This window comes from Budorcas taxicolor, chromosome 15 (genome assembly GCF_023091745.1).
Source record: "Budorcas taxicolor isolate Tak-1 chromosome 15, Takin1.1, whole genome shotgun sequence".
In the NCBI taxonomy this organism is placed as follows: Eukaryota; Metazoa; Chordata; class Mammalia; order Artiodactyla; family Bovidae; genus Budorcas; species Budorcas taxicolor.
This window is the reverse complement of record NC_068924.1, coordinates 19,904,113-19,976,201: the sequence shown is the minus strand read 5'-3', so window position 1 is coordinate 19,976,201 and position 72,089 is coordinate 19,904,113. Positions and strand designations below refer to the sequence as shown.

Below are 72,089 nucleotides of genomic sequence, written 5' to 3'. Positions count from 1 at the left end.
TGGAGCAAGGTCTCTAAACCACACCTACTACATCTGAAAGCCCAGGCTCTCAGCCACTCTTCTGTGTCTCACTTTCCTCCTCCCTTCTTCAGATTTCTGTGCTTTCCCACTATTTGGCTCCTTTCTTCCCTTTCAAAGTTGTATTCGCTTAATCTCCCCTCCACTCAGAGTTCTGCCTGGACCCATGCCTGCTTATAAACTCAAGTTTCTCAGTGATTCATTCAACTCACATTCAAGTGGCTGGCATGAACAGGGTGCTGGGGTGGTGGAGGTGAAGGCCCAGCTTCAGGAACTCCTAGTCTAGCGCAGCAGACTGAGGTTAACAGAGTTCTCAAGGGCCTACCATGTGCCAGGCTCTCTAGCGTAAGTGTGGGCTGAACATAAAACACGCCAAGTCCCTTGCACTCAAAATAAGAAGTCTGAGGTAGAGGTGAACTGAAGAAAGTAGGACATGGGTTATTGGCAGGGAAGCCACTGACTATAATAAATACTGGGGCTGTTCCTGTTCCAGCGAGAGCTGGGGGCTCAAGAAACACAAGGGATACCAGCCCAGAGTCCTAACGCTGAGCCTGGTGAAGGGGGCGTGCAGCATGGGGCAGTGGGCAGAGCATGAGGAAAGGCGTGGAGTCATCCCCTAGCACGGAACACGTGAGTGGCACCTTGCCACTGCTAAGCCACTTCAGCCAGCTCTTTGGGACCTCATGGACTGTAGCCCCCAGGCTCCTCTGCCCATGGGATTCTCCAGGCAAGAATACTGGAGTGAATTGCCGTGCCCTCCTCCAGATGAATATTCCCAACCCAGGGATCGAGCCCACCTCCCCTCTGGCTCCTGCAGTAGTGCCACCAGCGGAATGGCTGGAGCCAAAAGGGCGCACAAGCGACGGCGGAATCAGAGCCAGAGAAACGGCGCTGTGGGTCTAAGGTGCCGGCCTGGGCTCCACTCTGTTTGTCTGTGCTTCCTACACATGCCTGATAAGAATCACCCAGGTGCTTGTTAAAGGCTGAACCAGGCCTGCTACACCAGGGTCTTCAGCAAGGCTCTGAATGAGGCCTTTCAGCAAGACTTCGGTGGTTCTTATGACCAAGCACATTTGGAAACAGCCTGCAGGCAAAGTTGAGCAATGGGAGCTAATTCTAGAACAGCTCATAACAAAATGTATCCTCACTCCTCCCCTTGCAGAAGTGCACACCCCCTGAATCTCTGCAGGGTAAGTAGGAGTTGGACCGATGACCTGGGCTTCAGACTTCCAGATCACATGACCTACTGAGGCTGGATGTAACCTTTGCCACCAGCAGCATCCCTGCAGACCAGTACATTCCCACTGGCAGAAATCAAACAGCAGACAAAGAAGCAATAGAATATTGTCTGTGTCTTCTTTTCACTGTTGTTATTTTCTTTTCTCTTTATCAGGGGATGAGATCTTGTGTTTGCAGTGGGCACTAGCTATAGACTGTCTGAATACTGCAATTGAAACGGAGTAGAATGGAGAGGATGAATCCTGGAAGAAAGGTTGGAGCAGTGAAGAGAAATTTTTATGGGTCAGAAAATGAGGTTTGCAGCCATTTGGCCAAGTGTAATAGAACATGCCTTAATGACGAGACAAATGATATCTCCTCCTTCTAGCATTCTCAAGGAGTGCCAGCAAAAGCTTCCTCTGAGAGAGTGGTGAGTGATTTGACAATACAGATTCTATACATGCTGTGCCTAAGTGGGCTAGGGATTAGATTTCCCTAATACCAAGTTAGTGTTGCTAAAGCTTCCCGTGATGGAAAAACGCTCTCGATGCTAAATATCTTGGCTTCAGATGGTTCAGAAAGGATAAGTGAGAAATTTTATTGCAATTCATGGTTGATTCAAAAAAAAAGGGGGGGAGGGGTAGGAGAAAAGAGAGAAAAGCAAGACAATGCCAAAAAATGAAAACTCATTTTAGCTCTTCTATTAAAGCCAGATGTATTTTAGGCCCTGTTTCTAGGCAACTGCATACTGGTAATATTCCTGAATCTTTTTTAAAGACTCACAACTGTCAGAGTCAGTAAAGGTCAGAAGGTAATTATAAAGTAATAAGGATGACATATGAGAGGCAGAATCACTCCAAGAAGTGACATTTTGTATTTTGCATTCATTTTCAGAAAATCTAAGAACTTCCTTGGGGCACTCAGAGCTGCCCTCTGGAAACACCACTGACTTAACGAAACTTGAACGTGGCATCACCTGCCCACCCTATCATCACACCTCTCAAGTCATTCTTGAGAAGGATGGAGTCCCCACAGTGGGCACAAGCTGGTTGCTGAGGGGGTGTAACAAGCCTCTAAAACAATGTAGAACCAGTGAAGAACTTTCTAACTGAAAACTGCCTGAGAGAGAAGTCCAACAGGCTCCGTACATGGACGAGAACACTGAACCCAGAGACAGGGCAGGAAAAGGAGAAAGAAGGCAACTAAGACCTAGGAAGTGGATGGTTGTGCCTAGGCTCTGTGAGTGCCTTATATCTAGTGTGTTGACGTTGTCCTTAATTGTGGGTGCCATCTGAGGACAAAGAAGGAGATGAACATTCGTTGTGTTCCCCAAGCACTTTGCTAGGCCTTTGATATACACTAGCATGCTGATAGGTATCATTTCTATTTCACAGGGGACGAAGCCAGGGCTTGCAGAGAGGTTAACTCTCCCTGATCCTTAGTCACACCAAAGAGGTGTGACTTTGGAAAAGGTCATGCAGGCTCTCATCTGCAGAACGATGATAAAGTACCTTGCGGGGTACTTTACAAGACTGAATGGGTAGTTTATGTGAACATCTAGCACAGAAAGCTGGGCGGTCAGAACATCACTGACTCACCAATCAGAACATCACACGGCTTTTCTCAAAAACTTCCAGCTTCCATCCCACAGGAATAAGTCTCCTCGGCCTGTTCCCCCTGGAAGTGCCCCTCCACACACAGATCTTTTAACCCCATCCTGATCCTCTTGGCTCCTGCTGTCCCTGAGGCATCCACCTGAGACCACCTCACTTAAAATGCAGTTCCTCACCCCCATCCTCTCCTCAACGCCGTGGCTCTCCTCTGCTTTTTTATTCTCCAAAGCACTTACCACCATCTAAAATATCCTATGTATTTTCATTGATTTTCTAACCTTCCTTGGCCCTGGAAAGTTAAACTGTGAGGACAGGAATTTGGTTTGTTTGTTTTTTGTGCTTGCTGAATCCCCAGCACTACTAGATGCTCAATAAATATTTGCTAAATGAATACATGGATATTATCCTCCTTTCTCCCTCCTTTCCTTCCTCTTTCAAAGTCACACAGCCCGCCCTTCCAAAATATAAAAAAGGCAAGAAGAAAACTTAACCATGAAAGTGAAAGTGAAGTCGCTCAGTCGTGCCCGACTCTTTGTGACCCCAAGGACAGTAGCCTGCACCAAGCCCCTCCGTCCATGGGATTTTCCAGGCAAGAGTACTGGAGTGAGTTGCCATAGCCTTCTCCAGGGAATCTTCCCAACACAGAGATCGAATCCAGGTCTCCCACATTGTAGACAGATGCTTTCCTGTCTGAGCCACAAACTTAACCATAAGTAACTATCACTTCAGTTCAGTTCAGTCACTCAGTTGTGTCAGACTCTTTGTGACCCCAAGAATTGCAGCACGCCAGGCCTCCCTGTCCATCACCATCTCCCGAAGTTCACTCAGACTCACGTCCATCGAGTCCGTGATGCCATCCAGCCATCTCATCCTCGGTTGTCCCCTTCTTCTCCTGCCCCCAATCCCTCCCAGCATCAGAGTCTTTTCCAATGAGTCAACTCTTCACATGAGGTGGCCAAAGTACTGGAGTCTCAGCTTTAGCATCATTCTTTCTCCAAAGAAATCCCAGGGCTGATCTCCTTTAGAATGGACTGGTTGGATCTCCTTGCAGTCCAAGGGATTCTCAAGAGTCTTCTCCAACACCACAGCTCAAAAGCATCAATTCTTCGGTGCTCAGCCTTCTTCACAGTCCAACTCTCACATCCATACATGACCACAGGAAAAACCATAGCCTTGACTAGACTGACCTTAGTCGGCAAAGTAATGTCTCTGCTTTTGAATATGCTATCTAGGTGGGTCATATCTTTTCTTCCAAGGAGTAAGCATCTTTTAATTTCATGGCTGCAGTCACCATCTGCAGTGATTTTGGAGCCCCAAAACATAAAGTCTGACACTGTTTCCACTGTTTCTCCACCTATTTCCCATGAAGTGATGGGACCGGATGCCATGATCTTCGTTTTCTGAATGTTGAGCTTTAAGCCAACTTTTTCACTCTCCTCTTTCATTTTCATCAAGAGGCTTTTTAGTTCCTCTTCACTTTCTGCCATAAGGGTGGTGTCATCTGCATATCTGAGTTTATTGATATTTCTTCCAACAATCTTGATTCCAGCTTGTGCTTCTTCCAGCCCAGCATTTCTCATGATGTACTCTGGATAGAAGTTAAATAAGCAGGGTGACAATATACAGCCTTGACGTCCTCCTTTTCCTATTTGGAACCAGTCTGTTGTTCCATGTCCAGTTCTAATTGTTGCCTCCTGACCTGCATACAGGTTTCTCAAGAGGCAGGTCAGGTGGTCTGGTATTCCCATCTCTTGATGAATTTTCCACAGTTTATTGTGATCCACACAGTCAAAGGCTTTGGCATAGTCAATAAAGCAGAAATAGATGTTTTTCTGGAACTCTCTTGCTTTTTCCATGATCCAGCGGATGTTGGCAATTTGATCTCTGGTTCCTCTGCCTTTTCTAAAACCAGCTTGAACATCAGGGAGTTCACGGTTCACGTATTGCTGAAGCCTGGCTTGGAGAATTTTGAGTATCACTTTATTAGTGTGTGAGATGAGTGCAATTGTGCAGTAGTTTGAGCATTCTTTGGCATTGCATTTCCTTGGGATTGGAATGAAAATTTACCTTTTCCAGTCCTGTGGCCACTGCTGAGTTTTCCAAATTTGCTGGCATATTGAGTGCAGCACTTTCACAGCATAATCTTTCAGTATTTGAAATAGTTCTACTGGAATTCCATCACCTCCACTAGTTTTGTTCGTAGTGTTGCTTTCTAAGGCCCACTTGACTTCACATTCTGTGGGGCCCTAACTGGGAAACCTTAAAAAAAAGGGCTAGCTTTGTGGTTTAGAGCTAAGATGGCGCCTGGCGGAAGAGATGAGGGCACGGCTTAAGTTGTTTGTCAAAATTTTTGATTGGCTCTCTTGATTTCTGTGCATGTGGACAACGCGTGATCACGATAGACCCCTGTGATGATGTAAGCACATGGTAATCTGACCTTTGATTGGTAGAACTATGGAAAGTCCCTCGCAAAATCCCCCTGCTTGCCTATATAAACCAGGAGCTTACAACAATAAAGTGGAACTGCTTAGACAGAACCCCTGTCGCGTCTGATTGTCTCTTGCTCACTGAGGGGCTGGGTTGGCAGACAGCAGGCTCACTTTTCCTCCGGACCCCTCAGCTCTGCTGAGGGAAGTTCCACTGCCTTTCTCTTTCTGCGGAGTACCCCCTGCAACATTCCAGGATGTCTGGCTCTAGGTGAGTGATCGCGCCATCGTGATTATCTCGGTCGTGAAGGTCTTTTTTGTACAGTTCTTCTGTGTATTCTTGCCACCTCTTCTTAATATCTTCTGCTTCTGTGAGGTCCACACAATTTCTGTCTTTTATCGAGCCCATGTTTGCATGAAATGTTCCCTTGGTATCTCTCATTTTCTTGAAGAGATCTCTAGTCTTTCCCATTCTGTTGTTTTCTCTATTTCTTTGCATTGATTGCTGAGGAAGGCTTTCTTATCTCTTCTTGCTATTCTTTGCAACTCTGTATTCAGATGCTTATATCTTTTCTTTTCTCCTTTGCTTTTCGCTTCTCTTCTTTTCACAGCTATTTGTAAGGCCTCCCCAGACAGCTGTTTTGATTTTTTGCATTTCTTTTCCATGGGGATGGTCTTGATCCCTGTCTCCTGAACAATGTCACGAACCTCAGTCCATAGTTCATCAGGCACTCTATCTATCAGATCTAGGCCCTTAAATCTATTTCCTACTTCCACTGTATAATCATAAGGGATTTGATTTAGGTCATACCTGAATGGTTAGTGGTTTTCCCTACTTTCTTCAATTTAAGTCTAAATCTGGCAATAAGGGGCTCATGATCTGAACTACAATCAGCTCCGGTCTTGTTTTTGGTGACTGTATAGAGCTTCTCCATCTTTGGCTGCAAAGAATATAATCAATCTGATTTCAGTGTTGACCATCTGGTGATGTCCATGTGTAGAGTCTTCTCTTGTGTTGTTGGAAGAGGGTGTTTGCTATGACCAGTGCATTCTCTTGGCAAAACTCTATTAGTCTTTGCCGTGCTTCATTCCGCATTCCAAGGCCAAATTTGCCTGTTACTCCAGGTGTTTCTTGACTTCCTACTTTTGCATTCCAGTCCCCTGTAATGAAAAGGACATCTTTTTGGGTGTTAGTTCTAAGAAGTCTTGTAGGTCTTCATAGAACCATTCAACTTCAGCTTCTTCAGCGTTACTGGTTGGGGCATAGACTTGGATTACTGTGATACTGAATGGTTTGCCTTGGAAACGAACAGAGATCATTCTGTCGTTTTTGAGATTGCATCCAAGTACTGCATTTTGGACTCTTTTGTTGACCATGATGGCTACTCCATTTCTTCTGAGGGATTCCTGCCCGCAGTAGTAGATATAATGGTCATCTGAGTTAAATTCACCCATTCCAGTCCATTTTAGTTCACTGATTCCTAGAATGTCAACATTCACTCTTGCCATCTCCTGTTTGACCACTTCCAATTTGCCTTGATTCATGGACCTAATATTCCAGGTTTCTATGCAATATTGCTCTTTACAGCATCGGACCTTGCCTCCATCATCAGTCACATCCACAGGTGGGTGTTGTTTTTGCTTTGGCTCCATCCCTTCATTCTTTCTGGAGTTATTTCTCCACTGATCTCCAGTAGCATATTGGGCACCTACTGACCTCGGGAATTCTTGTTTCAGTATCCTATCCCATTTTGCCTTTTCATACTGTTCATGGGGTTCTCAAGACAAGAATACTGAAGTGGTTTGCTGTTCCCTTCTCCAGTGGACCACATTCTGTCAGACTTCTCCACCATGACCCGCCCGTCCTGGGTGGCCCCACAGGGCATGGCTTAGTTTCATTGAGTTAGACAAGGCTGTGGTCCTAGTGTGATTAGAATGACTAGTTTTCTGTGCGTATGGTTTCAGTGTGTCTGCCCTCTAATGCCCTCTTGCAACACCTACCATCTTACTTGGGTTTCTCTTACTTTGGACATGGGGCTATCTCTTCACAGCTGCTGCAGCAAAGCGCAGCCACTGCTCCCTACCTTGGTCACGGGGCATCTCCTCACTGCTGCCCCTCCTGACCTCGAACGTGGAGTAGCTCCTCTCGGCCCTCCTGTACCCGCACAGCCACCGTTCCCTGGACATGGGGTTGCTCCTCTCGGCTGCTGCCCCTGACCTATAAAAAACATTTTAAAGGGCTCCAAGACAAACAACAGGTCCAAACCAAGGTTTGGACCAGGTTACCAGCGCTAGTGTTACCAGGGCCTCTGGATTCATATTATAACTCCTTGCTGAGTTTGTGATATTTGGTACTTCACCGTTTTTTTGGTTTTTAGTGTTCACGTGGCTTGTCCCCCTCACATGGAGGCACCCGCTCGCTGCCTTCCAACACTTCAGAACAAGCATCTGCTGGCTGACAAGTGTGTGTTGGGCACCATGTTCTGGGCATTGTGATACACAAGATGGGGCTCAGTCGGTGGCAGACAAACACCAACAGCCAACCTCAGCACATTCTAATACGGCAAATGCTAAGATGAGAGTACACCCTAGGGGGCCCAGAAAGGGGGAATTTAACCCCAGTCGGGAATTCAGAGATGACTTCCAGAGACATCCGGAAGAGATCAAGCCAGCCCCAGGCCAAGAAAGGGCAGGAGGATGATCCAGGGGTCACTCTAAGTGCAGTTGCAAAACTTCATGATGTGTTTGGGGAACTACCAGGGTTGCGTGTTACCAGACATAACATATGAGCTCAGAGTCTCTTACATGCTATATGCAGGGGAACAGACTTCACATTTAGAATGTGAAATGACCCCATTTTTTGCAGACTGATCATTTGAATGGAGGATAGTTTTCATGCAGGCTTGTGAAAGGTTTCTTAGGTCTATGAAAGCAAGACTTGGTGAGATCTTGGATGATGCATCTGGCCTTTTTCATATGGTAACAGGAGAAGATATAGACCCTTCAGAAGCTGCTGTAGCCAGCAGTGGTCTCCAATCTTTTTTGGCAGCAGGGGTGGATTTTATAGGAGGGTGTGGAGGGATGGTTTCCAGATGATTCAAATGCATTACATTTATTATACACTTTGTCTCTATTGTTATTATGTTAGCTCCACTGCAGATCATCAGGCATTAGATTCCAGAGGTTGGGAACCCCTGGCCTAGAGGATTTCTTATTAATAGAATTAGGAAAAATGCCTAGAGCGGCTGGGTGATCCACTAAAGTACATGGTCAACCTACAGGCTCACTCCAACTGTTGAGCCTCCTAAAACCGGAGAAGCAAGTGAATCAACTTTGAGACTTCTCGAAAATCAGATTCATTGAAAAAGACCCATGTTGACATTTCAGAGCCTTCTGAGTGTCATGAAAATCCTAACAATTAGGACTCAACCAACTCACTTCTCAGGGATTCTCTAGACCAGAGGTTGCAAAGTAGCAGCCACTTTATCTGCTCAATGCTCTTTTATTCATCCCATGTAATATAAAAACAGAAGCTAAAACAACTTAAAATCCATGCAAAAATATCAAAATCTGGAGATTTCACATGAAAATATGGGTCCCAGCTTTTTTTGGAGAAAATAATCTGAAAATACTGGCCTGCCTTCCTGTGTCGCAACAACTGGCTGGAGGGAAACAGCAGCTGCCACACCGCCCTGTCTTCCTCCTCCCCCCAGATGGGGCGTGACACCACATGCCAGTCCTGCTGGGGACCCTGCAGGGGACTTCTGAGTCTTCAGCAGTGGACCCTAAACATTCTTAGGTGTCTTCACCTTAGTCAAGACCACAGCCCCTCATCTCCATCTAGATTCATCAGGTGATCGAACTGAAAAATTCTTTCAAGACTAATGAGCATTACCAATAGCTCTCTCTGGCCAAGTCCTCGGTGCTATTATTGGGTTCAATGTGGAAGATCCCTTAGTAAAGGAGGATATAATGGGCACTAACAGAAAGGAAGAAAAAGACAAGGGAGGGTCATGTAGGAGTCAGGGCAGGCAGAGCACCCTGATGGATCAGAAGGGTTTATGAAGCTGATTAAAAAGATAACAATAATAATATGACAACCACAAAAAGAATGGAATTGGGTCATTTGTAGTGATATGATGGACCACTTAAAGAGTGGTAAGTCAGGAAAAGAAAAACAAATATATTAACACATATGTATGGAATCTAGGAAAATGGTACAGAAGGACCTATTTGCAGGGCAGGAATAGAGATGCAGATATAGAGGACAGATGTCTGGACACAGTGAAGGAAGGAAAGGGTGAGACAAATAAGGAAAAGTGATGGTGGTGGTGGTTTAGTCGCTGAGTCATGTCCGACTCTTTGCAACCCCATGGACTGCAATCTGCCAGGCTCCTCTGTCCATGGGATTTCCCAGGTAAGAACTGGAGTGAATTGCCACTTCCTTCTTCAGGGGATCTGCCTGACCCAGATCACACCTGCGTCTCCTATACTGCAGGCTGTCTCCTGCATTTCAGGCAGATTCTTTACTGCTGAGCCACCAAGGAAGCCCGGCAAAGTGGGACTGACACGTATTACACTGCCGTGGACAATTTAGTGGGAAGCTGCTGTGTAGCACAGAGCTCAGCCTGATGCTCTGTGATATTTGCATGGGTGGGATGGCGGGGGAGCTTCAAGAGGAAGGGGATATACACACACACACACACACACACAGAGCTGATTTACTTCATTGTATGGCAGAAGGTAACACAGCATTATAAAGCAATTATACTCCAATTTAAAAAAAAAAATTAAGAGAGAGCTTGCTTTCTCTCTCTGCTCTCCTCCAGGTGAGGACACGATGAGAAGCTGGGCGTCTGCAACCCTCAAGAGGGCTCTTGCCAGAACCTGATCATGCTGGCACCTTGACCCCAGGCTTCCAGCCTCCAGATTGTGAGAAATAAATTTCTCTTGTTTACAAGCCAAAAAAAAAAAAAAAAAGACCTAAATGGAGAGGGGCAGGACAGAGGTAGGGGGAGGAGGAACTAGAATGGAATTAGTATCTTGACAGAAAGTGTGAGTGAGACAGGGAGGGATTCCTCTCCGTCTCAAGCCTCATGGTCAAATCTTCAAAAAAAAAAAAAGCATTAGTGGTCACGCACTTCTAAATTTTATTACTAATTAGAATTTAACATGCTTGGGGGTTTGGGATGAGGTGTTAAGTACCAAGTATGTTACCTTGGACAGGGTGAGCTTTTTCCAGTTCAGAATTAATACCCCTACAGAAAATAAGAGCAAGGGGATGCCTCACCCAGATGGTTTTGCTCTTTGGTATCTACACATTTTGAAAACACTTAATGTACTTTTAAACCTTTTTGTGCACTGGCATTAGGTGATGACCACTGGCTTTCTTTCCTTTTTAGTTTGCCCTTTGCTCTCCAAACAACTTTTAGTTTGGAAGGCTGCAGTCAGCCCACAGTTGTACTAGTGGCATAAAAAAAATTGTGTAATAGTGGGGACACATGAGTGCCAACAGGTGGTTTTGCAATCTAATGTCTTATGATAACTTCTGTCATCCTGTTGCTCAGCATGAATTCTGAGCCTGATGATGGCTGTTTTGCGGTGTGCACATTAACCACATCAAGATGAGGCTCTCCCCCACTCAGGATAGAGTCTCATGGGGGCTTTGGAAGGAAGGGTTCCAAGTCTGAACATGAAGTGAACTGAAAGTTACTCAGCTGTGTCTGACTCTTTGCGACCCCAGGGACTGCAGCCCACCAGATGACTCTGCCCATGGAATTCTCCAGGCAAGAATACTGGACTGGGTTGTCATGCATGACTACACAAACATAACCAGCCTGAGAGCTGGTACAACAGTTAGACAAACATTTTAGTCCCTGGTAGAGGAAGGAAAAGCCAAGGAACTCAGCTTCTTACTACCCTCTTTGTCCTCCACAGTAGGAAGCCTCCATCTCCTGAAGGTGTGCTCACCAGGCAGGACACCCCAGACGGTAGAATCTGATAGAAATGGGTGCCAGGTCAAAGTATGTCCACTCCACTGTTAGGTATATGAACAATTCCAGCCTTGTAAATTTTGGCAGCATCCTTAAAAGAAATAATCATCTTGTCCTTCTGAAGAGTTCAACTGTCTGGCAAGAGTAATAAAGAGTAAAAACACTTGAGAGTTTGTCTCCTCATCACCCTGGTGATCGCTATGTGTGTGTGTGCACTCAGTCGTGTCTGACTCTATGCAACTCCATGGACTGTAGCCCTCCAGGCTCCTCTGTCCAGGGAATTTTCCAGGCAAGAATACTGGAGTGGGTTGCCATGCCCTCCCTCCAGTGGATCTTCCCGACCCAGGGATTGAACCTGAGTCTCTTGCACCTCCTGCGTTGGCAGGTGGATTGTTTACTGCTGAGATACCAGAGAAGCCCCAAGAACAGCTATATCCCAAGACTTTAACCCTGAAAGCTGTTGATAATATATAAATTTTTTGCTCTTCCTTTGGTTTAGTGGACTCATTTAACATAATCACACTTACTTAATCCCAACCCCTAAACTGAGATTTTCTCCTCTCAAGCCCCTCCCACTTTACCCCTGAAACCTTTCAGAGCGCAGTGGTGGGCAAAGGAAGTGGGTCTTTTTCTAGGAATTTCATTCAATAAATTCAACCAATATTTAGTGACCACCTACTACATGTCAGATACTCCTCTCAAGGCATTTGGAACATAACAAATAAAAGACTGAATGATTTACCTTATCATGAGCAGTGATCATGCTTTAAAAAATTTGGGGTATCAAGAAATGCATAAAAATTTTTTGAGCTGATTTTAAAACTATATTAAAACTCATAAATATATCTTAGTTTATGGGAAGGGAGTAAGCTGATCACAGAAGTGCTGCTATTCTTTTCAAAACATGTTTCCACTAAAAAAAAACAAACAGGTTTCCATATAGCAATTTGTATTAATATTTTAGTATATGAATAAATGTGTGGTTTGAAAGAACTGACATTGCTCTAAAAAGTAAACAACTTATTGCTTCATTTTTCAGCAATGGGGCCCTCACTTCTGTCACTTTTATTGAAAGTTGCTCCTTGCTTTTTCTTTCAATAAAAAGACAGTTATTTCCAGTTCAGACACAGCTGTATTATCTTATTTGGTTCCTTTTGTAGTTATCATAGCCTAGAAATTTTCAACTCGTAACTACTTCTTGAGAATTTAATATATGTGGTTATCAATGGAATATGTCTAATGTTAAATATCTTAATAAAGCACTATAATAAAGCAATTTTTAGTGCATTCATCAGGCGGGTAATAGGCTTAAGAGTAATCCCTTTGCACATCTGCTTTTCAGAAATAACACTCTGAACATAAAAGTCAAAGAATCGAGTCTCAGTTTGCAATTCATACGTAACAGGGATTTCATGTTTTAATACCTAAGGGTTAGATTTTGTCAAGAAGCAACCAGTGCTTTACAGTTAACAAAAAATGTTTATATGCATCATCTTAAATAATTCCTAAACTGTGTCCAGCAGATACTACGTCGCAGATGAGAAAGTAGTTTAGTTCAAGTATGGGTATTATCATCTCTACTTAAGATATGTAACCAGAGACTCCGCAGGGTTAAGTGACTACCTCAAGATGGAACATTCGTGAGGAGGCATAGCCAGGCCTTAAGTGGACACTGTACAATTTTCTACAAATTATAAAAAACTCTCATACAAAGGTATAGTGACCACATGTCAAAGATTTAACTCATTAGCAAGGAGGTTAGCAGAATGACAAGGTTGGTTCAAAGACAGACAGGAGAAACTGATACACAAACACACACATGCGCACGCGGAGGGAAAACAGAATGCTGTTCTAAGACTGCAGAGATAGATGCAAAACCGGATGCCTTTCAAGGCAAGAAAACCGTAACTCAGAGTTACATTTTTAACAAACAATTCCTTTGCAACTTACCAGTCTTCTCTAAATTATCTCACATCTAACTTTAGAGGGACTGGGGCCTAGTCAATAGTAAGTACCAAGTTACCTTCCTCCTCTGGAGCAGGAGTCAGCAAATTTTCCCTGTGCAGGGCCAGACAGCATATATAGATATACGCATCAGGCGTTCTAGGCCATTTGGTCCCTGTCACAACTACTCAATTCTGTTGTTGTGACATCAAATTAGCCATAGGCAACAAATAATGAATGAGCATGGCTATGCTGCCCTAAGACATTACTTACATAAAACAGGGGATAGGCATGGTTTGACCCATAGGATACTTTGCCAACTTCCTTGCCCTAGAGCTTCAGATGATCCTTGGGTAGCCCAGTTAGACAACCCTCTAAGTACAACTTTGAAATGACCTGCAGTAATCTTTCTGCTTTATTTCCAAGTTTTAGGTAATTTTTTAAAAACGATAGTACCCAGGATTCATGTTGATGTATGGCAAAACCAATACAGTATTGTAAAGTAAAATAAAGTAAAAAAAAAAAGAAAGAAAGAAAGAAAGAAAAAACAGTAGTACCCAGGCTTTCAAACAACTTTTGCGGTGCTTTTCCTGCACTATACGACAGCTTACTTTGCTGTCTCTCTAAAGCTCATTCAGGCTTTGGACTTCTGTTACAGAACAGAAGGCTCTCATTAAAGAACATTAGGGGCTTCCCCAGTGGCTCAGCAGTGAAGAACTTGCCTGCAATGCAGGAGACATCGCACGAGCTGTGCTTCAATTCTTGGGTCAGGAAGACCCCCTGGAGAAGGAAATGGCAACCCACTGCAGTATTCTTGCCTGGAAAATCCCATGGACAGTCCATGCGGACACAAAAGAGTTTGACATGACTTAGTGACTAAACAACAGCAAAAAAGAACATTAAAGCAAAACCACCGAGTTCTTTTCAGTGTCTTTGCTTGCTTGGTTTGGGGAGATTCTGACTTCCTATTCCTTTTCCACAGCCCTGAAGAATGCTCATCAGAACTGATGGAAAACCCAGTGCTGATGCTAACTCACTGACGGCTACCGTAAATACAGGATGCCAGGGCTTTCCTGGTCAAGACCCTGTGCTTCCACTTCAGGGGGTGCAGGTTCAATTCCTGGCCAGGGAAGTCACGCATGCCAAGCGGTGTGGTGAAAAAAAATACAGGATGTCAGACACTTCTAAGATGAAGCACCACTGATCTGCAGCCATGGTGGCAATTGTCACACGACTCAAGAGAATGGAGTCCATGTATCACCTATAGGACCTCAGCACTCAGACTTCAGGAACCAGTGAAATCTTAAGACCAGCAGAGGGATCTGCATTGACCCCATTCAAAACTGTTTCGGCCAAAATATTAGGGGAAAAAAAAAAAAAAAGAACACCTCATTCTTCTCATGGCTGAGTAGCATTCCAGTGTATATACAAATCTTCCTTATCCACTTATTTGTTCAGGGCATTTAGGTTGCTTCCATACTTTGGCTATTATAAATAATGCTGTTCTGAACAACATTGGGATACACGAATCTCTTTGAATTGAGTTTTCATCTTTTCCAGGTATATGTCCAGGAGTAGGGCTGCTGAAACATATGGTAGTGTTGCTTTTACTTTTCTGATAAAGCTCCATACTGTTCTCCAGTGACGGCATCAATTTACATTCCCACCAACAGTGTACAAGAGTCCCCTTTTCTCATCCTTGAAAACATTTGTTGCGTTCTTGATGATGGACATTCTGATAGGTGTGAAGTAATATCTCATTGCGGTTTTGATTTGCATTTTCCTGATAATTTACAATGTCGAGCACCTTTTCATGTGTCAGTTGGCTATCTGCATGTCCTCCTTGGAAAAATGTCTACCCATCTTCCACTCATTTGTAATTGGGTTTTTTGATATGATGTGTAGAGGATGCTAATGTGTTTTGGATATTAACCCCTTATCAGTCATATCATTTACAAATATTTTCTCTCATTCAGTAGGTTGTGTTTTCATTTTGTCTATGTTTTCCTCTGCTGCGCAAAAGCTTTTAAGTTTAATTAGGTCCCATTAGTTTATTTTTTGCCTTTGTTTCCTTTGCTTTAGGAGACAGATCCAAAAAATACTGCAATGATTTAAGTCAAATTTTGCCACAACATGCATGGACTTGGAGAGTATTATGCTAAGTGAAATAAGTTAAACACTGTATGATATTACTTATATGTGGAACCTAAAAAACAAACTAGTGAATATAACAAAAAAGAAACATTCACAGATATAAAAAAACAAAAGTGATTACCAATGGAGGGAAGGAGGAAGACAATATAAGGCTAGGGCGTTAAACAGTACAAAACTGTTACATATAAGCTACAAGGATATACTGTACAACACAGGGAATATAGGCAGTATTTTAATTATAAATGACTATAAGCCTTAAAAACTGTGAATCACTACACTGTACACCTGTAACTTACATAATATGGTATATGAACTATACTTCAATTGAAAAAAAAAAATCACAAGTTGAACACCATCCTTTTAAATATAATGGAGATTATCTGACCTCTCAAGAAAATACTCCTATGTATCTGACTCCTGTTAAGTTGGAGTTAGGATACAGGCACAGTATAAGGCCTATACTGGGCTCATGTAATCCCATCAGCAACAGGTGACTGCTGAAGAGCAAAGTGCCAGAATCACATTCCTTGTAAGACCAAGTTTTGATTAATTCACCTACGTATTGTATACCTTGTTGTTTAGTCGCTGAGTCATATCTGACTCTTTTGTGACCACAATGGACTGTAGCCTGCCGCTCCTCTGTGCATGGGAATTCCCATAGAGAAATACTACAGTGGGTTGCCATTTCTTTCTCCAGGGGATCTTCCCAACCCAGGGATTGAATCTGCAGCTTCTGCACTGCAGGCAAATTCTTTACCACTGAACCACCCGTGCTTCCCAGTGTACACCTACTGTGGGCTAAATACCACAACAGAAACTGCAAAGCTGAACACAACGTAGTCCTTACTCCAAGTGACCTGCAGACAAAGGGACAGAGGGAGCCAGAAAGGCACAATGGCTTTTCTTAATTTTATAACATTATTATCAAATCAAGTCTAAAAATTAAATGACCAATAATACATCCAGATAATAAGATAAGCAAATGGGATTCAAAAGGGAAGAGGAATAAGACATTGATTAGGTGATTTATTACTAACAGCTTTTGCAGAAGTAACACCTCTCACTGTAAAGATCTTTCCCATCAACTTCTCAAGCTGCTTGGAGATTTAAATTATCTTTTAACTTCCTGTTTCTGTTGTCATAGCCACATTTATTTCTGTCTGCTGGTGATCATGTCTTCCTCCTGCCAGCTGGCTGTCTAATTTTTCAGTTTCTAGCAACTTTGAAACAGAAGAAAATCTGATAAAAATAACTTGATATCATGTGATGTGTTGATATGTTAAAGGAATCCTGTTGTTGCTTCACAAAGATCATGCTTCTATTCTTGAAAACTTTTCCAATAAGAAAGTTTATATATAGTTTCTGAATATCTATGAATGGTTTACACTTAGAATAAATTTTCACAGGCTGTTTTTAGGAATATGCATATAATTATTTTGTTTTTTTATTTATAGTGATGTTATCCTACAAATAAGAAAGTCATAAAAGAAATTCTGATCTCAAAATGTGGTTTACCACAAAATTTCAAGTAGCTTAAAAAAGAAAAAGCAATTATAAGAGCTGCAAAAAGGAAGAAAAAAATAGGAAAACATATATTGAATCTAAATTTACCTCAGAGAACATTTTTCAAGTGAAATGTAATTGTTCTATTGCTTAACAGTCACAAATACCACATGGATCACCATGTGATACTTAAGTAGTTATTTAAAAAGGAGGACAGCTGTCCTTTAAGACAAAAATTTGACAGTATTTTTCACAGTGAAACTTAAGCAAAAGGTTTTGGAAATTCTTAGAACTGTTCACTTAAACAAATTCAGCAGTTCTGAATTACTTCCATAATTACAGGATGGTTTTATCTGTGAAAACCAAATACAACATTAAGTATTAGCACGTAACCAACAATTATATAGAGTACTGTGCCAAAGGAAGGTGCATTTCTTGATGGCAAAGTGACAGAGAAATGTAAACTAAAAATTACCCAGCTTTGCAAGAAAGCCTATCTTTCTTCTCCTGGATTTAAACCATCAAGAAGAAAACTATGAGGAGTCAGAATAAAACAAATGAACCATCATAATAAAGGAGACGTAAGAATCTTCTAAAACACAATTCAAGAGTAAAACCTAGCCCTCTTTAAAAGTTTAGAATACTGTTAATTAAAAGGCTAATCTTCACAGGCAATGAAGTGCTAGTAAATTAATCTGAAAGTAATGGTTACTGTGATGGCTTAAAAATGTTGTCTGAAAATTCTCTGACATCCCACAATGCAAATGATGGGTCAGACTCGGTGTCTCACTTCTAATCAAACAAACAAGCACAAGCAATACTCCATGACTTTCAGCTTCTGCCTAGCAAAGCTTATATGCCCTCTTAGGGCACTGGCTCTCAGAAACCACCTAACCCATTGTAAGGACATCCGGCTCACATGAAGGGACCGTACATACATGAGGGTTTCAGTCAAAGGCCCCTGCTAGATCCCCAGCGGACACCAGCATCAACTTGCCAGTCACATAAGGGAATCATAACCCTTCAGATGATTCTAGCACCTGGCTTCCAATGCTCAAAGTGCACAGATGTACTTGAAGCTAACTCAACTTTACAATTCACTTTGCACTAATTTTTTTCTGCCCTTCCCCATTAGTCCAAAATAGTTACTGTTTCATTATACTTCCAAGAGCATACTTCATACCCCTTTATTGTCATTTATCAGTTTATTCAGAGTAAAGATAAAATACAAATGTCTGCCACACATGGATGGCGATCTGAGGGGCTCAAGCCCCCCGTCCCTCAGGACCTTGCCTGCGTGCTCACTGCACGCCACTTGGCTCTGTCCTGGCCTCATTCCCTTCTTAGGACAGAGAAAATCTAATCCATAAGATATCTATTTTGTCACAGGGAGAGATTTATAAATAAGCATTACTTTTTAGAGATTACAAAGACAGACCATTCTAATCAGGATTAAAAAACACATACACACACACATCTAATTTTTAGTTTACTCCTCTACCTCAGTCAGAATTGAGACCAAACATCTTTGACAGTGCTTTATTATCTGTGCTCAGACTTTAAATAAGATATCCCTAATGTCCCCAGTTTTGATTTAAACATGTACAGTTCTGGTACTGACCTTCTAATTTGCAGTAGGACCCTAGACAAGCCACCTTACATCTCTGCCTCCACCCACATCCAAGAGAGAGAATGATACCCTTTTTTAACCTACTTACTTATAGGTAAGTAGGCATAAGATTTATGTTGCTGATCAATCACAGGTAAAATATATAAGGTTTTATCATATTAACTACTTTCTAGTATTTGTTTTTATAATTTAATCAAAATAAAAATGGCATACATCCAGAACTATAAAATTCAGCAGTTATATCAGATGAATTAAGTAGTAAATCTAGTCATAATAATAAATTCATCCATGTTCTCATTTAATTACATTAAGAAATAATAATTATAAAAATAGGGTAAAATGTTGTGAAAATATTCCTATTTATTCTATCTTTGAGGAGTTCATGCCCATATCAATGGACTCTCTGGCATCAGACACGGCATCAGGTACTCGAACAGTCATATTGTCCATAGCCTTTGTCAAACAAATCTGGCAGCCCAACCGAGATCTGTATAAAAAAGGGGGAAGGTACGGTTTAGTGTTAAGTATATCTTATTCACAAGGCAACGCAGTTAATAGGACCTTTTCTTACCTAGAATATTGGGATTTATTTACCTTGTAAGTTTTCATTAAGTCAAAAAAGATAAATCCAACCCTTTCAACTAGAGGATAACTGAATGTAAGCATAAAAACAAAAAGTGTGATATGTCAAAGTTTTATTTTAATCTCTAGTTTCTATCTTCTACTACCTGTTTCATCAGAACTACTATTTTTTGGTGACAGAAACTACAAGCAATGAAACAATAAGAAGACACAACAGTGAAGAAGAGAACTGAGGTTTTAGCAATGCCAAGACAGTAATTACCTTACAGTCACAACTACACTGGGAGGTGACAGGCACATCAGAGGTAGCCATCCCTTCAACTGAGTTATGGGAAATATGTTAATACTATGTATTGAATTTCATTACCATTCAAAATAATTCCAGCCCCCAAAATTACACTATGGCTGATTCTTGTTGATGTTTGCCAGAAAGCAATACAATACTGTAAAGTAATTATCCTTCAAATAAAACTAAATTAATTTATAGAAAAAAGACTACAAAACAAAAATTAAAAATACAGAAACAGTGTAAATTGATAAAAGGAAAGTAAATATTTATCACTGGAAGAATAATTGTAATTTCATTTTTTTCACAGAATCCTTGGATCACAATAAACTGTGGAAAATTCTGAAAGAGATGGGAATACCAGACCACCTGACCTGCCTCTTGAGAAATCTGTATGCAGGTCAGGAAGCAACAGTTAGAACTGGACATGGAACAACAGACTGGTTCCAAAAAGGAAAAGGAGTACGTCAAGGCTGTATATTGTCACCCTGCTTATTTAACTTACATGCAGAGTACATCATGAGAAATGCTGGGCTGGAAGAAGCACAAGCTGGAATCAATTGCTGGGAGAAATATCAATAACCTCAGATATGCAGATGACACCACCCTTATGGCAGAAAGCGAAGAGGAACTAAAAAGCCTCTTGATGAAAGTGAAAGAAGAGAGTGAAAAAGTTGGCGTTCATCGAGTCAGTGATGCTATCCAGCCATCTCATCCTTGGTCTACATAGCTCTAAATCTAAGTATAAACAAATCTTTCAACAAGCATAAAATGTTAAGTTATAAGGTCATTTTACACCATATTTTAATCAGCAGAGCTTTTTCTTTCTTAATGGCATGTAAAAATAAATACTATATTCATCTCATATTCCAACTGCCTTCAAAAATTTTGATGGAATGTGATATGCAGGTCTTGGTTTCATCAACATACTCATCAAGCACCTGCTGAGCATTTAAAGGGACAGAATTAAATGTCAGTGGGTTTGCAAAGAGCAGTTCACTTCGAACCTTACTAAACACCTCTTGCATGCCGGGTACCAGGGACGCCAGGAGGAGGCAGCACGGGGGCTAGAACCAAACAGACCAGTGGTCCAGATCCAGCACTGAATATGACGTGTTCACAGGCAACTTTCTTAATCCTGACAAGTATTAGTTTCCAAATGTCATCCTAAAGATGGATAATAAGTGGGTTCCTCACAGGACTGCTGTAAGGATTAGTTGCTAATATCAGTATCAAGGCGTGAACTTTAAATCAAATAGAAGAGCTGAGACACATTCACAGGTAATTAACATGTGAGACTGTGACAAATGTCATGGGAGAAGGCTGAAAGGTCTGAGGAGAAGCCCTGACTTCTGGCTGGGGAGGCGGTGTTTCTAATGGGTTCTGAAGACTAGGTAGGATTTAATAGTTAATAAAAGATAAAGGAGAAAGGCACTTGAGGCAAAGGTAATAAGGGTTCAAGGCAGGCTTGAGTTAATATGGGTTTCTGACTTAGCTGCTGTGTAGGCCAGACAAGGACAAGAAGAGTGATGGGCTAGAAAGCTAGTCAGGCCACGGACAGCCCTGAACACCAATGAAGGGGTGGTTCATGTTTTTACTAGTGAGCAATGAGGGGCCCTGGGAGGTTTCTGAAAGGGAGTAAGTACTACAGTCATGGGCTTCCCTGCTGGCTCGGTAGTAAAGAATGCACCTGCCAATGTAGGAGACACAGGTTTGATCCCTGGTTTGGGAAGATCCCCAGGAGAAGGAAATCGGCTCCAGTTCATGGGGTCAAAAAAGAATCAGACACGACATAATGACTCAACAACAACGAACAACTACAGTCATGGAAAATATTGACTGCTGATAGAAAAAAACCCTTTCTGTTAGCAGTTCCTATTTGTTGAATTAGAAACAGTCCTGACAATCTTGAGCAAAGAATGCTCAAACTACCGCACAATTGCACTCATCTCACATGCTAGTAAAATAATGCTCAAAATTCTCCAAGCCAGGCTTCAACAGTAGGTGAACCGTTAACTTCCAGATGTACAAGCTGGATTTAGAAAAGGCAGAGGAACCAGAGATCAAATTGCCAACATCCACTGGATCATCCAAAAAGCAAGAGAGTTCCAGAAAAATATCTACTTCTCCTTTATTGACTGTGCCAAAGTCTTTGAATGTGTGGACCACAACAAACCCTGGAAAATTCTTAAAGAGATGGGAACACCAGACCACCTTACCTGCCTCTTCAGAAATTTATATGCAGGTCAAGAAGCTACAGTTAGAACTGGACATGGAACAACAGACTGGTTCCAAACACGGAGAGGAGTCAGTCAAGGCTGTACATCATCACCATGCTTATTTAACTTATAGGCAGAGCATATCATGAGAAATGCTGGGCTGAAAGAAGCACAAGCTGGAATCAAGATTGCCAGGAGAAATATCAATAACCTCAAATATGCAGATGACACCATCCTTATGGCAGAAAGTGAAGAAGAACAAAAGAGCCTCTTGATGAAAGTGAAAGAGGAGTGAAAAAATTGGCGTAAAACTCAACATTCAGAAAACTAAGATCATGGCATCTGGTTCCATCACTTCATGGGAAATAGATGGGGAAACAGTGGAAACAATGACAGACTTTATTTTTGGGGGGCTCCAAAATCACTGCAGATGGTGACTGCAGCCACAAAATTAAAAGATACTTGCTCTTTGGAAGAAAAGTTATGACCAACCTAGACAGCATATTAAAAAGCAGAGGCATTACTTTGCCAACAAAAGTCCATCTAGTCAAAGCTATGGTTTTTCCAGTGGTCATGTATGGATGGGAGAGTTGGACTGTGAAGAAAGCTGAGCACCAAAGAATTGATGCTTTTGAACTGTGGTGTTGGAGAAGACTCTTGAGAGTCCCTTGGACTGCAAGGAGATCCAACCAGCCCATTCTAAAGGAGATCAGTCCTGGGTGTTCTTTGCAAGGAATGATGCTAAAGCTGAAACTCCAGTACTCTGGCCACCTCATGTGAAAAGGTGACTCACTGGAAAAGACTCTGATGCTGGGAGGGATAGGGGGCAGGAGGAAAAGGGGGACGACGGGGGATGAGATGGCTGGATGGCATCACCGACTCGACGGACCTGAGTTTGAGTGAACTCCGGGAGTTGGTGATGGACAGGGTGGCCTGGAGTGCTGCAATTCATGGGATCGTAAAGAGTCGGACACGACTGAGCAACTGAACTGAAGAGTAACGCTAGTCTTCAAGGAACTTCGGGAAGAAGATGGAAAAAGCTATCAATGATATAGGTCAGAATCAAGTAAGCACAGTAACAGAAGAACCAGAAGTACTTAGAACACAGGGAACCCCTCCTGGTTCTGTAACCCGAGAGGATAAGGCAGCGGTGCTGGGACCGCTCTCACTCCCCTACTTTCTCCTGGGATGTCTCCAGCTCCAAGGTGAACCAGTGTAAAACCTCTAGAGAAGGAGCTGAACAGCAAGTCTTCCTTGATTTCATTATTAATCCCACAAAATCTCCCACTTGTGCAAACCCTGAAGACATTTTCTACAGCCACTTTGTCATATACACCTGACAGCGGAAATATACTAGCTGTGTTAACTTGACTTCTAAAGTTTAGTTTTCAAAGCAAAGAAGCAGACTCAAACTATAAGAAACCAAGGACTTTGGGGTCCAGTGTAACTGACTGAAACCAGGGCTCTGTCATTCTCCAGCTATGTGGCCTTGAGCAAATCTCGCCCTGTTCTATAAAGTGGTGATAATACTGCAGACTCTGAAGGTTAGAAACAATCTTTGTTAAGATTGTAGGCATTATAGTAAATGTCTGGCATTTGAATTAATATTATTATAGTTAAAATGCCAACAAATGCCAACCATTGAGTGAATGCTTTTTGCATCAGACACTATTTAAGGAGCTGCACATGCATGTATTAGCTGACATGACACAACAATCCTATGAGGTAGGTACTATTTTATTATCCCCATTTTAGAAATATGAAAATGAGGTCTCTGTGTAGGTTATCCATGGAAACTGGTAGCAGAGAGCAATGACAACTATCAAAAATAGATTCACAAATAATTCCTGAATCTATCAACCATTAATTCCAAAAATAGCTGGTGATGATGCCCTTTGTGAGTCAGGCACTAGAGATATAATAATGAAATATTAGATCATCAGTTTCCTTCCAACAAAAGTAAAAAAAAAATGAATTGGAAGTATTAGAAGATAAGTTCTAGATCCTAATGAATCTTCTTTCATCTATTTTTATTCAAGGAATTAATATTTGTCACAATTTAATGAGTGGAGAAGAAATTTGAAACCTTTTCTGTATTCTTGAAGGACAGATTTGATAATTGAAAGAACTTATAATGAAAAGTTTTACCTACTTGAGATAATGCAGTTTTTAGAAAAACTTAATATATAATAATAATGTTAAAATGAAGTTTTAATTGTACATTAAAGAAAATTAATCAGAACTTATTATTAATGGATCATCAGTCCATTATTAATCAAGGCTAAGTACACTCTATAAAAACATTAAAATGCTCTTCAATCTAAAAATTAAGGACAGTTACATCAAACTTAATTTTAAGATAAACTTAGATCTAAAGACTGAGTTTCCTTTAATCTTTGGAAGTATATAGTACCCTAGAAATAGAAGTTTACATGCAGTTACCATTTTTGAACAAAATTATTTTCATTCCATTTTATCAGTGCTTTCTAAATCCTACCTGTTAAAAGCATTATACTCTTTCCCCACACCCTACTTATATAACTTAAATGCAGAGTACATCATGAGAAACGCTGAGCTGGAAGAAGCACAAGCTGGAATCAAGATTGCCAGGAGAAATATCAATAACCTCAGATATGCAGATGACACCACCCTTATGGCAGAAAGTGAAGAAGAACTAAAGAGCCTCTTGATGAACGTGAAAGAGGAGAGTGAAAAAGTTGGCTTAAAGCTCAACATTCAGAAAACTAAGATCATGGCATCCGGTCCTGTCACTTCATGGGAAATAGATGGGGAAACAGTGGCTGACTTTATCTTTCTGGGCTCCAAAATCACTGCAGATGGTGACTGCAGCCATGAAATGTAAAAGACGCTTACTCTTTGGAAGGAAAGTTATGACCAACCTAGACAGCATATTCAAAAGCAAAGACATTACTTTGCCAACAAAGGTCCGTCTAGTTAGTCAAGGCTATGGTTTTTCCAGTGGTCATGTATGGATGTGAGAGTTGGACTATAAAGAAAGCTGAGCGCAGAAGAATTGATGCTTTTGAACTGTGGTGTTGGAGAAGACTCTTCAGAGTCCCTTGGACTACAAGGAGATCCAAACAGTCCATCCTAAAGGAGATCAGTCCTGAGTGTTCACTGGAAGGACTGATGTTGAAGCTGAAACTCCAATATTTTGGCCACCTGATGCAAAGAGCTGACTCATTGGAAAAGACCCTGATGCTGGGAAAGATTGAGGGCAGGAGGAGAAGGGGACGACAGAGGATGAGATGGTTGGATGGCATCACCGACTCAGTGGACATGGGTTTGGGTGGACTCTGGGAGTTGGTGATGGACAGGGAGGCCTGGTGTGCTGTGGTTCATGGGGTTACAAAGAGTTGGACACAACTTAGCAACTGAACTGAACTGAACTTTCCCCACAGAGCATTTCTACTAAAATTTTGTGCACTTAAGAATACCAGCTATAAAAAGTCATAAAAGCTATTTCTTGCTTTCCATTATTTTGTTCTAAAACTTCTGAATTTTACTATCAAAATTTTTGGCTAGCATTTGCAATAGGTCTTATATCGTCTCACAGTCATGTATCTCTCCTAAATGAAGCTCTCCCTTTCCTCTCATTTTTTCTTTTTGTTCAGAATATTATCTGTTACATGCACCTATAAATTTTATCTGAATAAAAGAGCAAGCAGCTAGCTATGGTTCTCCCTCACACTGAGAAACAATTTTCAGAACCAAATCAACACAACCACTGAGTGTGTTCTATGTGTTATCCTTTGAACAGAAAAGGAGCTGTTGATAGAGAATGTGGCACCTGAAGATGTGAGGGGAGACTGGTAGGAGGCAGCCACAATAAAAACCAATGAACTAAAAACTTTTGTGAGGATTACAGAGTTGACATCAAGGGTCTAAGAAAATGATGGTTACATAATACACATGAAATAAAGTTTATTATTACTTTTTTATTGTTTTCAACTATTTTTCATTAGGGTCACCAAACTGGAGTTAAAAGTCAAAGCCAACCTGAAGTAAACTCTGATTATCTTGCTCTTTGAAACATTAAATTAACTCCGTATCTTCCCTAACTCAAACCAAAATTCTAGATAATTTTTTAAAAAAGATATCATTTGAGATCACTTACTACTATAAATCTTACCACTTCCAAATTTAAGAATAATTCTATTAATAACAAGAATAATATCTGAGTTTCTTCAATATACAATTAAAACTATTCATTCTAACATAACTATTATATATTAAGTTTCTGAGAACTGTATTCTCACAAGTAGGCAAAACTTTTCATTATAATTTCTTTCATTTATCAAATCTGTCCTTCAAGAATACCATAATAAAGCATTATATTTCATCCCAACTCATTGTGACAAATATTAATTCCTTGAATAAAAATAGATGAAAGAAGATTTATTAGGATCCAGAACTTCTCTTCTAATACTTCCAATTAACTTTTTTTTTCACTTTTGTTAAAAGGAAAGCTTCATAAGGGTTAAACTGTAGAATACATGAAGAAATGTCACATATTTGATATTCAAAGTTTGCGACTTATCTGTCTACACTGGAAGAACACTATTACATGCATGCAGATTACATGTCTCTGGTCAGAGACAGACATGAACAAATAAAACTTTCACCCTCCCAGATGATTCTTACAACAGAAATGGTCTGAAAATCTTACCTATCTGTTAGTCCATATGCCAGATCAAGCATGTCATTCTCCTCATCAGTGATTGCTTCCAGTTTCTCATATATGTGCTGTTCAAAGATGAGGTGACAGGTAGAACAAGCCAGGGTTCCCTCACATGCACCTACAAAAGCAACAAACATTGAACATGCTCCTCTCTACATTCAACAAGATTCAAAATCGCCTGGAATGAAGTAATTTCTAAATTTAAAAATCAGCATTAGCACACATCAATGGTAGGACTTTATTTCTGAATAATAATGAAAATTAGGGACAACTCCCCATACCCAGTACACACAGAGTTGGAAATCACTTTCAAATATTACTTTTAAGAGGTTATGGGTTAGATGCTGTGAGGGAGACTCAAAAATACAAATCCTAATATGAAAGAGTTTACAAGTTAATGAGTCATGTATAGATACAAAAATATATGCCTTTTAAATTTATATAGTTATTAATTTACATACAGCTGTGGAAGTTACTTACCTTTTCCTGGAAAACTCAACACAATTTATAGGAGCTTTCGTGGTGTGTAAGAGGGATCAGAAAGTAATCAAACTGACATCTAAATAAAGTTAAATATTCTTCCCTCTCAATCTTTCTTTATAATCAGGACATAATCAAATAAGTCACTTTTAAGAGTCACACTGGTTTAAAATAAAGAGAATATTTCTCCTGCTCCATGTTTTTAAAAGTCATTAATTTGACATTTATTAAGTGCCTATTACACACCAGGCACTATAAACAGGGAACTGAAAAGTCATCTAGTCCAACCAAACTCTAACTGAATATGCTTTACAACCCCCTTTTCTCAGGGTTTACCCATCTCTTGCTCGAAAACTTCTGACAGAGAAATCCTCCTGCTTAAGCCGGTTGATCTCACATTTGGCTGCTTCTGTGCTAAAGTCTGTCACTCTGTAACTTTCCACCTACTGCTCCAACTCTACCCCATGGAGTCGAATCTTTTTTTTTCCTTCTGGTTCTACTGAGGTAAAATTAACAAAACTGTAAGATATTTAAAGCACACATGATAATGATTTGATATATGCATATACTGTGAAAGGACTCCTCTCAGGACCCCAGTTAATACACCTGTAACCCCATATATGTCTATTTATTTATTTTCCATGAGAACATGTAAGGTCTACTCTCTCAGCAACAGAGTTATAGCCACCATGATTTACATTTGATCCTCAGTCCTTAATATTAGAGGTAAAATTTTAAACCCTTTTACCTATTCACATATTTCCATGATCTCCACCAAGCCCCTGGCAACCACTTTTCTACTCTCTGTGTCTATAAGCTTATTTAGTGAATCCTTCTAAACAACAGCTTTTCATATATTTAAAAATGCTCTTCTCCAGGCTGAGCATACGCAGGTCCTTCAGATTTTTCTTACATAGTAACATAGTTCTAAATCCCTTCTTTCAGTCTGGTTGGGTCTTCCTTAAAATACAGCATCCAAGAGCTGACCCGATAAAACAGAACCATCCATATCATGTTCTCATTAAATTCTACCTTAAAAAGTTGTTCTGGTTTCGTTTTTAAATAATTTTTAAAGCCATAATACAATTGTAAAGATTATAGACTCTTGGAAGTAACATCAGTTGGATTTAGATTCTCTTGGTCGATAACATTATATAAAATATTAATAGAACTATTATCAATAGTTAGTGAATTTCTTACTTTTCCTGTGAAAAAATTTATCATTGTAATAAGAATTGTTCTTCCACAATTTAAACATTTGTTACTCATATTTTATTACTTTAAAACATAAAGAAAGAAAAGAGGCTTCCTTATACATTCATTTTTATTAAATTTCATCCAAAGCAGATTTTATTAAATCTCATTCAAAGCGAAACAAGATGAAGCAGAGACATACCATATAGTGACATACAGGGGTCATAAGCATGGACTCTGGAGCCAGATTCCCTGGCTTCAATCTCAGCTCCACTTTTTACTAATGGCATCACCTTGGGCTACTCCACCCTCCATGCCTGAATTTCCTCAGTAGTAACTATACCAAGGGCAGTTGCAAGCATTACATACGAATGTGTGCTTAACATATATACTTGCAACCATGACTGACTGGTAGAGTAACACCTATTCAAGTGTTGGCAATTATTATTATTTGGAAGTTATAAGAAAACTTAAAAGAATTTCAACTTTCTTATATATTAAATTATATGTATGTTTATATAATAAATATATAAATATGTATATACATTTATGTAATATACAAATATATACGCACACCAATTAGTTATTTGAACAAGCGGTTTACTTTTCTATTTTTGCATAAATTTGAGGCTTTCCACACAAAAAGGTAAATGGATATATTTTACTTAAAAGGAAGTGGGCTTCCTCTGCTTAAAAAAAGGTAGGTAAATTGTTGTTTAGTCGCTAAGTTGTGTCTGACTCTTGTGACCCCATGGACTACAGCCCACCCAGCTCCTCTGTCCATGGGAATTTCTCAGGCAAGAATCCTGGAGTGGGCTGCCATTTCCTTCTCCAGGGGATCTTCCCAACCCAAGAATTAAACACACGTCTCCTGCAGTGGCAGGCGGATTCTTTAGCGCTGAGCCACCAAGTAGGTAGGCAGAGAGGTAGAGAGAAAGAAAACCTCTGCAGTAAAAGGAGAACTGGAGTGCAACCCTGAGGCCAGCTGGGCTCTTGATGAATCTGCCACACTGTCCACTGTGTCCTGGGCAGGCCTCTCAAGGACCTCAATTTTTTTCTCATCTGTATCATGGGAGATTGAGGTAGATGATACCTAAGGGCCTGTTCACTCTAATATTTTATGACTCCACAAAGAAGAATTGTAGTTCTTAATGGATTTGTTCACTAGTATTCAATAAATACATACTAATTTTGCTTTCTGTTTTTATCTGATCAGTACCCAATCCAGACAAACTCAAAACTAAAATGTCAAATCCATTTAGAGATACTGGGGGACAAAGTTCAGGAAATTCAGCATGTTTTGTCTTAAAATGTAAGTAAAACCCTCCCTAAAATATACCAAGCAACTACCCTAATTTAAAAAGCTTTAAAAAGCTTGAAGTTTTTATTATTAAAAAAACAAATCCTGAGAACTGCAAGCGATGCATAACAGAAGATACAAGAAAAACAAACTCACGATCCTGGGCAGAATGCGGAGTTGGGAGCTGGCTATAGAGGCAGACGGAGGACCAAGCACAGAGCTCTCCCAAGCTCTCCTAAGGAGCCTGAGCGTGTGCTGTAAGCACGTGCTCCACTTGCCGACACACTGGGTAGGTAAACTAGCACATTCTCAGTGGGTGAGTTGCCACAGAGATGTTTCTGGCTGGAGATTACCAGCAACTGTCACTCTACCACCCCTCTTGAATCCAGCCCCTGAATCCAATGCAGTGGTTGCTGCTGAAGTTCCAGGAAGATACTAAAGGATTTTGAGCAGGAAAGTGACATGGCATGTTTATTTTGGATATATATCCTGCTGGTGCCTGTGTGTAAAGGATGGGTTTGACATGGACAAGACAGAAGCAGAAGTCATGACATTTCACCAGAGAGGAGGGGGGAAAGAGGAAAAGAAGGATAAGAGACTGAGAGAGTCAAGGAGACGCCTTCCCCCACCCACCAAGAAAAGGAGTTAAAATACAGATGTGTCAACTGGAAAACAGAGAACCAGAAAAGGGTGATATAAGAAAAGCCCAGGGAAGAAGCCAGTGCATACAATATGGTCTCAATCATCTTGGAATTCAGAGAAAAGTCCACATGCCAATAAATCCCTGCAGAAAATTTAGGACATTCTTTTTACCACCTGGTCAGTCAAAATGAAGAGTTACCATCCGTGTTCTAGGTCTTTGCTTTCTTCCCTAGAAAATCCCAATTCTTTTAACCTCTTAAAGGCTTTATTTTCACTCTCTAATAATTTTCATAGCTCCTCTCACGAACCTTGCCAGCTGATTCCACATCTTGCTTAGGATGCCAAGTTCAGAGCTGAAGAGAGTATTCTAATAAGAATCTGACAAATGTTGAATATATACAAAAGATTAACTTCTGGTTCCTACACTCAAGTTCCTATTACACATTCTAGTCCCATATTTATTCTTTAGATAAACACATCATGCTTGGGATTCCTCCTGATTTTACAGTTTCTTTCAAACTTTTTCTATCACAAGTTGTCAATAGATATGCTTTTCTTATTCTTTGTACTGGGAAGAAACTCAAATACAATAGAAACTTTAAGGTTCAGGATGAAATCAACTTAGCCTATATAAAATGGCTATCACTGAACCAGAGACACATATGGTCATGCTGTGGAACAAATATCACTATAGAAAAAAATCTGGAGCAAAGATTTACAAACCCTGTGAATAGTACTTAAAAGAAGAAATAGTCTATCCTGCAAAACTCCAAAATAATACAACAATCTGAGCATTTTGGGGGAGGGTTTTTTTTTTCCCTTAAACTGTATGTTCTATAAAAAAAGAAAAAAATTAGAGAACAGTGAAGACATGTCCCTGATAAGGTGTTTGGAGAAAAAAAGAGATTTTAAAAGCCTAAAACTGTGAGAAGAAAACTTTAAGTTACTCCATTAAAAAATTTTTTTTTCATCTCATGATTTCATGATGGGTATTTCTGCCAATTTGTTTCCTGGTCTTGTAATCAGAGGCAGGCCTCTAGTCAATAAGCATCTGACTTCTGTCTCTTTGGTATACAGGTCTTTGAATCTTAACACATGTGCACCCAGTACCACAACCAGGACACAAAGCAGGTTCATCACCCAGAAGAAAATCCTCGTGTCTGCTGTGCTCTCGGAGACACAGCCTGCATTTCTCCATTCAGGAAACAATTCCATTTATAATAGCATCAAAAAGAATAAAATACCCAGGAATAAATGTACCTAAGGAGGTAAAAGAACTATACTCAGAAAACTATAAAACATTGATGAAATGAAAGACAGTACAGACAGAGAGATACACTGTGTTCGTGGGTTAGAAAAATTAATATTGTTAAGATACCACACTATCCAAGGCAATCTACAGATTCCATACACTTCCTATCAAATTACCAATGGCACTTTCCAGAAAACTAGAACAAAATTTTTTTCATTTGTATGGAAACACACAAGACCTGAAAAAGCCAAAATAATCTTGAAAAAGGACAGAACTGTAAGTATCAATTTCCCTGACCTCAAACTATACTACAAAGCTACAGTAAGCAAAAGAACATGGGACTGGCATAAAAACAGACACATAGATTAGTGGAACAGAATAGACAGCCCAGAAACCAACCCACTCATCTATGGTCATTACTCTATGACAAAGGAGGCAGTAATAGACAATGGAGAAGAGAGTCTCTTCATTAAATAGTGCTGGGAAAATGCTATTACATATAAAAGAATGAAATTAGAACAATTCTCTAACACCATATACAAAAATGAACTCAAAATGGAGACAACACAGTCTCTTCGGTAAATGGTGCTGGGAAAACTGGCTATTACATGTAAAAGAATGAAACTAGAACATTCTCTAACACTATATACAAAATAAACTTAAAATGGATTAAAGACCTAACTGTAAAACCTGAAACCATAAAATTCCTAGAGGAAAACAGAATATTCTTCGACATCATATCAATATTTTTTTTGGATCTGTCTAATAAAGCAAAGGAAATGAAAACAAAAATAAACAAATGGGACCTAATTAAAGTTTTTGCAGAAAGAAAACCACTGACAAAATGAAAAGACAAGCTACTGAACAGGAGAAAATACTTGGACACAACTGAGCGACTTTCACAAGATATGAAGACAACCTAAGTGTATGCCTATGGATGAATGAGTAAGATACTATACATACACACAATTGAGTATTATTCAGCAATAAAACAGAAGAAAATCCTGCCATTTGTGAGATTAAGAGTAGACCTTGAGCTATTATGCTAAGCTGAAATAAGTAAGACAGAGAAAGACGAAAACAGTATGATCTCACTTATATGTAGAATCTAAAAAAGTCAAATTCATAGAAACAGAGAGTGATGGCAGAGGCTAAAGGAAATGGGGAGAGCTGTCAAAGGGTGTAAACTTTCAACTTTAAGACGAACAGGGTCTGAGGACCTACTGTGAAACATGGTGACTATAGATATAACACTGTGTTATATGTTTGACATTTGCTGAGATTAATCCTAAATGTTTTAACCACCAAAAAAAAAGGAATGATGTGAGGTTAACCCTATTGTGATAATCATTTTGAAACTGATATGTGTATCAAACCATTACACTGTACATTTTAAACTTACACAATGTTAGTTGTCAATTATATGTCAATAAAGCTAGAAAACAAATAAAACCAATAGTGATGATGGTTACATAACTCTGAATATTCTAAAAAAAAAAAAAGAAAAAAAAAAAAACCTGTATACTTTCAATGAGTAAACTATATGGTATGTGAATTAAATCTCAGTGAAGCTCTTCCCCAAAAAATCAACTAGACCAATTTTTTTTGGTATTATTAGACTGTCTTGCTTACTGTAACATCAAGTTTTTTATCTGTACTACACATACTTCCAACTTTATCCTTTTCTTCTAAAACTGGCTGTTGTAGTTCCTTTGTTTTCCTGCAAAAAGTTCAGAATCGCTTGTTTGTACCTACAAAAAATCCTGCTGAGATTTTAACGGGAAATGTAACAAATCTATATATCAATAAAAACTGGCATCTTTACTATGCTGTCTTCCAATTCATGAATATAGTATGTCTCTCAACTACTTAAGTCTTTGCTTTCTATCATCAGAGTTTTATAATTTTCAAGATATTGATGTTATATTTTGTTAAACCTAAAAATTTCATTGGGGTAGGTATTATGAATGTTCTTTTAAAAACTTTTTTGATTCCCAACTATTCATGCTGGTATACAGAAATACAATTGATTTTCATGTGTTGATCACATACTAGGACCTTGGTAAACTCACTTAGATCTAAGTTTTTGTTTTTTTTTTTAAGATTCCTTGTGATTTTCTATGTAAACAACCATCTAAAAACCAAACAGCTGTATTTCTTTCTTTTAAATCAGTATGCCCTTTTTTTTTTTTTTTTGCTTCATTACATAGACTAAGACTTTCATCATAACGTTATAATAAGATGGTAAGAACAGACATCCTAAGCTTGTTCCTAATCTTAGGAGAAAGGCATTTCCTCCTTCACTATTAGGCATGATATCAGCTGTAGGTTTTTGTAGATAACTTTATCGGCACCAGATCTTCACCAGAGCTGATCTGGCACTGCCTACTTGTCTTCAGTTAAAATGCAAGAGCTGCCACCAATTCTGTATCCTATTTGACACTAACTTCATGTCCTTACTGACCATCCCTGCAGCTCGAAACTCCACTAAAGCCACAACTCAAACTGCACACGCTACAGGCAAGAACAAACTGAATGACACTCACCTTGGGCTTCATCTTCTAACTTTTCTTCCACATTATAGAATTCCCAGGTTCCTATCCACCGTGAAATCACCAGCATTGAAAATCAGCAGTAAATATATTCCTACTACCAAACTGGAATGCATATGAGGGGGTACATGCATTGTGCCTATGCAGTATGTGGGCCCAAGGAGTTTAGAAGTTCTTGATCTAGTAGTAAAAGTTAAGACATTGTAATGCAGTCTCTCTTGGAAACCAGGCTATAAATGGTTAGTTAGCTATTAAGTTAGTTCTGTGGGTTGGCCTGAAAATTTAGCCATCATGTGTAACAGTATTTCCATGGGAAAACAAATTCCAAACACTAAGAAGTTGACCTAAAAATGAATCTGGTAAACAAAACCTATCCCAGAAATGAAAAGTGTTTGTTGTTTTTTATGCTAATCACATATATAGCGAACAAGTCCACAAAACAGTGGGAGACAACTTATCAAACAAAAAAGGATACACAGGCACCAACTACTATAGAAACTTCAATCTAAAACTGATAATCTAAAATAAAATTTAAAAGTTAAAATGATAGCTGATCAAAATATGGGTATATTTATACAATAATACATGTGGAGAGATGGGAACTGAAAGTACAAAAGTTATGTGACTTATGCTTATACACAATCCCAAAGCAGTACTGACAACTATTGGTTTTAAGTGTCTTTGTAAGTGGTTGGCTATAATAAAGTAAATTAATAGATAAAATCTGTAGATATGTGTGTATATATACACATGTAAGCTGCTGCTGCTAAGTCACTTCAGTCGTGTCCAACTCTGTGCAACCTCATAGACGGCAGCCCACCAGGCTCCCCTGTCCCTGGGATTCTCCAGGCAAGAACACTGGAGTGGGTTGCCATTTCCTTCTCCAATGCATGAAAGTGAAAAGTGAAAGTGAAGTCGCTCAGTCGTGTCTGACTCTTAGCGACCCCATAGACTGCAGCCTACCAGGCTCCTCCGTCCATGGGATTTTCCAGGCAACAGTACTGGAGTGGGGTGCCATTGCCTTCTCCATATACTTATATATACAGATACATACTCACAATATATTAAACAGAACATGATCAAATTTTACGAGGAATATATTCTCAAAGATTTTGAAATTGTTAGAAGTCTCATAATTCGAGAGTTATATTCTCAATGAAACAAAATGGATTCTTACGGTCCATAAATCTTTAATCTTCAAATCATTATTTTTGTTGCAATATATACTTAACTAGAACAAACATCTGAAGTGAAACTTTTTACACTACTATGTCCACCTTTCAAATAATCAAAAATACTCCATGCCTTACAACAGACGATAATCTGATACGACTTAGGGACACATTTCAGCCTCACGAGCCCGTGGTACCAACATTTTACCATCGTCCAATAACTGTCATGAACTTAAAGGTATATACAGTTTAGTGCTGCTTTAATTTTGCTGGCGTTTTGCCTAATAATTCAGAGTTCTTTCTCCTAAATTAGCAGTAATAGAAATTATGACAGGTTTTTGGCTTCCTTCACTGCATTCTGTCACATTTAACTTCTGTTCCAAAATAATTCATTTTCAGATGCATTTTTCAGTATTAACACTTAATGAATGCTTGGCTGAAACCGTCATGGGCTTTAAAATGATATTAAAGTATAACCACAGTTTAAAATATCAGCACTACAGTCAACAAAAATCACACAGACATCAGATGTCTGGAAACAGCACAGTTTACATGATACTGACAAAGCTGAGAGATACTGGCTTGTAATTGTAAAAGGTATCGAAACAAATATACAATTTATAAATTCAGTCTGCCAGCTTGAAATTATGGGATTCTTGACAAAAGTTTTGGGCTTCACAGTACTTCTGATTTTACTAGAGTAAGAAACTTAATATTATTAATCTGTACAATTTCAATTTTGTATAATTTTAAAATTATGTTAAGTAAGGTATTTTGTTTAGTAAGGCATGGCTATTGGCTAATTTCAAGGCTGATGATGAATAACACTTGTTTTTTGTTTTTAACAAGACTAATACTAAAGATTAAAATTCCTGTCATAAAAAACGAATTCCCAGAATAAGTTAGCTATCTGCAGACTACTACTCCTTTCATGTAACTTAAGAGTTTTCCACCAGGAATAGATTGTTTCATGGGTGTGTGCATGTGTGTGTGTGTCTGTAGCTTATATTATACTAAGAAAACTTGGAGCTCTATAATGATGCTGACAAGAAAGATTGCTAACCCCTTTCTCAAACAAAACTCCAGAGGATAGCTATGCTGGAATATTATATCCTAAAAATATGAAATGATATATAAATATTAAAACCTAATTTTCTAAAGTAAAGCTTGATTCCAGAGCCAGAAAGAATCAATTAACATGACATGAATAAATATTTATATGATCATCATCAGGACCACACAATTCAAATAATTTCCCTCAAAACAGTCACACAAAGGAAATACATAGTAAGAAAATATAGTCTGAGATAATAAGGAGGTACATTTGATCAGAGAGGTGTAACTGCCCCCTAGTGACAGAATACTATAATACTGAAAACTTCAGAGATCATCCAAGAAAACCTACATTAACATAAAAGTTGGAAACAAGAATGTTTATAAATTGATTGCTTCCAAAATTTACTTTTTACTCACTGATCCATTCATTACTTCATGTCATATGTGAAAACAAGAATCACTTAATCCTTCAATACAGTCTCCAGGGAGAAAGATGCAGAAATAAACAAATACATAAATAGATTGTGATGCGATGAAAGAAATGAACAGGATGCTGTGATGGAGAAAAACAGATTCAGGGTAATAAATGAACTGCTATTTTGGACTGGGTGGTTGGGCAAAGTCCCTCTAAGGAAGTAACATAAACTTGAGACCAGAAAGATGAAAAGCAACACATAAAGGATTTTTCAGGAGGGAGAGGAAGTGTCCCGGGCAGAAAAAAGTGTAAAGTGTATATACAAAGTCTTCAAGCTAGAAATTCTAGGTGAGTTCAGCTCTTGATAAATGGCCAGTGTGGCCAAAGTGACAGAAAGAACAATGAGAAGTGGGAGAGAAGAGGAAGGGCAGAAGGAGCCAGATAATGCAGAGGCTAGCATAAGGAATGTAGATTTTATCCTAAATGAAATGGGAATTTATTCATCGTTTTTAATCAGAGGATCTGTCTTATTTGCAATATGATGAATGACCCCAGATGCTGGGTTCAAAAGCAGAAGTAGAGAAGTGCAGCTCCTGGAACACGTTAAGTGGCAGCCCCAGGCAGTGACTGCAGAAACAGTGAGAACAGGACCTACTGGAGACAAACAGAGCACATCTGAGAGGAACTGCTGATGGCCTGAAGGGAGAGGATGCGGAAGAAGGAAGAATAAAAGATGCTCTCCAGTTTCGGGTTTGAGCACCTGAGAGATGCTCATTGCTGATAGTCAAGATCCTCAGAAGGGTAAGTTTCAATAAGGCAGCGGGGGAGGCGGGGGGGGGGGGGGTGGAATCAAAATCTGTTTAAATATGACAACTTTTTCCAGTTCAGTTGCTCAGTCCTGTCTGATTCTTTGCAACCCCATGGACTGCAGCATGCCAGGCTTCCCTGCTTCCCTGTCCATCACTAACTCCCGGAGCTTGCTCACACTCATGTCCATCGAGTCAGTGATGCTATCCAACCATCTCATCTTCTGTCGTCCCCTTCTCCTCCTGTCTTCAGTCTTTCCCAGCATCAGGGTCTTTTCAAATCAGTCAGCTCTTCGCATAAGTGGCCAAAGTATTGGAGCTTCAGCTACACCATCAGTCCTTCCAATGAATATTTAGGACTGATCTCCTTTAGGATTGACCGGTTTGATCTCTTTGCAGTCCAAGGGACCCTGAACAGTCTTCTCCAACACCACAGTTCAAAAGCATCAATTCTTCGGCACTCAGCTTTCTTTATAGTGCAATTCTCACATTCATACATGACTACTGGAAAAACCATAGCTTTGACTAGACAGACCTTTGTTGGCAAAGTAATGCCTCTGCTTTTTAATATGCTGTCTAGGTTGGTTATAGCTTTTCTTCCAAGGAGGAAGTATCTTTTAATCTCGTGGCTGAAGTCACCATCTGCAGTGATTTTGGAGCCCAAGAAAAAGTCTGTCACTGTTTCCATTGTTTCCCCATCTATCTGCCATGAAGTGATGGGACCAGATGCCATGATCTTAGTTTTCTGAATGTTGAGTCTGAAATCAACTTTTCACTCTCCTCTTTCACTTTCATCAAGAGGCTCCAAGAAAAGATATAAAGTAAGAAGTTGTGCAATTTCCAAGAAAAGATATAAATAGGAAGATGAATCTGTAAGTCCAGGGCTCAGAGGGACACTGTGAGCTAACAACAGTCTATGGACATCTAGGTGGGATTTAACGCCACAGAAGGGATAAGATCACCCAGAGAGAAACTGCACAGACACTCTGAACTAGGCCAACCTCAGCTGTGTACAATGTTCACCTGTTGAGTAAGACTAGAACAAGGGCAACATTTAAAGTGTCTCCTGTATTCAGCTTTAGAAATGACTGAAATAGTTGGCCCTGCATACCTGCCAAGTTGCTTCAGTCATGTCCGACTCTCTGCGTCCCTATGCACTATACCCTGCCAGGCTCCTCTGTCCATGGGATTCTCCAGGGAAAAATACTGGAGTGGGTTGCCATTTCCTCCTCCAGGGGATCTTCCCGACCCAGAGATCAAAGCTTCATCTCTTATATCTCCTGCATTGGCAGGTGGGTTCTTTACCAATAGCTCCACCTGGGATGCACAGTTGTCCCTTACAATGTTGTTATAATCTCTTCTTTATAAACATGGTAGTTCAAACTTCTTGATTTCATTTCTTCCATTTTTATTCTAGAAAGTGACTTAGGCTTAACTCATCTTTTGTGAGCCTAGTTTAGCTTATCTCAAATTTATATTTACATGCCCAAAATTCTGGACACATTAGGATCCTTGATCTTTAAAGTATCTCTTCTATGTCCATGTAAACAAATGCAGAATTCTTATTGAATTACTAAAGACTGTGTTGGCATTAAACTTTAGGTACTTCTAGGAAATTGGGGGCAAAAGGACTCTTTTAGTGTTTATCTCTGTGTTAAGACTATGGGAAGTAACAATTTTTTAATGTGTTTTTAAAATGTGTTATAATGAAAAATGAACCTGTAGTAATAACTATGCTAACAAGAATAGCTAACATTAATTTAGCCTTGCTTAGATAACCTCATTTGATCTCTAAGCAACCTAACAAAGTACTTAAGTACTAACATTATTTCTATGTTACCCTTAAGGAGACAAGGTATAAAGAGGTTAGAGATCTAACTGAAGGTCACAAAGGTGGCAAAGTGACAGAGCTGGGAAGCAAACACAGGCAGGAACTTCATTCTTAACATTCCAGCCAACAGTTTTCCAAAAAGAAAAAATATATATTTTAAATTGTGACTCATAGTATGAGTCCCATTTTACATTACAACCTGGTATAACATATACTTTGTACAATAGCTAAACAAGCATTTCATGGAATAATACAAAAGATGGTGTTTTTATATTTTCTTTTTAATTACTTTAACTGCTGAGAGCTACTAAACTGATTATATGACTAATGGTTGCAAACTGCAATGTGAAAAACAGTGTTATTGCAATATATAGTCATGAATAATGAAAGAAAAAATACTTTAAAAAATTTAAAGTACTTTTAAGTATTAAGGTCAAAATATGCTTTTATTTCAAAGAAATGGAAAGCAACTCATGAAAATTATCTACTGTAAATAAAATATTTTAATTATTTTGACAAAAATGTAGCTCCATGTAAAACAGAGATTAAGAGCCCTTCAAATAAATATTTAAAATTAATTTTCATTTTTATTAGTTTTTTTGGTCAAACAGCACATTTAAAGAGCCTTTCCTAATGGCTAAAAATACCTCATCAGAAAAGCAGACAAATAATTTGAGCAATTAATAAAACAATTTTACTAAGTAATTCTTTCCCTAGGAATTTACCACAAGGAAATTACAGAACACAAACATAGAAAAGTACTCTTGGGGATGTTCACCTTAAGGGTATTTGTAATAGCTGAAAAATGGAAGTCATCTAAATGTTCAAAGAAAGAAATGGATTAAATATACCATGGAATTAAAAGCTTCCCTCCTGCCTCCCTCCTACCAGTAGGTAACTACTGATATTTGTTTTCAAGACTCCTTCCACAGTTTTGTTGTTTTTTTTAATGGAGTAATATAGTATCCCCTTGCATGACTAAATATCAGTCTTCTATCAATGGGCATTTGCTTCTTTCAAATCTTTTGCTCTCACAAATAACTCTGGAGTAAAGAGTCTAGTATATATGTATTTTCATGAAGCTGAGACTGAAGCTGTGGAGAAATGTATAAAAACAGATTTACTGGATCACAGCCTCCACATTAGCTGTTCCAGAACACAAAAGATTAGCTTTCTCAAGGACAGCAAAAACGTGCTTTAATTCTTTAATGTACCCTCACACACAGTGGTAACAAAGTCCACACACAGTGATGTACAAAGGCCAAAGATCATCCCCACATACATTCCTTCAGCTCTCTGAACTTTGATAACAGCTGATTCAACATCTTTGTCTAGTAAGTCTAATAGCTGGGACTCCTCGGGGACAGCTTCTATTGACTGCTTTTCTTCCTGAGTATGGGCCATACTTTCCTGTTTCCTTGGGCATCTTGAATTTTTTATTGCACAGTAGGCATTTTAAATAATATAATATGGCAGCTCCGGAAATCAGGGCTCACCACTGTCTCCCCTAGGTTTGTTGCTGTGGCTGGCTTTTTGGTGGTTGTTCTTGCAGCTATTTGTTTCTTTAGTGACCTTCCCAAACTAACTCAGATCTGTATTCCCGGCAGCATGTGATCAGCGATGTCTTTGTTCAGTGAGCTTAGTGATCAGCTAGATCACTATCTGGAGGTTTCCTTCAGGGCTTTGAACCAGTAAGGCTTCTACCCTCTGCTGAGGAGCACAGTTCATGATTAGGCACACCTTCAACATTCAAGTACTCTGCATGTCTGTCTTGGCCTTCACCTGCATGAGACCCTCAAGGTCAGCCAGAAATGCACAGATGGGAGACTAAGGCCCTATCGGGTCTTTTCTGGGCATAAATACAGTCCTGCATTTGTGCATGGCCTTCAGATCCCCAAAGTATTTCAAAGCCCACTACAGACATTTCATTCCCCAGATTTTTCTTTTAGGCTTTCTGGCCAGGCTCCTGTTTGCTCCAAGGGGCATCACAGCCTCAGGCAGCACAGTGTTAAACAACTGCAGGTCATTATTTCAGATGAAAGTCCTAGGGACAGAGCCTCCTCACAGAGCAATCTCTGAGGCAAATCGAATAACAACTCCTTGGAATGGAGCTTTTCTGAGAAGCTGCAAAATAAGTGATGACATTCTAGAGAACGCTTCTGAGGAAGTCAAATCAGTTTGTTCCTCCAGTGGCTGCAAGGCTGCCAGTTTTTAAGGCTACTGCTGAACAGGGAAGAGGAGGAGAGCAGACCAAGTTAAAATGCCACAAATTCTACTGTTCTTACCAACGTAGCCACTGTGCTAAGCACTTCACTTCCAATATACTACTTAATCTTCAACAATCCTATGATGTTAGAACTATTACAACCACATTTTACAGAAGAGGAAACTGAGGCATACAGATATAAAGCAGCTTGCTCCAGGTATTATGGCTAGTAAGTAACAATGTTGGTTTATGAAGCACAATTTGTCTGATTCCAGGGTCTATTCTCAATTACTGTGCAGTGTATTACTTTTCATTTGTGAGAGAATAATTCAGAGAAACCAAGCTTAGTCAACTAAGTGTTGCTGAATATGAACTCATGAGGGAACTTAATTATATATAAACTTTACAGAATATATATAAATTATCCATGGGTTCTTTTCCATAAATCAGTCAATCTATGGTATGGATCTGAATCATGTAAATTCAAAAGGATATCTGCACAACTTCCCACTCTCCCTATACAATCAGGACATAACATATTTTAATATTTCTACAGAATTCTGAAACTCAGTCCCAGCCAAGAACCACCACTTTAGAGTAAGAAATTCCTTAGAACTAGAACTATAGCAACTATGTCATCACCTAATTTCTGTAACAAGTGTTCACAAAGGAAAGACACTTCTTAAGAGAAAAATGGCTTACAGGAAAAAGCCGAGGTTTGGGAGTTAGGAGAAACTTAGGCTTGAATCTTATAAGGCCTTCTCAGTTGCTACCGTATGATCCAGGGAACATTAAGTTTCTCTGAACTTTATTAGTTTCTTCACCTATAAACTGGAAGTTAAAAAAAAAAAAAACCTGCCTCTTAGAGTTGTTACAATAATAGATAACATATGCTGGAATGCAGTAGGTCCAGTTATCATTATCCCTGTAATTGACATTAGATTCAGAAATTTAGCAAATATTACTGAGTGCCAACTCTGGTTACCTGAGTGACAAGAGTCTTCCAAAAGCACACAACCTAATAAAGGGAAGGAACATTCTCTCTAAAAAAGAAAACTGAAATAAGTATTAACATAGAGACGTATATTTAATATATCATGGGAAAACGGAAGGGAAGAAATAATTCTGATCTGAAAAGAGTTTTTAAGAGTGCAATATGAACAGTACCTTGAATGAAAAATAGTCAGATATCCTCCTTGGACCTGACTGCAGACTAGTGGTTCTCAAACTTTCACATGCATCAAATCACATGGAGGGCTTGTTAAAATACACATTTCTGGGCCTATCGCAGACTTTCTGATTCAGGAAGTCCAGAGCGGGGCCTGAGAATGTAAATTTCCCAAGTGGCACTGATGTAGAGGACTACCATTCTAGACTAGAGAGAATGCTCAAGCAAAACTGGCAAGTGACATACTGTGTCCCTGAGCTCTAAGATGACAGGTTCCTGGATATGGGCTTTCTGTGAGTGGTTAAGGAATAAGGTGAAAAGTCTAGGAGTGAAAATTTCCTAAACAAAACACCTCCTTAATAAGAAACAGATTAACTACCTTTTCAAGGAAGGTGAGCTGACATCCCTGACTGTATAGTGCATGCGTGCTAGGTCACTTTAATCATGTCCGACTCTCTGAGATCCCATGGACTGTAGCCGGCCAGCCTCCCCTGTCCATGGGATTCTCCAGGCAAGAAAACTGGAGAGGGTTGCCATGCCTTCCTCCAGGAGGCTTTCCCAACCCAGGGATCAAACCTGTGTCTCTTACGTCTCCTGCATTGGCAAGCAGGTTCTTCACCACTGGTGCCACCTGGGAAGCCCACGTGAGCCACAGAGATCTTCAGTGTATGGTGATGAATGCTATTTGGCCTTACTGTGATCTATATCACTTCGCAGTACATTCAAGTATCAAACCTTTATGTTGTATGCCTGGAACTAATATATCAACTACATCTCAATTTAAAAGTAGTAAGTAAAATAAAACTCGCTTAAAACAAAAAGAATGCGTAAGTTCAATGTAACTAAGAAAATACCAGTCTGGGAATTCCCTTGGCAGTCCAGTGGTTAGGACTGTTGGCACTTTCACTGCCAAGAGCCTGGGTTCAATCCTTGGTTGGGGAACTAAGATCCCATAGCCTCTGTAATATGACATTATGACATTTAGTATCTCAACCTGGTATTTTTCTTTTAAAAAAAATTTATTTAATTGGAGGCTAATTACAATATTATGGTGGTTTTTGCCATACATTGACACAAATAAGCCATGTGTCTCCCATCCTGAGCCCCCCTCCCCACCCCTCATCCCATCTCTCAGGGTCATCCCAGTGCACCAGCCCTGAGCATCCTATCTCATGCGTCAAACCTGGACTCGTGATCTGTTTCACATATGATAATATTCATGTTTCAATGCTATTCTCTCAAATCATCCCACCCTCGCCTTCTCCCACAGAGTCCCTGGTATTTTTCAATTCCACACACTACTCTCAGCTTTGCATCACACATATAATCAATAAGGTAATGAGGCAACAGACTTTAGGGCATATAGCTAATTAAATGTCCAAAGAATAGATACACAGTGTCACTCTTATTCTTCATAAGTGAGAATATAACACTAAAGTATCCTGAATTTTAACAGTTCACTTCCAGTCCATAGGGTCGCTAAGAGTCGGGCACGACTAAGCGACTTCATTTTCACTTTTCACTTTCATGCATTGGAGAAGGCAATGGCAACCCACTCCAGTATTTTTGCCTGGAGAATCCCAGGGACAGGGGAGCCTGGTGGGCTGCTGTCTATGGGGTCACACAGAGTCGGACACGACTGAAGCAACTTAGCAGCAGCAGCAGCAGCATGCTATAGTTAAAATTCTTCAAAAAGAAAAAAAAACAAAGCTGAAACCTATTTAATAGTTTCACTTATACATTTTAAGGAATGTTCCATACTCACCAAAACCATCAATATCTAGATTATTTTCAACCACAACATCTAGCAGAGAGTCACCAACTTTTCCTTTGGTTGTTAATGTTTCACCATCACGGTTTATAAAGTTGACTGTTACTTTATCTTCTGAGCTGGAAAAGGAAACAGTTCTTTATTACTTTCAGTAATTTCAACATATTTTAAAATAGCTGCTTAAAGAACCCGTAAGATGAAATAATTAGGTTGTGTGTGGGTCTGTGTGCATACAAATATGGTCCTGTATACGATTTTCTTTTCTTTCTAAAGTTTATTTGGGAAGGAGACACCAGAAATCAGAGGTATAACTATCTACCCACCAACCGGAAGGGAAGTTCTGCCACCCTAAAGGGAATAGCAAGTATGTCACTATCAAGGCCACCTGAAGTATGTCTTCCCAGTGGTCACCATCAGTCACAGTTACATGAAATCATTAGCAATCATTATCACTTGTGAAGTCTGTTTTGCTCTCATGCAGATCCTCCGAAAACCAACATCTCTATGAATGTGCCCCTAAAAACTAGATGAGGGCTATGGAGAGCTTTAAACACAAATCATGCTATTGATAAGGCAATTGTTACGCAAGTGTCTGACAGATACAGTCACCAAAAGGCAGCAGATTGATAGCTTCGAGTAGTTGAACATTTCATTGTGGCAGAAAACCAAAGGTACTAGAAGAAGGTTTCCTCTGTTTAAATCTGCAGGAAGATAAATATAACCCTCCTTATATATCTCATTAGTATAGGATATCTATCAGTCAATCATCAAACGTCTTTACATTTCTTACCCTTCTCTCAAACATGAGTCCAAATTTTGGGAAGAGAAATCATACTATCAACTAGATAATACCCTCCCACCATTGGTTATTTAAATTTTTACTTCATAATTGAAAAGATGTACTTCAGCTTAAAATAATTAGTTGTAATTTTCACCACTCCCAATAGACAGTCATAGTTCATCAAAGAAAACTCTGTTTAATGTAAGTAAAACCTAGAACTGCATAATTTCAGAGCCATAAATATCATACAAATTACCAAGTCCAGTCATCTCATTTCACAAAAAAGGCAGCCTTATCAAATAATATCTTCCCTGATAACTCAAGGCAAAAAAAAAAAAAAGATTCTATTAAAAATTGATCAGAATTGTGTTGAGAAAGAGAGAATGTCCCTTAAATGGGCCTGTACTCTCCAACTTCTTTTCACAGGGAAAAAAAAAAATGCTTTAAAGCAAGTACTCCCAAACATGCATGATTTTCAACTGGTATTTTTTCAAAGAAGAATGACTAAGAATGAAGATACATACTCTGGAGGCAGGGAGACCTCGTCGGAGGTTATAAAAGGGCATAAACGAAGCAACAGTGTAGGAGATACTAATTTAGGAGATATTCAGGAGACAGAATTAAAAGGTTCTGGAGAGGGAGGAAGTAACGCTGAAATTTCTTGCCTGGGCAATGGGGAACACAGGTTAACTAAGGATTAACTTAGGAGGAGGAGTTTTGGGAGAAGATAGAAAATGGGTTCAAGTTTAGATGTGTTTGATTTAATAACAGAAAAAACATATGCTTCAACACATTTGAACCTTCAAATGTTTGAAAACATTTACACTCAGTTATATAAGCCTGGTTATGCTGCACTCAATATGCCAGCAAGTTTGGAAAACTCAGCAGTGGCCACAGGACTGGAAAAGGTCAGTTTTCATTCCAATCCCAAAGAAAGGCAATGCCAAAGAATGCTCAAACTACCGCACAATTGCACTCATCTCACACGCTAGTAAAGTAATGCTCAAAATTCTCCAAGCCAGGCTTCAGCAATACGTGAACCGTGAACTTCCAGATGTTCAAGCTGGTTTTAGAAAAGGCAGAGGAACCAGAGATCAAACTGCCAACATCCGCTGGATCATGGAAAAAGCAAGAGAGTTCCAGAAAAATACCTATTTCTGCTTTATTGACTATGCCAAAGCCTTTGACTGTGTCGATCACAATTTTCCTTTGACTGTGGAAAATTCTGAAAGAGATGGGAATACCAGACCACCTAACTTGCCTCTTGAGAAATCTGTATGCAGGTCAGGAAGCAACAGTTAGAACTGGACATGGAACAACAGACTGGTTCCAAATAGGAAAAGGAGGACGTCAAGGCTGTATATTGTCACCCTGCTTATTTAACTTCTATGCAGAGTACATCATGAGAAACGCTGGGCTGGAAGAAACACAAGCTGGAATCAAGATTGCCGGGAGAAATATCAATAACCTCAGATATGCAGATGACACCATCCTTATGGCAGAAAGTGAAGAGGAACTAAAAAGTCTCCTGATGAAAGTAAAAGAGGAGAGTAAAAAAGTTGGCTTAAAGCTCAACATTCAGAAAACAAAGATCATGGCATCTGGTCCCATCACTTCATGGGAAATAGACGTGGAAACAGTAGAGACAGTGTCAGACTTTATTTTTCTGGGCTCCAAAATCACTGCAGATGGTGACTGCAGCCATGAAATTGAAAGACGCTTACTCCTTGGAAGAAAAGTTATGACCAACCTAGATAGTATATTCAAAAGCAGAGACATTACTTTGCCGACTAAGGTCCGTCTAGTCAAGGCTATGGTTTTTCCTGTGGTCATGTATGGATGTGAGAGTTGGACTGTGAAGAAGGCTGAGCGCCAAAGAATTGATGCATTTGAACTGTGGTGTTGGAGAAGACTCTTGAGAGTCCCTTGGACTGCAAGGAGATCCAACCAGTCCATTCTGAAGGAGATCAGCCCTAGGATTTCTTTGGAAGGAATGATGCTAAAGCTGAAGCTCCAGTACTTTGGCCACCTCATGAGAAGAGATGACTCATTGGAAAAGACTCTGATGCTGGGAGGGATTGGGGGCAGGAGGAGAAGGGGATGACCCAGGATGAGATGGCTGGATGGCATCACTGACTCGATGGACGTGAGTCTGAGTGAACTCCGGGAGATGGTGATGAACAGGGAGGCCTGGCGTGCTGCGATTCATGGGGTCGCAAAGAGTCAGACACGACTGAGTGACTGAACTGAACTGATACATATATATTAACACATAAATTTCCCAGAAAAGGCAAATCTGTAATGACAGTGCAGATGAGTGGTTGTCTGGGACTAGGGTTGGACACTGGGACTGACTGGAAAATGTCAAACTGTCTGGTGAAATGAAATTGTTCCAGCACTGGATCATGTTTGCTGCTGCTGCTGTCACTTCAGTCGTGTCCGACTCTGTGCGACCCCATAGACGGCAGCCCACCAGGCTCCCCCGTCCCTGGGATTCTTCAGGCAAGAACACTGGAGTGGGTTGCCATTTCCTTCTCCAATGCATGAAATTGAAAAGTGAAAGTGAAGTTGCTCAGTCATGTCCAACTCTTCGCGATCCCATGGACTGCAGCCTACCAGACTCCTCCATCCATGGGATTTTCCAGGCAAGAGTACTGGAGTGGGGTACCATTGCCTTCTCCGGCTGTATTGTGTTTATGGCTGGACAAATTAAGATATGGTAATGGCTGCGGAACCCTAAAGATTTTCTAAAAATCACTGAATTTTATATTTATCAGTATATTTTATGATTTATGTTATACCTCAAATAAATGTTTTCCTAATTCTATCAAAAGTTATGATATGCTTAGCTAAAGATAAAAAATTGATGTGTCTAGTGATTATTAAATCGTTAAATCATTAAATTGTTAAATCTAGAAAATCTTTATTCCCAGTTCACTAAACTGTGTACTATTATCAGAAATAAAACTTATCTTGAACATACAAATAATAATAATAATAGGAAAAACAAAGGTCCAGAAGCCAAAGGGAAATATATGTCTGAGACCCAAGAAGTCTAGAGATTTGACATCAAAATACGCCTGATACACTAAGCGACAGTAAGTACAACAGAAAGATTTCCATAGTTTACACACACTACTGAAGGCTGCAGATTTGGGGACTGCTGCTCTTCTAGGGCACCCTAGAGCTAAGCTTTGTTATTGCTGTTTAGTCACTAAGTTGTGTCCATGGACTACAGCCCCCCTTTAAATATGTTACATAAATGTGTTCAATAAGAGTCCCAATTTATACACAATTTTTCAAGAAAGCAACCGATGTAGAAAACAAGGCATCCAGGTAGATGAACGTCAAAGACTGGAAAGTAACGAATAACCCCAGCTTGCCTTCCCCATTATCTCCTTCACAGTTCACGCAACAAAAATTTAGTGAGCACCCACTACCTCACAGATTAAGGGGGAAAAGATGAGTAGGTCCCACACCCTATTCTCAGGAACTTCACAAAGAAACTAGAGAGGAACACAAACCCAGCTGGTTTTCCTTGCTTCCTACTACGGGACAGCAGGTCAGAGAGCTATTCAGAGACCTACATTATATTAAGGCTCCATCCACCACAGTGCTAAACTCTGAAATTTTGAGTTCATTTATCTCTATTGTATCTAAAGGGGATTGTGTCTTTGAGAAACAAATCTACCCAAGAATATAAAACTGCAACATATTCTGGGCAAATTTTTTTTCACATCTCTTTCGACATTTAGTACACAAAACAACGCTGGGGGCTTAGGAGGTGGCTGAGGCTAACAGGTGGGATTTACTGAGCCCCCCAGACTCCCTGCAATATGTGTATGCTCCTATTTGTTTCTTTAATTAATCCTCTGAGGCCTACACGACTCTTATCCCCCAGTTACAGACATTAAACAAACTGGATACTAAGTGTCAAAGCCCAGTTTAAAACCCTGGCTTGCCAGTCCAAAGCAGGGGACTTTTTATCCGACAGCAACCAGGAGTGGAGAAGGGCATGGCATCCCACTCCAGTATTCTTGCCTAGAGAATCCCACGGACAGAGGAGCCTGGTGGGCAACAGTCCATGGGGTCGCAACGGGTAGGGCACGCCCGAAGAGACTTAGCACGGACCAGAGAGAGCACACAGGGAAGCTCGGGGACAAGCGGGTGTACCCTAAATGGACTTGGAGACAGAACGTTTCCAGACCCGGCAGGCGGAAGAGGGCCCAGAAGAAAGCCCTGGCCGCGACACAAACTGGGTGCGAGGTTCACCGCGGGGCAAAGGTTAGATCCACGCCAAACAGCACGGAGAACCAGCAGCAGCAAAGTCCTGAGGGCACAGGAGGCGCTGGGACAGGGAAATCGGGGGTCCCAGGCCCCAGTTCCCGGCCAAGCGTCGATGGACCTGAGAAGCAACTTGGCAACCGGACAAGGAGGAAGCGACCGCACGGGACGACCAGCCCGGGGACACGCAGAAGGCAGCGGGGCTGGGCTTGTGGCCCGCAGGCCGGCGCCCGGGAGAGGACGACAGAACTGGAAACCTCTGGAGGCGACGGAGGCGCCGCCACCAGAGGACCCACGAGCTCGGCGCGCCCCCGCGCGCGCGCGCCTCACCTGCTCTGCGCTCGCCCCGATACGCTCAGCGTCCGCGTCGGCGCCGCGCCGCCGCCCAGGCCCGGCCCTCGGCTCCCGCGGAGGCCGCCGGCTCCCGCGCGCGGTCGCGCGAGAAGCCGCCACCGGCCGGCCGTGTCGCCGAGGGCGGCGGAGGCGACTCGCAGGAGGCGGGCGGCCATAGCCTGTCGGGGAACTACGGGAGGCGACGCAGGCCGCACGGCAGCGGCCGCGGGGGCAGACTCAGCGAGTACGGGCGGGCTGACGCCGCGCGGGTCTGCGGAGAGAAGAGAGGCGCAGAGGGCTCTCAGGGCCGAGGTTCCCTCGAGGGCCTGCTGCGTTCGCCAGCGGGTACCCCGCGCGCCTTCCGGGTGACTATAAGGCCCGCGCGCCCGAGCGCAGCCCCGCCCCCTACCGGCGCTCCGCTCCGCCCCCTGCCCGCGCTCCGCCCCGCCCCCTGGCCCTGGCTTTAGGGGCGGGACTCCGCGCCTTGTTTTACCTACTGACCAGGTTTTGTCTTGTTCTTGCTGCTTCGTTGGCATCTAGGCTCCCCTAGATGTTTAAAGTGAGAACACTAAACATCCCCTAGATGTTTAAAGTTTAAAGTGAGAACATTAAACTTTAAAAGATAGCAGAACGTCTGACAAAAAGATACAATAAAACAATCCCCAGTTAACTATACTACTCTTTTTTTTTTCTGCACTTCCCTCCTTCTCCTATTAAAAAAAAGTGGGAGATGGCCATCTGGGAGTTCAAAAAATAGAAGAAAAGAGAATTACAACAGTTGTTTAAAAAGGACCGTAGGAAATTTCAACATGCTAATAGGCAAACACAAAGAAGAATACCTGTGACTATAAAGTTATAAAGAATCACAGTAATGAATGAACGAGGATACCGGAGAAGGCAAGTGATGTTCCCAGACTTTGAGTGGAAAATAAATGCTCGTTGAGCAGCTGAAATCCACGAGCCTGAAGAGGAAGCTTTGATGAACTGAGAGCTTTTTAAAAGAGTTTTACAAAACCAGGAAGATGAATTTAAAAAAACACTTCATCGTGGTTAATACGTTGTGGGGAACACATGGGCTTTGAGGTCAGAAATAGCGATGTTCAAACCCAAGGTCTACCACTTTTCAGCTCTTGAGACCTTGGATAAATTACTCTCTTAGAGGATCAGAATCCCCAGAACATTTTTACGTGGATAAGATGTTCCATTCTTCAGGGCCAGCCTGAGGGTTAGACTAAACCGCACGATGAGGTAAGGATGGGATAGTGCGTCACAGAGCCATAACTCTTCCTGGGCCTTCCTGCCAAAGGCTACTCTTTAAAGGTTACAGTCAGGTGGCTCTTGCAAATATGCTAAACACAAGAAAAGATACTTTAAAGAATATCCAGAACAAGAAAGTATAGGCCTGAGGAAAGCCTCTCTGGGGACAATGTACGGTGAGTATTGAACCGGAGGGCAGAGAGACCCGCAGTCTATCAGCTCCTAAATTGCCTCAGTCTTCCGATAGAGAAAGACCTTCAAGTTGAACCATCCTCAGCAAACCCTGAGAGTAGCCTGGGAGAGGAAGTTGCTTAAAAAAAAAACAGTTAATCATTTTTTTAAGATGAAATTTCCAAGGTCAGATGAATTACTTGTAGGAGAAGAAATGGAAACCAACAAATGCTCCAGAAACTTCTCAGACCTCCTATAAATCCAGCTTGAGCTCTGCTGAGGCACTTAACAGATTTCTGCTTTGCGGGGTAGTTGTTTGTATACATACTTCCTTGTAGTAGCCCCCATGGTTCCAGGGCCTTGGCCTTGAGCATATCAGGGTTTCAATAAGTATCTGTAAATAAATGAATAGTATAATCTCCATTAGTAATCATCAGAATTCATGAACCATGTGCAGGAAGATTAAAGATGAAAAAAAGTTATCCAGATTTTCAAAGGGCAGTAAGGGTAGATTCCGAAAATTACAGACATGCAGATTCAGCAGTATTCCAAAGGGAATTTATAAACATAGGTTCATAAACAGAGATTAAAAAGTAATATGGAATTACTGAGGACAAGCTTTTGCTGCTGTATTTATCTAAAACTCCCACTCTCCCATCTGTCACTCCTGTCAAAATCCATCTGTATTCTGAAAGTGTGAAAGTGAAAGTCTCTCAGTCGTGTCCAACCTTCTGACCCCATGGACTATATCGTCCACGGAGTTCTCCAGGCCAGAATACTGGAGTGAGTAGCTAATCCCTTCTCCAGGGGAATCTTCCCAACCCAGGGCTCAGACCCAGGTCTCCCACATTGTAAGCAGATTCTTTACCAGCTGAGCCACAATGGAAGCTCAAGAATACTGAAGTGGGTAGCCTATCCCTTCACTCATCTCATATTTGATCTTTGCCATGAAGTTATAGCTACTAATCGCAAAAGATCATCCCTCTCTCTGCTAAATGCCTGAGACCTTTGTTTATTCTTGAAAACTTTATGGTCCCCATTGTTTCAGATAGGATAAGGTTCATGAAAGTGTGTTGTAAACTGTAAACTATTATAAAAATTTTGGTTCAGTGTTTATTGAGCACCTACTCTGATCTTCAGGGTAACATGTGCTCTATCATAAATACTTTGTATAGCCCCTCTAGAGTGAAAGTATCAAAAGCAGGAAGGCTGCCTTCAGTTCAGTTCAGTTCAGTTGCTCAGTCGTGTCCGACTCTTTGCGACCCCATGAATCGCAGCACGCCAGGCCTCCCTGTCCATCACCACCTCCTGGAGTTCACTCAGATTTATGTCCATCGAGTCCGTGATGCCATCCAGCCATCTCATCCTCTGTCGTCTCCTTCTTCTCCTGCCCCCAATCCGTCCCAGCATCAGAGTCTTTTCCAATGAGTCAACTCTTCACATGAGGTGGCCAAAGTACTGGAGTTTCAGCTTTAGCATCATTCCTTCCAAAGAACACCCAGGGCTGATCTCCTTTAGGATAGACTGGTTGGATCTCCTTGCAGTCCAAGGGACTCTCAAGAGTCTTCTCCAATACCACATTTCAAAAGCATCAATTCTTCAGCGCCTCAGCCTTCTTCACAGTCCAACTCTCACATCCATACATGACCACAGGAAAAACCATAGCCTTGACTAGACAGACCTCTGTTGGCAAAGTAATGTCTCTGCTTTTCAATATGCTGTCTAAGTTGGTCATAACTTTCCTTCCAAGGAGTAAGCGTCTGTTAATTTTGTGGCTGCAATCACCATCTGCCGTGATTTTAGAGCCCCCCAAAATAAAGGCTGACACTGTTTCCACTGTTTCCCCATCTATTTCCCATTAAATGATGGGACCAGATGCCATGATCTTAGTTTTCCGAATGTTGAGCTTTAAGCCAACCTTTTCACTCTCCTCTTCAACTTTCATCAAGGGGCTTTTTAGTTCCTCTTCACTTTCTGCCATAAGGGTGGTGTCATCTGCATATCTGAGGTTATTTATATTTCTCCGGGCAATCTTGATTCCAGCTTGTGCTTCTTCTAGTCCAGCGTTTCTCATGATGTACTCTGCATATAAGTTAAATAAGCAGGGTGACAGTATATAGCCTTGATGTCCTCCTTTTCCTATTTGGAACCAGTCTGTTTTTCCATGTCCAGTTCTCACTGTTGCTTCCTGACCTGCATACAGGTTTCTCAAGAGGCAGGTCAGGTGGTCTGGTACTTAATCATCTTCATATTCCCAGCACCTGGCATAGTGCCTGGCACAAAAGCAGCCATTTAATAGTATCTTTATTATAGTATTTTTATTATTATATTATTGTACATTTTTGTATTATTTACATTTGTAAATGTAATTATTTACAAATTAATGTAAAAATGTATTCTTTACATTTTATTAGGTCCCATTTGTTTGGCGACACTAGTGGTAAAGATTCTGCCTGCCAATGCAGTAGACACAAGAGACGCCAGTTCAATCCCTGGGTCAGAAGATCTACATTTTTGTACAATAATATAATAATAAAATTTTATGTGTAAATATATACAATAAAATAATAAAATGGTCATTTCTTATGCTTATGCCCCAGACTTGGGACCAGGAAGACCTGGATTTAAATTTTAGATTCACAACTTACTAGCAGTATAATTCTAAGAAAGTCACAACCACTGTGTACCTCAGTTTGCTCATCTGTAAAATAAGAAGGCAGGGATTGTTTTGTTCACTGCTGTGTCTTCAGCACTAGCATCGTGATTTTTCACACTGCTAATGTCAGTAAATATTTATGTCATCTCTACAGAGTGGCTGAGCTAATGGTATGAGATAAAAATTATGAAAGTTTCTAGAACAAATAACCCTAAAATTGGGGAAAGATATAAGCATCTGAATGCAGAGTTCCAAAGAATAGCAAGAAGAGATAAGAAAGCCTTCTTCAGCAATCAATGCAAAGAAATAGAGGAAAACAACAGAATGGGAAAGACTAGAGATCCCTTCAAGAAAATTAGAGATACCAAGGGAACATTTCATGCAAAGATGGGCTCGATAAAGGACACAAATGGTATGGACCTAACAGAAGCAGAAGATATTAAGAAGAGGTGGCAAGAATACACGGAAGAACTGTACAAAAAAGATCTTTACGACCCAGATAATCATGATGATGTGATCACTAATCTAGAGCCAGACATCTTGGAATGTGAAGTCAAGTGGGCCTTAGAAAGCATCACTACAAACAAAGCTAGTGGAGGTGATGGCATTCCAGTTGAGCTGTTTCAAATCCTGAAAGATGATGCTGTGAAAGTGCTGCACTCAATATGCCAGCAAATTTGGAAAACTCAGCAGGGACCACAGGACTGGAAAAGGTCAGTTTTCATTCCAATCCCAAAGAAAGGCAATGCCAAAGAATGCTCAAACTGCCGCACAATTGCACACATCTCACCTGCTAGTAAAGTAATGCTCAAAATTCTCCAAGCCAGGCTTCAGCAATACGTGAACCGTGAACTCCCTGATGTTCAAGCTGGTTTTAGAAAAGGCAGAGGAACCAGAGATCAAATTGCCAACATCCGCTGGATCATGGAAAAAGCAACAGAGTTCCAGAAAAACATCTATCTCTGCTTTATTGACTATGCAAAGCCTTTGACTGTGTGGATCACAATAAACTGTGGAAAATTCTGAGAGAGATGGGAATATCAGACCACCTGACCTGCCTCTTGAGAATCCTATATGCAGGTCAGGAAGCAACAGTTAGAACTGGACATGGAACAACAGATTGGTTACATATAGGAAAAGGAGTACGTCAAGCCTGTATATTGCCACCCTGCTTATTTAACTTATATGCAGAGTACATCATGAGAAACGCTGGACTGGAAGAAGCACAAGCTGGAATCAAGATTGCCAGGAGAAATATCAATAACCTCAGATATGCAGATGACACCACCCTTATGGCAGAAAGTGAAGAGGAGCTAAAAAACCTCTTGATGAAAGTGAAAAAGGAGAGCGAAAAAGTTGGCTTAAAGCTCAACATTCAGAAAACGAAGATCATGGCATCTGGTCCCATCACTTCATGGGAAATAGATGGGGAAACAGTAGAAACAGTGTCAGACTTTATATTTTGGGGCTCCAAAATTACTTCATATGGTGACTGCAGCCATGAAATTAAAAGACGCTTACTCCTTGGAAGGAAAGTTATGACCAACCTAGATAGTATATTCAAAAGCAGAGACATTACTTTGCCGACTAAGGTCCGTCTAGTCAAGGCTATGGTTTTTCCTGTGGTCATGTATGGATGTGAGAGTTGGACTGTGAAGAAGGCTGAGGCGCTGAAGAATTGATGCTTTTGAAATGTGGTATTGGAGAAGACTCTTGAGAGTCCCTTGGACTGCAAGGAGATCCAACCAGTCCATTCTGAAGGTGATCAACCCTGGGATTTCTTTGGAAGGAAAGAAAGCTGAAACTCCAGTACTTTGGCCACCTTATGGGAAGAGTTGACTCATTGGAAAAGACTGTGATGCTGGGAGGGATTGGGGGCAGGAGGAGAAGGGGACGACAGAGGATGAGATGGCTGGATGGCATCACCAACTAGAAGGACGTGAGTCTGAGTGAACTCCGGGAATTGGTTATGGGACAGGGAGGCCTGGCGTGCTGCGATTCATGGGGTCACAAAGAGTAGGACACGACTGAGCGACTGAACTGAACTGAAATGAGCGACTGAACAACAACAAATGAAAGTTCAGGGTGGTAATGGCTTTTCATTGACCGGAAGTGTAGTAGTTTCTCATTGGCTGGGTTGTTGCTGGGCAACAGCCTACTTTGGGTATGTAAAGTAAGCTGCTTCCTGTTAGAGAGTGAAAGAAAGCTTCCTGATGGAGTCTGCAAGGGGCAGTTAGTGATAGTGTGTGAGAGCTCCCCCTTCAGGACTTCCCAACTCCATTGTATTTATTTATTTATTTATTTATTTTTAATATGTGTGTATTTGGCTGCACCAAGTCTTAGCTGCGGCATGTGGGATCTAGTTCCCTGGTAAGGGAGGGATTGAACCCAGGCCCCCTGAAATGGGAGCACTGAGTCTTAACCGCTGGACCACCAAGGAAGTCCCCTGACTCCATTTTAAATGAGGTTTCCTTTATTTTCACTTTCTGTATGAAATCCTTGAATGACGTTCCATCATCATGTGCTGTTCCATCACTCTTGAAGTGAAAATCATCATTTATTAGCAGAATAAAACAAACTGTTAAATTGGATCCACAGTGTCCTTCAAGTTCTTTCCATTACCCATCCATCCTGCCTCATGCTTTTCTCCCCTGAATTATGTTATGTACTCTTCTGCCTGTACCTGGCTGAAGTGTAACCAGCCTCCAGGACTCAGTTCAGCCCTTGCAAGAACCATTCTCTGACATAAACAACTTTTGTGAACCTTACAACACTATAAATCCCTCTGTCATTGCTTGCAATTAAATCATTATGTGCAATAGGAACTTGGACCAAGTGGCATGCCCAGTTTAAGGTTCCATTCTTCAAGTTTACTTTCTAGGTACATCTAAACTTTTAAACATGATCCTCAAATGTTTATAGTTGGTTGTCTCTTTTTGTGATCTTAGCCAGTCCTGATGAACAGTTCACTTGGGCATACAAAATGAGGTATTCTAATTCAGCCAATCCTTCTTCATTGATTGCCTAGGCTACTTCTGCAAAGAGAGATTTGCCCTTATCTTCTATTCAGATATTCTGAAGTAGAGCCTGTATGGGAAAAGCAGAATAGATATTTGATTGCCTCCTTTTATTTATCTGTCATACTTACAAGTTTATTCTTATTTTCCATTTATTCAAAAGCTGGTTTAGAAAGTGATAATTTTCTAGCAAATGGTGTATTTTACCTAATTTGCAGTACTTATTGACATTAGAAATTTCCTGTTACTTATCTTTTAAAAATCTCTGATGTGTCTATAGCTATACTGACAATTATATTTCATATATTATTTTTCTGGTTCATCTCCCTATTTTTTAAAATAATCTTGTCAAAAGTTGATCTTATTAAGCTTTTCAAATAATAACTCTGGGCATTGGTCTGTGCTGTATCTTTGTTTTCTCATCTTATTTATTCATTTATATTAACAACTTCTTTTACTCTAAATTCCTTAGATTCACTTGGTTGTTCTTTTTCTAACTTCTTCATCCAGATGTATAGCTCATTAATTTTCAGTTTTGTTTTTTTTTAAGTATTTAAGGTTCTCTATTTAAATTTTCCCAGGTTCTATGTTTGGCTGCATCCACAATTTGAAACAGAACACTTTATTGTTTTGTTTAAGTATTTTCAAATTTCTATTCTGTTTATTCATTAACAGTCAGCCATTTGGAAGTATGTTTTGATGTCTAAATGTACAAAGGTTAGAAATTAATAGCATGGCAGAAGCAAAGATCAGTGAGCCTGAAAACAGCAATGTAAACTCTCCAAAATGGCATCCAAAGATTAAAAAGAAAAAGGCTGGGGGAAAAGAGAAAGAACGTGGCATCATTGGCCTCTGTTACAATATCAGGTAGCCTGTTGCTGCTGCTACTGCTGCTAAGTCGCTTCAGTCGTGTCCAACTCTGTGTGACCCCATAGACGGCAGCCCACCAGGCTCCCCCGTCCCTGGGATTCTCCAGGCAAGAACACTGGAGTGGGTTGCCATTTCGTGCTCCAGTGCATGAAAGTGAAAAGTGAAAGTGAAGTCGCTCAGTTGTGTCCGACTCTTAGCGACCCCATGGACTGCAGCCCACCAGGCTCCTCCGTCCATGGGATTTACCAGGCAAGAGTACCGGAGTGAGTTGCCATTGCCTTCTCTGATCAGGTGGCCTAACATACTTCTATTTGAAGTCCAGAAGAAATAGATGAGACTGAAATAGAGACATTTTAAAGCCAACAAAAATTAAAAGAGCTATCACCCTCAGACTCTCACTAGAACTCACAAAGAGAAAGTTTGTAGTAGGCAGCTTCCGACCTGGCTCCCACTGATCCCTACCTACCGGGGTTCATGCCTAGGTTTAATTCCCTCGTCTGGAACATGGGATTGGACCAGGCGATTTGCTTCTAACAAATAAATACAGAAAAAGTGATAGGATGTCCCTTCTGGTATTAGGTTACTGAAAGACTGTAACTTCTGTCTTGCTGACTTTCTTCCTCTATTATACTCCTGGCTTCCATGATATGAAGAAGCTGCCATGTTTGTGAGGTTCACTAGGCAAAGAACAGAGAGTTGCCTCTGGAAAACAGCCAGCAAGGAACCAAGACCTCAGTCCAGTTGCCTACTCTCAAAGAACTGAATCCTGTCAACAAATATTTGAGTGAGGTGGAAACAGATACTTCCTCGGTTGAACCTTGACATTATCACATCCCCCATTGATTGCAGCCTGGGAGAGACCCTGAAGCCATGGGCCCAGCAAAGCCACACCAGATTCTGACATCCAGAAGCCATGAGATAATAAACACTATTTCAATTCATTACATATTAGAGCAATTTGTTATGCAACAATAGACAATACAGTGTTCTTCTAGAATAGCAAAGCTGAATGCAAAAGGAAGGACTAAGAAGTAAGAAGAAATTATAAGCAAAAAAATTAGCAGCTGAATCATGCATGCTCAGTTGTGTCCGACTCTTTGTGACTCTATGCACTGTAGCCCCCCAGGTTCCTCTGTCTGTGGAATTTTCCAGGCAAGAATACGGAGTGGGTTGCCATTTTCTGCTCTAGGAGATCTTCCCAACTCTGGAGGAGGATCTTCCCAACCCAGGGATCAAACCAAGTCTCTTGTGTCTCCTGCACTGGCAGTCCGATTCTTTACCACTGCTCCACCTGGGAAGCAACTGTATGGGTAAATTTAAATAACAATAATTATGATCTCATCAGAAGACAAAGATAAACAGAGATCTATATTAATGGACCAAAATGTCATATATAGCAGTAATGAGCCGAAGTGTTATTGGCAAGATCCTTTGCCCCTTTCTTCCTTTTAGAAATAGAATACTCTGAATTTTAGCTAAACACATGACTTAGCGGCCAGAGGCCACATTTCTCAGCTTCTTTTTTAGCTAGGTGTGTCCTTATTATAGTTTTTGCTAGTTGTGCACAAGTGGAAGTGATGTGTGCAACCAGATAATCTTTTTTTATAAGGAAGCATTCTCTATTTTCCTTTTCCACAGGCTAGAAAATGGCAGCAACCAGAGTGCTCACATGAGATTCATTAAAGCATGAAAGATAGCGAGTGTCAGAACCAACCTACCAGCCTAAGCTCCTGAAGAACCTCATGCAGTGGAGTTGCCTGCCTACGTCTGCGAGGCAGCGCCTCTCCCCACCCCATCCCCATCTTGGCTCACTTCTGAAATGTCCCATGAGAGAGAAGTCAGTATTTATGCTCTTTAACCTACTTGAATTCTTTTCATTATCCTTGCAGTTTAGCATCTATCCTGATCATTTAAGCTCCAAAAGAAAGAATAAAATGAGGGGAGAAACATTTAAAAGAAACATATTTTAAGAGTAAAATGAAATAGTGAAAGTAAGTTCCACTATATCAAAAGCAAATGGACTAAATACACCAATGAATAGGCAGAGTTTTATTTAGGAAGCAAAAATTCTATACTACCACATTTAGAAAATACTCATCAAAATTATAAAGACAAAAAGATTGAAGCTAAAAGGTTAGAAAAACAAATACTAGGTAAAAACAATTCAAAGAAAGTTAATTTTTTGTATTGCTGTTTGATTAAATGGACTTTCAAGGGGAAAAGCATTATAAAGGATAAATGGAGCCACTATCTAATGCTAAACATTTAAATTAACATATTGTAAATAATTAGCCTCCAATTAAAATAAATAAATTTAAATTAAAAAATAAAAGAATGAATAAATTTTTAAAATTTTAAAAATAAAAATAAAAAACTTGCAATATCTAGTAATTCCAAACCTACAAATTTCTAAGGACATGGCCTATGTGTTTGTGTATGTGTGTATATATAATATTTACTAGACAGAATTTCATGGAAAATGGGCAAATATGCTATCATATTGAGAGACTTTTTTTAATGTATCTCTTTCAATAATGAATAGATCAATCCATAAGAATATCATAAATTTCATACATTAGTAACCTGTACTTAAATAATCCAATTTTCTAATAAGTTTAGAGAGAACGTTTGACAATGTACTAGGTAATAAAGTGTCAGCACGTTTCAAAAAAAGTGATATCATAGAGGAAAAAAGTAGTTGAAATAAGTTAAAATGTGTTATTTACATAGCTTTGTTCTACAATATAAGTACATCAGAAGATAGAAGTTTTCCAAATGAATTTATGTTACATTAATGATCCCTGAGATATCAAGTCCTGATATTTCACTGTTGGCATCACTGGTTTGCAGGACCACGCGGCACTGTGAGTCAGTAACAAAGCTCAGTACTCTTCATCCACAGTGTTGCTATTGTCAAAGATGAACAGCACAGTGTTGATTTATTTTCATTAAGTTTTGTCAGACAAAATAGTCTGAAATTCCTTCAACTCTAGAATTTTATAAACCTAGTGTATGCCATATTTTAAATGTCTGAAACATAGACCAAACTATTTCTTGCCAAAAGAGTTTTCAAAAGGTCCAATTTCACAAGCATGACAAAATCACCCAGTGCATTTATACATCTTTATGTAAATGTTCCAACAGAGATGGATTCAACATTGCCCTGAAATACCAGTGATTTGACTTTCTTGCCAGTTCCTCAAAAGTCTTCTTGCAGCCTCAGGCCCGGGCTAGGCCATCTCAAATGCTGTAGAACAGCAAACTAGCATGTAGTCTGCCTAACTCATCTGTGGTTCAAGCCAGTGGAACGTGTAGTTTTAGTACTATTTGTTTATTCATGGCACGATTCATTCAAATTTTTTTAGCACAAAACATGTAATAAATGGAGTTCAGTTCTACGTTCTTGCGAAAGATTGCTACCTTGATGTTGCCAACTAAGGAATGTCACCCACCACCTAGCTCTACAAGAATCCAGTCATTGGCCACTGCTCCCACTGACCTGCAACACACAGAGAATTCAGGGTGAAGATCAGTGATGAGGCACTTTGTGCTCTGGGAAAACTGCAAAACAGGCCCTCAGATAGTTGGATATTTTCGGGAGGAAATTTCATAAATCCAGATTCTTGCGTCTTCCCACACTTAGAAAAGCACCAAAATCATTAACTGAGAGACCCGTGCCTCGTGACTTACAGTAACCTTCTACCAAGATGTGTGCTTGGCTGCACGTAACCCTTCTCCAAAATCACATATCTACTGACCTCCTCACCCCTACCCTCTCTGGAGCAGCTCCTCAGAGCTCTCTGAGGGGTGTCTCCTGGGCTTTAGTCCTCAGTGAATTGAAGTCGCTCAGTCGTGTCTGACTCTTTGTGACCCCATGGACAGTAGCCTACCAGGTTCCTCTGTCCATGGGATTTTCCAGGCAAGAATTACTGGAGTGAGTTGCCATTTCCTCCTCTAGGAGATCTTCCCAACTCTGGAGGAGGATCTTCCTGACTCAGGGATGGAACCCATGTCCCTTTTATCTCCTGCACTGGCAGGCAGGTTCTTTACCACTAGCGCCACTGATAATATAAGAGCTAATATTTATTGCATGCTTTCTCTGTGCAGCACTTGCTTTACATGTTTGACTTTTTAAATCTTCATGAAAAATCCTATGAGGTGGCTATCAGCATTATTACTATTTTATTTGATGAATAAGTTGAGGCAAAATTTATATTTAAATGAGGTGTGCAGTGTTACCAAAAAAATGATACTAGATGGCCTTCAGTACATTAGTTTTCCTAACATACAAACGGAAATGTATATTTTATTCTATAATATGATAGGGGTATATTACATTCTACCCCCCCCCCAAAATGCATTTATTCTTTTCCTCCCTTGGAGTCTAGGGGAAAGACAGACAGAATCTATACATTTCTGTTTTATTGATTCTGAAAGAATTGCCTCCACTGAGATCATGTGTGTCTGTGTGTGTGTGTGTGTGAGAGAGAGAGAGAGAGAGAGAGAGAAAGGGAGGGAGAGGGAGAGATTGACTTACTATCAAAAGGGATTTTCTCCAGTTCTATTCTGCATCGTTTGTACCAGTTTTGCTCTGTGATATCTGTTCAAGACATTATATGTGTATTATTTTGCCTTTGGAGTTATTAATATGCAGTTATTAATTTGAGTTACTGTATGCAGGCTGTATTAAAACTCAGCAAAAAATAGAATTCAGTTAATAAGGCTGTGGGAGAGCTCAAGGCCAGTCTCCGGGAATGCAGCATTTGATCTTTCTGGATTAAGATTGAGCAACTACCCAGCAGTTGCCAAATTTCCTTGAACTTCCCTGGCCTAAAACTCTTGAGTTACAGAAAAATATTTTTTGTTTTGTTCCAGAGTCATTTGTTATGTGTTAGTCTGTTGCAAAGCTTCAGACTTGGGAGTTCTGCTTTGAAGAATCCATTTTTACTAAAATTTACCTTGAATTTTGACTAGCATTTCAACTTCCCAACTCTTTTCTAAAAGCTATATCTTCCTGCAAATTAAAATCACCCTGCGTACCATTTTCCCCGTCAAACTACTTAAAAATCCACCGTTTAGACAGCACAATGTTGATGGGGCTGTGGGGAAGCAGGCACTCTGATATAGTCCTACTTGATGTGGACAATGGTCCGACTTCTATGGAGAACAGTATAGGCTTAGCAGGTGGTGCTAGTGGTAAAGAACCCGCCTGCCAATGCAGGAGATGTGGGTTCGATCCCTGGGTCAGGAAGATCCCCTGGAGGAGGAACTGGAAACCCACTCCAGGATTCTTGCCTGTAAAATCCCATGGAAAGAGGAGGCTGGTGGGCTGCAGTCCATGGGGTCACAAAGACTCAAACACAACTGAGCACATGTCAGTATTTACAAAAGTTACAAATTCATTTACTCTTGAACCCAGGAATTCCACTTCTGGGAATTTGTCCTTCTGATACAGATGTATATAATATGAAATGGTATGGGTATAGTTTTATTTATTTGTAGCATTGTCTATAATAGCAGAATATGAAAAATGGCCTTCGAGAGTCCTTCATTAGGAAATCAGTTAAATAAACTGCGGTATTGTCCCACAGTTCAATAATATACAGCTGGAAAAAATAAAGGAAGGTCTTTGTGTGTACTGCTGTAAGATAATTTCCAAGGTACATTGCTAAGAGAAAAAGACAAGGTGTGAACTAGGGAGTTGTTATTGTTCAGTTGCTCAGCTGCATCTGACTCTTTGCAATCCCATGAACTGCAGCACGCCAGGGTTCCCTGTCAATCACCTGGAGTTTGCTCAAACTCTTGTCCATTGAGTTAGTAATGCCATCCAACCATCTTGTCCTCTGTCATCCCCTTCTCCTCCTGCCTTCAGTCTTTCCCAGCATCAGGGTATTTTCCAGTGAGTCAGTTCTTCGCATCAGGTGGCCAAAGCATTGGAGTTTCAGCTTCAGCATCAGACCTCCCAATGAATATTCAGGATTGATTTCCTTTAGGATACACTGGTTTGATCTCCTTGCAGTCCAAGGGACTCTCAAGAGTCTTCTTCCATAGCATAGTTAGAAAGCATCAGTTCTTTGGTGCTCAGCCTTCTTTGTGCTCCAGCTCTGACATTCGTACACGACTACTGGAAAAACCACAGCTTTGACTATACAGACCTTTGTTGGCAAAGTAATGTGCCTGCTTTTTAATATGCTGTCTAGGTTTGTCGTAGCTTTTCTTCCAAGGGGCAAGCATCTTTTAGTTTCGCGGCTGCAGTCACCATCTGCAGTGATTTGGAGCCCAAGAAAATAAAGTCTGTCACAGTTTCCATTGTTTCCCTATTTATTCGCCATGATATGATGGACCAGATGCCATGATCTTAGTTTTCTGAATGTTGAGGTTGAAGCCAGCTTTTTCACTCTCCTCTTTCACCTTCATGAAGAGGCTCTTTAGTTCCTCTTCTCTTTCTGCCATTAGAGTGAGTTGCCATTTCCTTCTCCAGGAGATCTTCCTAGTCCAGGGATTGCACCTGGTCTCCTTCATTGCAAGCAGTCTCCTGGACTGCAGGTGGATTATTTACCAACTGAGCCACTATATATACTTATAATGTATAGGTAAATATAGTATATATAGAAGAAAACAAAAAATTTATAATGGGGTGTAGTGATAGATGTTAACTAGATTTATTGTGGTGATCATTTTGCAGTATATGCAAATATAGAATCATTATGGTATACACTTGGATATTATTTTTTCACATTTTTATAATACAAAAATGTTTTACTGAATTCTGCATAATGTACACAATTTGTAAACGATTCCATGATATTAAGTCTGCATGCTGCATGCTAAGTCGCTTCAATCATAGCCAACTCTATAGACTGTGGCCCACCAGGTTCCTCTGTCCATGGGATTTTCCAGGGGATCTTCCCAACCCAGGGATTGAACCCAAGTCTCTTCTGTCTCCTGCACTGGCAGCCAGGTTCTTTACCACTGTGCCACCTGGGAAGCTGATATTGTCTAGAACTGGTTAAACCAGTGATGTTGGAAATCTGATCAGTGGTTGCCTGGGTTTGAGGATGAGAAAGCACTGATAGCAAGAAGTGTGAGAAAAAAAAAAGAGGTGTGAGGGAACCTTCTAGGGTGGCGCAAATGTCCTATATGTTCACTGTAGTAGTAGTAACTAGTTAATGTACATATATCAAAAACTCATAGAAGAGTATACCTAGAATGTAAGCATTTATTATACTGTATATAAAATACACACCTCCATGGAGTTGGTTTAAAAACACACCTCCCTTCAGCTATTGTTCTATTTCTTTGTTCCCTTTTACAGAAAAATTCCTCAAAATAGTTCTGTGGGTTCTGTGTTCCTTTTCCCTCCTCCATTCTCTCTTTGACCATTAAAGTCAGACTTCCATGTCATCACTTCACTGAGATTGCCTGAGTCAAGATAATCAACAATTTCCAAGTGGTAAATGTCATGGCCAATTTTCTGTCCTCCTCTTGATTCATCAGCAGTATTTGTCATATCAATTACTCTTTCCCTCTACAAATGCTTCCTCCCCTTGTCTCTAAGAACACAATTTTTTACATAGAAGTGTAGTTGACTTACAATGTTGTATTAGTTTCTGGCATGCTAACACAGAAACTGTATGTGTGTGTGTGTAATACATATATATATATATGGAATCTAAAAGTGATATAAATGAATATATAAATATATACATATATTCTTTTCCAGATTCTTTTCCATTATAAATTATTACAAGATGTGGAATATAGTTCCCTGTGCTATAGAGTAAGACCTTGCTGTTTGTTTATTTTATACATAGTAGTTTGTATTTGCTAATCCCAAACTCTTACTTTATCCCTCCCCCACCCACTTTCCTCTTTGGTAACCATGAGTTTGTTTTCTATGTCTATGAGTCTGTTTCTGCTTTGTAAATAAGTTCATTTATATCATTTTTTTAGATTTCACATAAAATGATATAATATGGTCTTTTTCTTTCGGACTCATTTCGCTTAATATGATAAGAGTGTGCATTTGTGTTGCTGCAGATGGCATGATTTCATTCCTTTTATAGCTGAGTAGTCTTTCACTACAAGGACAGGGAGACCTGGTGTGCTGCAGTCATGGGATCACAAAGAGTCTGACATGACTTAGCGACTCAACAACGACAGTATTCCAATATATGTAACATACCCATTGTGATCCATCATGTCATGTTCTTCATCCATTCATATATTGATGACACTTAGATTGCTTCAATGTCTTAGCTATGTAAATAGTGAGGCTGTGAACACTGGGGTGCATGTATCTTTTTGAATTAGAATTTTCTCCAGATATATGCCCAGGAATGGGATTGCTGGATCATATGGTAACTCTATTTTTAGGAATAATTTCTATTTTAGGGAACCTCCATGCTGTTCTCCATAGTTAGTGGTCATCCCCATTTACGTTCTCATCAACAGTGTAGGAGGGTTCCTTTTTCTCCAAACTAGGAAGGTAGCAACTTTAACATACTCCCAACATATATATTACATACTTTGATTTAAATAAATCAATGTTCTGTCCATAGTAGGCATTCAATAAATACTAGTTGAAAGAATTAAATGAATTAAAGATATTTATCCTTGGACTTGAGAGTAGAAGTACAGTGAAACAGTCAGAAATGAAATTCGAAGTGCTAGAAATATGTGGATAACCTGGTGGACCAGATTTTCCTGAGATAAGGAGGGCAAAGGGATTGGAAAGTCATATAAACAATGTGTTCACTTAGAACCCAAAACCCAGGTCAGTTCCTGTGATTCTAATAGAAGTAACAATTATCAACAGAAGATCTTCCATAAAGGGAAACTTTGCATATTGGAAATAGTAATTGAGAATCACTGAAAATGAATAGAAGTTTCCAGCTTCCATAAGCTCCCGTTAACCCACTATTGACTGTTAAGGAACATGGGAACGTTCCTCCAAAGAAAGAAATGTGTCCATGAGGTAAGACCAAAAGCAATTAAACTCCTTCTGTCCAGGAATAATAGAGCTTCACAGAGTCACATTTAAGTATAATGTTAAAGTAGGATATATTAGAGTTCTGTTTAATTTGAAGATTTGTAAGCAAAACCATAACGAGGAAATCAGGCAAGCACTGGTCATTTTTGTCCAATAGATGGAGCCAGAATAGAAAAGCAGCAGTTTTTGGCAGATGGTGAAATCACACAAAGAGGGATTGGAACTGGGAATCTACTGTGGATTCCAGACCCTTAGAGCTCACTAGGCATCCAGCCTGGGCCCTGTCTAGTCGGCTGGTGTGGGGGGAGGTGAGGGAGGGTGAACTGAACTCCATGAATGTATAGAGTATATATAGCAACACAAAGCAATGTACCATGGAAAGAAAAACAATTCTGATTTTAATTTGGACACCAAGGGTTTGTTTTTTCAAGTGTGCAGAACTTTGAACTTTAGAAACTGAGGTGGGATTGAGGCTGATTTGTGACATACTTTGGGTTATATGTAAAAGATTAATAGTTATATTAAATTATAAGGCTAATCTTTGTATTAAAATTAAAGTCATGAGACTGTTGGTTTATGGTAAACACATGTGTGCTAGAAGGAAAGAAAGAAAAAAGTGTAAAAAGAAGGCTTGTGATTACCCAAATTACTATGACTGATTAATAACCAGATACATAATGTTTCTGCAAAATTTGAACATTGTGATGTTACTAAAATTTATTGAATTACAAATAATGAATTATAGTTCATAGATAAACTTAGTACTCTACCAATTTTAAGATGGTCTCCCATAGATCATCCTGAGAGCATACCTCAGAGACAGAAATTGATAAGTGACCCAAGATTAACAGGGTCAGTTATAGATACCCCATCTTATGTACCTGCACACCTTTGTCAACCACCAAGAGCCCCCTGCCTCCTTGATTCTTTGAACAGACTTAGTGGATGTAACTGAATAAAAATACAGTTCTCCAGAGATGGGAACTATGCTCTGAGGAGTGTGATGACACGGTGAGTGAAGAGAGAGTTCAGGAAGAGAGCTGAGGCTGAGTGAGCTTGGACTCACAGTACTGGCCCTCTCCTATCCACACAGTGAGGGAGGGCTCTGTCCTCTCCATTAACCTGTGAGGACAGTGCAGGGAAAGAAGGACCAGGGAAACTCATAAGAATACTGGGCTGCATAAGGGCCTCCAGGAAGGTAAAGTGAACCCAGTTCATGAGGTTGCATGCTCTGCTGCTACACTAAATGGGGGAAAACAGGGCCACCTGGAGTTAATAAGGTTGGGATGGGCCAAGAAAGTAGAGTCCCATGATATGGAAAAGGGTGCTTGGAGTGTGTTCAAGGAGATGATTTTAACGATCAGCCACTGAATTTCAGTTGGATAAGAACATCAGTGAGGATGGAAAGTCATAGGCGCAGCCTGAGCCCATTCTCAATAGCCAAGGTTATAGAAGGACAAGGGCTGTAAGAAAGCAAGGAGGAACCTGACCCTGATGGCCTCTTAGAGAGAGTAGAACCCAATCTCTAAGCCAGTGATCTGGTTTCTTCTGCCTTAAACAACTCTTGGGTCTGCTGGTTCACAAAATCACCTTTAGAATCAAAATCGCCTTTAGAATCAATCCCCATACCTGCCAGAGATGCTTGGAGGGCTCAAACAAAACCTTGTGCAAACCAGGAGACGCCACAGAGACTGAGCCAGACCTGCCTTTGAGTGTTTGAGAATCTGCTGCAGCGGTACAGGTCAGGAGTGGCCTGCCACAGGGCTAGGGTGTCTGTGTGCAGCAGACCTGAGTATCGCATAAGCTCTCTTGAAGGAGGTTGCCATTTACCGCCCCCCCCCCCATAGAGCCCCCAGAACTTACACAGGACTGAGGAAACAGACTTTTGGAGGCCACAAACAAAACTTTGTGCACACCAGGACCCAGGAGAAAGGAGCAGTGGCCCCACAAGAGACTGACCCAGATTTGTCTGTGACTGTCCAGGAGTTTCTGGTGGAGGCGTGGGTCAGCAGTGGCCTGCTGCAGGGTTGGGGGCACTGAGTGTGGCAGGACCTGTTGAAGGACTTTGTTTTGGGGGGCTCCAAAATCACTGCAGTTGGTGACTGCAACCATGAAATTAAAAGACACTTGCTCCTTGGAAGAAAAGCTATGACCAACCTAGACAGCATATTAAAAAGCAAAGCTATGGTTTTTCCCATACTCATGTATGCATGTGAGAGATAGACTATAAAGAAAGCTGAGCACCAAAGAACTGATGCTTCTGAACTGTGGTGTTGGAGAAGACTCTTGAGGGTCCCTTGGACTGCAAGGAGATCAAGCCAGTCAATCCTAAAGGAAATCAGTCCTGAATATTAGAGAGACTGATGCTGAAGCTGAAACTCCAATACTTTGGCCACCTGATGTGAAGAACTGACTCATTGGAAAAGACCCTGATGCTGGGAAAGATTGAAGGCAAGAGGAGAAGGGGACGACAGAGGATGAGATGGTTGGATGGAATCACCGACTCAGTGGACATGGGTTTGGGTGGACTCTGGGAGTTGGTGATGGGCAGGGAGGCCTGGCATGCTGCAGTCCATGGGGTTGCAAAGAACTGGACATGACTGAGCCACTGAACTGAACTGAACGTCACTATTAAGACTAAAACTAACAAGTAGGAATAAAAGATCTAGCTTGAAAATTGAGTTTTCAGAAAAAATATTTGTCTATTTGCATCTCATGGCGCTGTTGCGAAATGTGACTCATACACTCAAAGTCCAGAAAGAAACTAAATTACAGTGCTTTAAAAGAAAACAAGTACTCCTGATGTACTCTAAATTTTCCTAAAATAAGTTAAAAGAAGGCTGAGATAGAAAAATCCTTGTTTGTAGCCTGCAAAGGAGGTTCCTGCTATGGAGGCAATTGGCTATTTGCCCAGGATATGTCACCAATGTGAGCATTTGGCTCTTGTTCAGGCTCAGGTGGGGGTTTGGCCAGGCCTGTGGTTCCTGGGAAGTCTGTCCAGGGACCTGTCTTGCTTTGTCTTCCGACCACTCACTACATGTTTTGCAGGGACAGGATCACAGGCCTCAGAAGATGTTGTTCCGAGGAGACTAGAAAGCCAGAAGGAAGCGAAGGGTGGCACTCCCTACCCCACACAGTTCTCCCACTGTTGTCTATCTGTAGGAGTAATAATAATGCCTGTAATATTTCATCCTGCTGCATGAGGCTGGGATGTTCCCATCAGATGAGTGATACTGGAGAAGGGGCTTTCTGTTCTCCACGCACAGATGGGCATGTCACTCACATCCCTCACAATCCAGAGTGAGTAAAGACAAAAATCCAAAATTATATCTATTTTTTAAATTTTTGTTTTAAATACTTTTGTATTTAGTGTAGAAAAATTAACGTGAGTGTTTTTTTTTTCTTCTTAAGAGCTATTCACCCTTGTTTCCTAAGGGAGAAGGAAAAACATTTAGTAATTAGAGTTTGGGATATCAGAGAAGCTGCATTCTCCAACAAACTCCAACTGGATCAGAGATATAAATGTCTAAAAGAAAATTTAGAGGCTTCCCTGGTGGTGCAGTGGTTAAGAATCTCCCTTGCAATGCAGAGTTCAATCCCTGGTCTGGGAGGATCCCACATGCTGTGGAGCAACTAAGCCTGAGACCAACTACTGAGACTGCCCTCTAGAGGCCACAAGCTGCAACTTCTGGGCCCGCCGGCCGCAGTTACTGAAACCTGCTTGCCTAGAGCTCATGCTGCACAAGAGAAGCCACTGAAATGAGAAGACTGAGCACCACAACTGAGAGTTGCCTGCACACAGCAATGAAGATGCAGCACAGCTGAAAACAGAGAAAAGAAAATCTAAAGGTACTGGAAGCCTTAGAAAGAATTCCCAAATACAGTAGACTGACCATATGCTTTTATTTTCTGTGTGTGGGATAAATAAAAACTCCCAAAGATATGTCTGTGCCCTAATCCCCAGAACCTATGAATGTTACTTCAAATGACAAAGACTTTGCAGATGTGACTAAGGCCCTGGAGGTAGGGAGATTACTCTGGATTATCTGAGTGGGCCCTAAATGCAGCAACAAGCATCTTTTTAGGAGAGCAAAGGCAGAGGTGTTACACAGACACTGGGGAAGGCGATGCGATCCCAGGGGCAGAGACTGGGGTGAGGCAGCCACAAGCCAAGGAATGCTGGCAGCCACCAAAAGCTGGGAGAGCTGGGAACGGATTATCCCCTGGAGCCTCCAAGAGGAATGTGGCCCTGCTGACACCTTGATTTCAGATGTCTGGCCTCCAGAAACAAAAAATAAATTTCTGTTTCTTTCAGTTCGGTTCAGTTCAGTTCAGTCACTCAGTTGTGTCCGACTCTTTGTGACCCCATGAATCGCAGCACACCAGGCCTCCCTGTCCATCACCATCTCCCAGAGTTCACTCAGACTCACGTCCATCGAGTCAGTGATGCCATCCAGCCATCTCATCCTCGGTCGTCCCCTTCTCCTCCTGCCCCCAATCCCTCCCAGCATCAGAGTCTTTTCCAATGAGTCAACTCTTCGCATGAGGTGGAAAGTAAGAAAGTAAGGAAAACAACAAAACAAGAAAATTAGCCCCCTTAATATCTCAACTTAATATATCAAATATGTCTTAAAATGTCATTTCACTATTTTTAGCCTTTTCCTTTGTGCTGTGTTTAGTCATTCAGTTGTATCCGACTCTTTGCGATCTCATAGACTGTAGCCCTCCAGGCTCCTGTGTCCATGGGGATTCTTCAGATAAGAATACTGGAGTGGGTTGCCATGCCCTCCTCCAAAGGATCTTCCCAACCCAGGGATCAAACCTAGGTCTCCCGCATTGCAGGCAGATTCTTTACTGTCTGAATCACCAGGGAAGCCATATATCAAACGTGTCTTAAAATGTCATTTCACTATTTTTCAGCATTTTCCTTTAGGTGGCAGCAACTGCATTTTTTTAATGCTATCCATCTGTCTAACCTCGAAGATCAGTTCAACTGTAGCATTTGGATTTCTTATTTTTTCTTTTCATAAGAAAAAAGTTTCTTAAGATGTTTAAGTATATATTGATGAAATGCATGGTCTTGAGATATGCCTAGTACTGTTATGCAAAATGTAATAATGATAAATTTTAAAACAAGTTATACATTTGAGAAAATATAAAACAGACTGGGAAGCTATTCCCCAAAATGTTGGCAGTGATGATTTCTGGATAGTAGAGCAATTAATAGGTGAATTTGTTTTTCTCTTTGCCTTTCCATATATTTTACAATGAACGTGGTATTTTTTTAAAACCTTGTTTTATCCTTCAAGCCTGATGGTCTTAAAGTGTCATCTGGCACCCAAACATTCCCAGTATCACTGAGCTCTTTATTTCTTAACTATAGAGTGAAAATGACAGAAACTTTAGGCCCACCATAAGTACTATTGAAGGAGAGATTTCAGAGCTAAAGGATTCTTTCAATATTCTTCAAATCTATAATCAGATTTACTGTGCATGCATGCATGCTGAGTTGCTTCAGTAGTGTCCAACTCTACGACCCTATGGACTGTGGCCCACCAGGCTCCTCTGTCAATGGGATTTTCCAGACAAGAGTAC

The 72,089-nt window shown here is 40.5% G+C and overlaps 1 protein-coding gene across 1 annotated transcript; it reads right to left on the bottom strand.

The window, feature by feature from the left end:
* Window positions 1–17,585: 17,585 nt before the first annotated feature.
* On the bottom strand, window positions 17,586–49,928 carry FDX1 (ferredoxin 1). Its single transcript, XM_052652890.1, has 4 exons — window positions 49,529–49,928; window positions 44,128–44,252; window positions 26,277–26,406; window positions 17,586–18,986 (listed from the first exon to the last, which is right to left on the bottom strand). The coding sequence occupies exons 1-4, from the start codon at window positions 49,705–49,707 to the stop codon at window positions 18,860–18,862; spliced, it is 561 nt and encodes a 186-aa protein (XP_052508850.1). The 5' UTR covers window positions 49,708–49,928; the 3' UTR covers window positions 17,586–18,859.
* Window positions 49,929–72,089: the final 22,161 nt, after the last annotated feature.

Excerpts from the sequence above, each read along its gene's own strand:
- FDX1 (XM_052652890.1), bottom strand. The coding sequence starts at position 49,707 with ATGGCCGCCCGCCTCCTGCGAGTCGCCTCCGCCGCCCTCGGCGACACG. Across the intron at positions 44,253-49,528 it reads TCGGGGCGAGCGCAGAGCAG|CTCAGAAGATAAAGTAACAG; the intron begins GTGAGGCGCGCG and ends TTCCTTTTCCAG. Across the intron at positions 26,407-44,127 it reads TCTAGATATTGATGGTTTTG|GTGCATGTGAGGGAACCCTG; the intron begins GTGAGTATGGAA and ends TTGCTTTTGTAG.